Consider the following 70,000-nt stretch of genomic DNA (forward strand, 5'->3'; position numbering starts at 1 on the left):
TTTTAAAACTGGTTATGAACACCTTGAACATAATGAAATGATTGATTTTTTATTTTGGCATGAGTTTGAGAATGATGATTAGGTAAAGATAGTATTGACCATAATTCATGGTGAACAATTCTAGTTATGAGACAATGTAGTAGATATTTTAGCTAACCTAATTCATGAGGTAACATGATTATTAAATGAAGGATCTATTCCATTAAATGAGAAGAATGTTAAGAAAATTGTTCTAGAAAGAACCAAGTCTGATTATAATGGTATAGACATTGTAATAAGAAAGATAAAACAACATGATGTAAGATTTATATGCAGAATTATGGCATCCAAGATATGTGCTAGCTCTAGAGATGATGATATGGCAATAGTTTTTATACATGCATCTTATATGATGTGTGTTGAGGGAGAAAAGGTAAACATGTTCGAAATCTTGAGAACACAATTGATAGAGAACTTGGAGAAGATCAAGAAAGTGAAAAATAGACAATTTAGATTTAAATCAATAATTGTTTAGATGTTTTTCCATCTAATTAAGAGATTTCCATTTCTATTAGTCACTCATTTGCTTGATAGTGATAAGTGCACAATTGAGAAGATAACCAATATGTATGCAAGATATCTGGTTGATAAAATTGTTAGCAGTATAGATCTTATTATAAAAACCTTTCAAGCAAAGATGAAACAGAGGCATAGAATCCAACCTTTTGTTGTGAAGAAATTCAAAGATGATATATGTTTTATGGTTGATATAGACTTCACCTACATAGAACCAGTTGATCCAAGAATGACCTATGTTGAACCACTTGGTTATGAAATTACTAAAGAACAAGTAGAAGTTTGTGTAGAAGTAATTCTAAAGTCAACTAGAGATGAAGAATTCAATATGTTTGGAACCTATGAAGAGATAATACAAGTGACATCTAAAGCTCAGCTTGAGAAATCTTCAAAGAAAAAAGTTGAAGCTACAATGAAGAAGATTATGGAGGAAGCAAAGATGACACCTGAAGAAATTGAATCCGTTAGGAAGACTGTCACTGGAATGAAACAAAGTGGGCAACAAGGAATTATGTATGTACAACCACTAGCAACAACAAGGCCATTAGAGGGTATAACTATGGAAAAATCATAGGCAATAGTATCAACTATTCCTTATGTAGTTGTATCACAAGAACAACCAATGAGTACACCTTGTATTCAATCAGTAGAATCTAGTGATGAAGAAGTAAAGATTATGGAGATAAAAAGGAAATCAGTTAGATTAGTTGAAGTCAATCAAGAGCAAGCAAAAGGAAAAAAACATAAAAGAGTAAAACATATGGCAAGTGGACTAAGTAAAAGGAAAAAGGTCTTAATGATCTTTGAAGAAACAAAGATGCAAGGATAGGTAGAATCACCTAAGAAAGAAAAAGATTTAAGACCAGCCAAACAAACTAGACCAGAATCTAGGAGCAAGGGGAGGTGACCATGGAAGCCTAAGATTGATAAATTGAATAGTGCAATTACTAATGAAGGTAACTTTGGTCAGTTAAACAAGTTTAATGATTTATACAACAAAATGGACAAGTTTCAAGTAGAAAATGCTACTATAATATATATGATTTTGAGTAAGAAGAAGTTTGAGGATATTAAGAAACATATTCCTAATGATTTGTATAAGAGGCTTATTAATCAAAAGAGGAGAGTGCAAGATGAAGAAAGAAAAATTAGAGAAACATGATTAGAAATTTGTGTGTTGTAGAAAGTGAAGAGCACTTGAAGAGTTTGTTACAGAGTCTTGAACCCTTTCTAAGGAAAAAGACTAGGGCTATGTTGATCATGGGTGGAAACTATGAGGAGGTAAGAGAAGAAACTCATGAAGCAATTGTATAGATGATGATGATCATACACCTACCATCCATCAGACTATAGTAGCTACAATAGAAACTCCAAAAGTAACAATAGGTATAGATACTATTTATAGTGATAATAATAAGGTTACTCTTTATACTAAAGAAGTTTGCTTTAAGGATTTTGGTACAAATCTTCACAATTTGGTCAACTATGAGAGCTTATAAGAAGAGAAAGAAATGGAGAAGAAAAAAGAATAAGAGAAGAAAGAAGAAGAAAATAAGAAATAAGAGGAGAAGACAAAGGCTAATGAGCATAGAAAGAAAGAAGAAACAAAAGGAGAAGAACAGAAAAAGAAAATAGAAGAGGAAGAGAAAGAAAATGAGATAAAGAAGAAATCAGAAGAAGAACAAAAGAGGGAAGAAGAAAAGAGGAAAGAAGAAGAAGAAGAAGATGATGATGATGAAGAAGGAAAGGAAAAGGAAGAGTTACAAGAAGTTCATTTGATATTGATCCTCAGGTAAGAGAAGAAAAAATGGTAAGTTCATTTGATAGTAAGATTACTCAATTAGGAGAGGTATTTGACAAATAAAAAAAAGTTGTATCTATTAAAATAATGGATAATGATCCTTAGGTAAGAGAAGAGAAATTGGTAAGTTCATTTGATAGTAAGCTTACTCAAATAGCAAAAGTGGTAGCGAGTGAAGCACAGACCAAACATGATACCCAAATGTTTGGCATTGTTTATTGTAACATCAGAGCTGACTTGGGTGTTCTTCATACTTGCATAATAGAGCTAAGAAAGTGTGAATGTGAAGGGAAGGAATTAAATACAAAATGTACCCTATCATTTAAGTTCACCAATGACATTGATGAGGAGTTGAGAAAGAAGCATGAAGAATTCCAAGATCTAGTAAATCAGCTTCAACAACCACATCAAAAGGTAAAAGATATAGAGGAAAAAATTGCAAAGACTTATGATGAGATAAGTCTAATTGAGAGAACTAAAGAAATAATTTCAAAATGGTTCTCACTTTTGAGAGAACATCTATCACTAAAGATTAGCACCCTCAAATGACAAGTGGAAGAATATCTGCAAGTCAAGACACCTTTTGTAAACTTTTTTTATTTAGACTTGAATGTGGTAGAGATAACATCGTATGGGCTATGTGCTCTTCTCAATATATCAGAGGCAGTTAGAGACTCATGGGAGAAGAACTTCAAGAGTCTGAAGTCAAGTTTTGATGATTGCATTACACATCTATCAACCTGATTTAGAGGTAAAGGACCAAAATTTTGAATTGTACATAAATTGTGACACTTTTTTCATTGATGTCAAAAGGGGTGTAATACAAGAAAATTGTATGTAAGAAAAAATATATAGAAGTTGTATAGATGTATGCATATAAATGAGAGAGAAAGATAGGGGGAGTAATGTATCGGCTAGAACTATAGTCAAAGGGGGAGTTGCAAAATGTAATTAGGAGATATAAGGAAAGCTGGTTAAATACAATGATCCACAAGTTTTGAAGTTTACAAATTTTGATAAGGCCAATTTTTTAATGTTTTGAAGTTGTAAGTTTTTGAGACTTAGTCAATTTTCCCACATGTTATTGTTAATGCCAAAGGGGGAGATTGTTGACAATTTGGCTAAGGTATACATCTGATGTTGTCGTTTATGAGAATATATTAGTTATGTGAAGAAGGCAGATCATGTAGGTTCAGCTATGATAACTATACTTAGAAAATTGTCTAAATATCATACATTTTATCTGGCAAAACAAATAGAGTTTTGGTCAACAAGGTTTATTGAGACATTATTGGCATGTGCATAGTTAGGTACAGAAAGGATGGAGTGTTAGGATGATGTATGTGAGTGCGCAAATTAGTACAAATAGTACAAAATGAGTTATGGGTGAAATACCAGTCACAAAAGAGAACATGCACAACAGAGCATGACATAAAATAGATAATTACATATTAAGGAATTATTTTGTTTACAAAATAATTACTTCATTTATTAGGGATGACATACTAGATGTTAACCCTAAGTCAGTGAGTTATAACAATATATTTTGTAAAGCGTGTGAAAGATTGAAGGTCGACTAGACAATATTTTGTAAATTGTAAAGGCATAAAATAAAGTATAAAATGCAAAGTTATGTTTGCTTCTAAGGAAGACTATGCGAACTGTGTGAGATGCAAGTTATGATGTATGATCAGAGGTATGTGATTTTTGTGAAGATCAGCTAGAGATATATTAGATATTGAAGATATCAACAACAAGTGAAGAGGTTTTTGTATATATCTATTTGTATCAAAGAACTATATTGTATATTGCATGTTTCGGTAGTGGGTTCATCTTACATACATTATGTATTTTTATATAACAACTCCTAATAGGGTTGAGGCTTCCAACAAGGCCCAAGTCCTCTAACAAGGACTGATACACTATACGCATGTAGTAGACTCCTAATAGGGTCAATATCTTTAACCAGATACTTTTGATTAGTGGATCATTTTGTGGGTACCTCCCCATCGAGGTTTCCCTTGGACAAGGTTTCCCTAGTTAACAAAATATGGTGTTATGAGTTCTCTTATTGCACGGTTATTTTTACTATTCAATATAATTAGTTTTCTTTTGTATGCAAGTTATAAGGTAATTAATCATATCTAGTTTTGGGCTAAAGTTTGTAGATTAGATACTACTAATGTGAGTAGTGTTTTCAAACTAGTTTTCATCTCTCTCATTTCTCTAGCAAGGGAACCTCCCAATTGTGCATCTACTATTTTTGTCGACCTTTCAATTGCACTGATTCTTGGAGGCATCTATCTTTTTCTTTTTTTTCTTAATCCTTGATCTTGATTTTTTTTAGTGTCTTTACCAACTTTGATACTAATTATGATGTAGAGTATAAACAAAAGTGTCAAGCCAAATATATTTCAGTTATTTCACCCTCAAGTTTCCAATATTTCCTACAATCTTTCAAACTAGACTAAATTCTTGAGAAAGACCAACAAGGTGTTTGCAACAATTTCACTCAACCTTGTGACTTCTTAAGATTGTCTAATACTTCACAGGGTCTCTACAAACACTCACTATGCTCTAGTATATTAAAAACATCAACCTTTCTAAAGGCATAGAGATTTGATAATCTTCTATCAGAATGGCACACATAGTCATTCTAATAACATTCCAAAACCATGCTAATGAATGGGTGAACCCACAATACTAGGTACCACTTTTGTGGCATGAAGAAAATTGCAAATTGATGCAAAATTCCTATATTCAATTTTACTTATGTTCGTGCTAACTCATTAACAATGTTCACATGAACATATTTAGTTTAAATAAGGGATGTTCACGTGAACATCCCTTATTAATATGTTCAAGCTAACATATTTTTACGGCAATTTTGAGTCATTTTTTCATTTTCCATTAGGCTTGAATGTTTGTGCGAATTATTTTTCCGACAATTTTGAGCCGTTTTTCCATTTTCCATTAGGCTTGTATGTTCGCGCGAACATAGTGTTCGCGTGAACATGTTAATTTATAAAAAAATTGTACTCTTTTCTTAAAAAAATGAAATTGGCTCTTTTAACCCCCAAAATTGAGATTGAATGATCTCCTACTATAAAATAAAAAAATGCCAATTTGTGCTACTCGAAGCAAGTACTCCAACGACTATAATTCTAATACATATTATATTCATTAAGACTTTCAAATATGAGTTTAACTCATTATAGGTTCATTACCGATTAAACATCAACTGACTTCGACACTTCAAGAAAATTTGTAAATTAAGTCAATTTTTTTTTAAAAATATCTAGGAAATAGGTTGTTGAGATAGCTTTCTATTAAAAAAAAGAAAAATAGATTTGTGATAAATTGAGTTCAAGTTATCTATGTCAAAACAAACGTATGTTTGAATTACAATTGATGCCACTTCAAAACTTCATAAACTATACAATATTCAACCAAATTGAATCAAACTAATTGCATCCTCTAGATATTGACGTTACAAATCCAACACCAAAAGAGTTACCTCATTACCATTTCTAGAAATAAAGTTATGTGTGTCAAGCAGACTATCACTCTTTAAAAATATTGATTTTTCATATGTACCACTTTTCGGAGGAGATAAAAAAATTGACTTAAATAATTTTTAAATAAAATTTAAAAATATGGTTACAAAGTATGAACGAAGTATTAGAAATCACTAGTTTATGTCATCTTGAAATTATTCATAGTTTTAGAGATATAGTCACTCGAATGTGAGGTTTGTTTCAAAAATATTGATTTCAGTATCAAAATTGGTCAAAAAGTGGAACCCATTATTTTGGGATCACTCGAATGTTTAGGATGATCCAAAACCACCAAATAACATTCCTCCCATTATGAAGAAACAAAACTAAGAATGTACAAAAGAAAGTATCATATTATTAAAAGAAATATCAAAGAAGAAAGATAAATGAGAGTGTAATATCTTTCCTCAATGTCATCATGTCAAAGTTGAAATGTGCCTCAATCAATTTGGGTGTCTTAAGTCACATTAATGGAAATGACAATCTAGAACCTTATGGAAGTTGATGTTGAATGTAATTTAACTAAAAATATCTCAATACTTAAGTCAATGCTAAATTGTGAAAAATGAATAAATGGAGAAATCATGAGAGAGATTGAAAATGCCCTCATAACATCTAAAGAATATGATGCATCTTCGTAAGAGCTAAAATAAAAGAGAGGGTGAATATCCTCAATAGTCTCCTTAAAGTATACAACGGAATCTTCATGTTATATTAAATCATTAGAAACCATACATGTAGCGACACTAGTCTCCTCGAAAGATATGGTAGTGGGGGGTCGAAGCACAAACATGTGTCACCCTTTGTGATATACACAGAGGTTTTAGCCGAAATGCTTTTGGCCAGAAGGGTTACAATCAAAACGTCTTTGGCCATACATACGTAGCGCTTTCCCATGCTGACATGGCAGAGGGGGTTCCAGCTGAAACCCTTTCAGTCGAAAGCGTTTCGATTGGAATGCCCCTAGGTTTTTAAATACCAAAAAATCACTGTCGGCAATCATTTCGTTGTTGTGGTTATCAAGCGGTTAGGCTGTTTCGGTCATAATAGGTAGGTGCATTTTTTTTTGTTTTTTGTTTTTTTAAAAATGTTTTCTAGTTATTACATGATAGTATTAATTAAATGAATTGTTTTTAAGTGTTTTAATAATTACATTAATTATATTTTAAGTGTTTTTTTTAGTAGTTGATTATTTAGACTAGTCAATTTTCTTTATATAATTAGATGTTGATATGTTAAAGATAGAAATTATATAGTATTTTTTAATTAAATATGTACATTTAATCATAAATGTAGATTTTACATGATCTCGAATATAAAAAATTCAAGTTGAGACTTAGATAACTAAAGTAATTACATTTGATAAAACATTAACAACAAACCTATTAGTTGCATTTTAGAAAACATTAACATAGTAAACCTATATGTACTAAATAACACAACATTTTACAAACCTATTAGTTACATTAACATAGTAAACCTATATGTACTAAATAACATTACATTTTAGAAGTAAACTTAGATGTACTAAATAACATATATGCATATTTTTAATTCACATACATGAGCTAGATGTGCATATTTGAGCTAGATGTTCACATACATAAGCTAGATGTACTAAATAACATGTGCATATTTTTAGTTACATTCAACTTTGTACATATTTATATACATACATGTTTTAAATTAAATTTATATTTCCATTTTATATGTACTTATGTATGTATATCTTATGTATGTATTTTTAGTTACATTCAACTTTGTATATATTTATATACATACATATATGTACTTATGTATGTATACTCATGTATGTATTTTTAGTTACATTCAACTTTGTACATATTTATATACATACATGTTTTAAATTAAATTTAACTTTCAGTTTTATATGTACTTATGTATGTATATCTTAACTCTACATTTATAGATATAGATATTTGCATATATCATTATGGCATCTGGTGCTAGTAGAGCACCTACGTCCTTAGGGGAGGCTAGTGTTCAGAGAGGGGGTCCTAGTGTTGAGTGAGGCACAACATGTAGACCATCATCTACTAAGGAGAGACAATGTTTATTTGCATATACTATTGCTAGATTATCTTGTGCTCTCGACTATCTTGATTCTACAGTTTTGGCTTCTACCACTCTCCTTAATAGGGAGAAGATTGTTTCTATTAGAGATGAGTTTTGCTAGATGATCGAGATGATCTTTGCATACAACCCATTTGATGATATTAGTATTGAGACATTTTACTCTTCCCTTTCTCATAGTGTCACTGGCACTGTGAAGTATTCATAAATTGATGGTGAGGTCACCACCGCTATGGTGAAGATCATTTTTCCCTCTTATACAGATAGGCCTAGGGTTAGAGGTTATTCAATGAAAAAGTGTATAGATCGGCTTGTTGCTCCATTTATATATCCTCGATGGTTAGTTATGCATCACATGTGACCACAAAAGGATGAGTTTCCTCTTTATTTCTGCAAACAATTGTTTGCAAAATTTCATTTGCATCATGATGTCGATTATATAGATTTTCTAGGTCATATTGGACAGGGTTGAGGCCGATTGTTAGAAAGATTTAGACTTGCAAACACCACTGTGCCCGTTAATAAATGGGCAATGGTGGGTCCAAACCTTTTGGTCATGCTGAGAGGTCCACAGATGACTATTGTAGGTTCAACTATTCTTGATAATACAGTCAAGAGTCAGATATTTTCTAACATTTCCATAGTTGCCACACACTTACAAGAGATATCTTTAGATAGATGGGCAAATATATGTTACGATCTCGTGGTCCCATTTCGATAGGTGCATCCTCTAGCACATGAGCTGATGATTTGTATGAGATAGCAAATATACCATCGCCACTAGAGGTTTTAGCAATATCAAATTTGGATGCATTGTGTTGTATGGCATCTTATTTAGCATCTAATCTTCTTTGATCATATCAGGCATTGTCGACAGTCACGAGGATTCCTCTTCATGACATTGGTGGACACATGAGCCATATTTTGTCACGCACAAAAGGATCACAAACCTCACAGAGACAGGAGGATATCCTTGCACATTCTACATCACCTGCTCCTATAGAGGGCCATACAACACCTGTCTCCACACCTACTTAGGATCCTATAGCACCTACTCCTATTCTTGCATAGCCTGCCCTTAAAGCACCTGCATTTTGTGATTTAGAGATTACTCTATCACTAAATGACTTAGATATCAGTCAAATTGGCAAAGCATTACATGATGCTATGATAAATATTGTAAATTTATATATATTTATATTTATTTGTTACTATAATTTACACATGTACAGTTTGTTTAGTGTACTCAAGATCTTTTATATGTATGTGCTTAAGTCTATACATACATATTCTTGAGTGATTCAATTTAACTTGTCTACATGTACATGTGTGTTCTACAGGGTCTTAGTGATAGTCTATTGCGTTTTGGAGATCTTCAGACCTCGATAGATCCTACACGACATGAGTCACAAGTATGTTATGTATTTTTTATTATATATTTGATAGATATATATTGTACACATGATATAATACACGCACATATACATATGTATAATTTTATAATTTTACAAATTTCGTTCATTTGACACAGGGTCCAGATCTAGATCGTAGAGCCTTTTGGGATCAAGGATAAGGAGGGGGATGTGGTTGATCTTAGTTTACACGTGTCTATTTCATTGATGTTGGGATATTTTATATATGCATGTCATTTCAGACACTTTGATATCCAGAGATGTATGTTATTTCAGATACTTTTATATGGATATGAATGTTATTTCAGATACATATCTTATTTTAGATACATTTGATACATGTGGTATTTTAGAGACATTTGATGTGGTATTTTGGAGACATTTTATATAATACTTTGGATACATTTTACATGGGTATGTATACATTATTTCATAGATGTGTTATTTTACATAGATGTACATATTATGTTTGAATGTCTTATGTTCATGTTGAATGTATGTATGTTTTCAATATTTAATCAATAAACTTAATGCATATTTAACAACATAAAGAGTACTAGTTAATGTCTTATGTACATGTTAAATTGATCTTTTAATGTCTTAATCTTTTATGTTTATGTATGTGTTATTCATGTTTCTGTATATGTTATTCATCTTAATACCTTATTCATGTTTTTAATATTCATGTCTTAAGGGGAGATCATAAATTATACATAAGAATGTAGATTAAAATGTATTTTTGATTTCATAGATATATTTTTTATTTTATTAAATGTATTTAAGAACATAAAAACTATTAGTAAAGAATACATGATGTGAACTACATATAAGAATACATATACGAACACAAAGAATACATACGAACATAAAGAATGTAATACATATTTTCAATATTCATATTTTTATTAATGTTTATGTACATGTTATTGATCTTTTAATGTCTTAATCTTTTATGCTTATGTATGTGTTATTCATGTTTCTGTATATGTTATTCATCTTAATCCCTTATTCATGTTTTCAATATTTATGTATATTTTATTTCATTGATGTATGTAAATATGTTCATGTTAAATGCAGACATGTATGTTTTCAATATTCATGTTTATGTATATGTTATTGTTTTAATGTCTTAATTTAAGTATAATTAACTATATTTAATGACATGTCTTAAGGGGAGATCCTAAATTATACATATATAAGAATGCAAATTAATGCACAGGTAAGAATATAAGATATACATGTACATAAGAACATATAAAGAGTATGACCTAAAGAATGCATGCTACAACATTTAATTAATAAAAGTTAATACATAGAAGAACAAAAAGATTATATATACATAAATACATAAAAACATTAACAATTATAAGAAAACATAAACAATGTATATAAATACATACAAATACTAAAGGGGTTGTCTTAAGGAGAGGTCCTAAAAGGTGGTACTAAGGGGAAATTCTAATAGGTGGTCTTAAGGGGAGGTTAGGTCATAGATAATCCTAAGGGGAGGTCCTAAGAGGCTGTCTAAAGGGAGGTCCTAAGAGGTTGTCTTAAATGAGATATCCATGGCTAGTTTAAATAAAAATAACAAAACATGTCTAATTTCACATATCTAAGATAAATGATTCAATGTATATAAATTTATAAAACAAATATCCTGTCAACATTAAATGTGGAAGTATAAGAGTTATATAGACATAGTTGAATTAGAGCTCCACAATAAGTACATAGGTAAACTAGAGCTCCACAAATATTGTATTGTTAGGATCCTCTCTAGAAATTTTTCATGTTCTTCAATAGACAGTTTCCACTTTTGATTTCCACAATGTCCTCTTCAACTTGGTTGCTATAACATGGTTACTGTAATGTAAAACTTTTTCTCTAAGCTTGTATTCAATAAATTCAATACCGCTATCAGTTACCCTTTTTTTTTTGATAATACGTTCCTTCAATAACAATTGATCCAATTGGATATGACTATTCATTAGCATCCATAGTTCGTTCTAGCAACTTGTGTTTTTTTTTGTGCATCTTAAAAGATAATAGTCCACATTTTTTGCATTATTTGGTAAGGCTTCAACTGCAAAAATATCTCTTACATGTATATAAAAATAAATAAATATAAATTAATTTTAAAATGAATATATATATATATATATATATATATATATATATATATATATATATGCACACAAACCTGCCATAACTAAATTAGAAATGCACTCATAATTAGTTGAATATACAGGACCATGAATGTCAATGTCAATGTTAGCATCTTCAAAATAAGGCTTTCTAACTATCTCCTTCAAATCCCAATGTGAAAGACATTCATTCACAATATTTTCACATGCACTCACTAGATTGTCCTTAATGCAATCATCACAGAAACATGTTTTCTCTCTTACTTTAATTACTGGAGGTTTATGGTTTCCTGTAGTCATCACTTGATGTAAACTTCTAATATCAGGAATCGTTTGACAATTGTAACGATTAGATCGATCTATATCTGTTATAAATACAAAAAGTAATTGTCATATTTCAAAATAAATATTTAATAAAAAACTCAAGAATTTGAAAAATACATTAGAAATAAATATAAGTTTTTTCACCTTTCACTTCCCAAAAGTAATGCTTATTGCATTCAGTATCTCAAGTAGCAAAATGAACGTTACACCATTCAACAATTTGATTTGCACTCTCTATCCTATTCCCTGTATGTACATACATCATGCATATATATAATTTAAAATATGTACTACTAGCATTAAACATGCACATTAAATGCATATTTACCTACAAGTTCATGTTGTCGAAGCACACACTTTATACATGCTCCTACTCCATCATGCTCTCCTTTTCTGTGTCCACTTTCAAAGAAATTCCATAAAAAACTAAGATTAGTTCTAGCATGTTGCATTGCTGACCAATTAAATGCTTTTGTAGATTTGAATTGTCCTATGAACATGAAATATGATAAGTATCTACAATTATTTGTGTACATGTATCAAATCGAAATAGGCATGTGCAAATAAATATAAGTTAAAATAAAGTTAAATAAATGTGTAAGTTCGTGTATACTAACCTGCACATCCATCATACCAAATTCAATACTCTGAAACATTTATTCCATGATTTCTAAGATCTTCAGAGAATATTGTAAAAAAATGAGTCACATAACTCCTATCATGAACTCTATCATCACTAATATAGAAATGAACCTCTTTGTTGATGATGCATTCATTTTCATCCAACCTTTCTATCTCATCCACCTCAAATTGTGCATGTCTATAGGTCACTTGTACAAGTATTGCAACTTGTTCAGAATGATAATATTGCCCTTGAAGCTCTGTTTAAGGTGTAAATGTATAATTCTCAGAAAAATCTACAACTGAAAGTATACAACCAAGTGGAAAATAATTTTTGGAATCACAAAACTATTTAGTTTGCCATCGTGCACCATGACAATGTTGGATATGTGGATATATCAATGGACGAAACTTGGTCATAAACTCATCATAATGCACAATTCACTCTCCTTCAATTCATTTTTTTTGGATTCATCTCCTGTCTTATTTTGATATGTCTCATATTCATATCTCTTTCATGAAACTGGTGTCGATTCATTAATATTCTCGATTTGTATTTCAAAAAATTTACGTAAATCTCCACAATTTTCACACTGATTTTTGATGCATTGCACTTTGAACTCATCTAAATCTTCTAAATTATCACAGAATCTGGACTTCACAAATTGTGTTGTACTGCTAGGGATGACCAAATTAGGATCAAGTACTGCCATGATTTTTTTATATGATTGCAAGTGTAGACCAAATTCAACATGATTTCAACAACAACAAGCTTTACGCATCTTATTTATGTGTACAAAGAAAGGATGCAAACTCTTAAACATTCTTTGATATATTTTGACATTTGAAAATTCTTGCTTGAATGTTTGCAATAATTCACTTTGAGTTATATTTATGAAATGTTTTGGATGTTCAATTTTGGCCCCTATCTCTTGATCTTTAATTTGTATAGTATCATGTCTGTTGGAAGAAACATGAGAATGTGTGGTCCAAAATTCAATAACTCATCTTTTCACATTTTTAAAAATTTTGTCTTTTCGAGGAACTTTACAAATATTCACCCAATTATTTTCAATGTTATCATCTAGCATATTTTTCCTTTTGATGTATCTCTGAATAGTTCTTTTAGATATATGTAGTACATCAGAAATTGCATGTACCTATTTTCTATGTGTCAATTTTCTACTAGATATAGTAGTCATCAATGCTCTACGTGCATTACTCAAATCACCTCCTCGAGTTGTGTTGTCAATTTTGTTATAAGCATTTTGCAAGTTTTCAACTATTGTTTTATTAATATTATGCACATGATTTTTCCTATTATCAACACCCAACAACTCCAAAATAGGTCTCATATATTTTCTCCTAAATAACTTGACAAATAATTATGCCTGTCCAAATATACTTTTATCTTTAAAATATTCATCCCGCATGTTCTGACAATGCTTTCTAATAGTGTTATAATTTATCATATCTTTAGATGGAATTTGGTTAAAAAGTAGTTTCTTATCCAAATCCATCAATTTTTTTATGCCTTCTAATTTGTTTCTATTAGTAGAATTGCCAATTTCTTCCTCTTCATTACTTTCATTCTCTTCATGAATCTCATCCTGTTCAGCAATTTCAGTAGGTTGGTTTTGGTTACGTTTTGTATGACCTTTCATTTTGTCATCTCTTTTCCTATCATATTTCCTTGATCTTTTCCTTTTACTGCCCATTGAATACTTTAATCTATAGAAACAAAAAAATTAATTTAGATTTTGAACACTAAATACCAGTTAATGCTTCAATTTAGAATACATAAAAATTTAAAAAAGAAGATGGGAAAAAAATAACTTAAAAATATTCGATCCTTTGTGATTTTGATTAAATTCATGAAATGGTTGTTGAAAATGGCTTCAAAAATCGTTGTCTTCCGAAAATGCTCTTCTATTTTTCAATATTTTCTATATTTATTTTTAAAAAAACACATATCTTATTTTATACATGAAACAACCAAACTAACTTATTTTATACATGAAACCACCAAACTAACCACTTGTGGTTTGTTGGGCTGATAGGGGTTTTAGTCGGAACACTTTCGGCCGAAATGATTTCGGCTACAACTGCCTATGTGGCAGCCACATAAGCAAAAATAAGAACTTCTGCACATCTCACTTTGAAGGCCAATTTGACCTACTAAATTGAATTTTTAAAAAAAATTTAAAATATTTTTTTTTAGGCCTCGGAGTCAAGATTATGATCATATAATTTTATTATTATTTTGATTATGGATAATATGTTATAATTTGAAAATAAGAAAAAGCCTACAACACAAAGGTAACTTGCGAGCCTCTCATGTGGGAGGTCTTGGGTTTAAATCTACCTTCGCTTAACATATAATAATTATTAATTCCAACAAACAATAATAGTAAATCTAAGCTTTGGCCGTTTACCAATAAAAAAAAATTTAAAAATGTTATAATTTGAAAATATTACAAGTAGGTATTTTAAGATTCAGGAAGATGTCTATTCAAAAATAGGAAAATAAATAATAAATCATGTTCAAAAATTATTATTTTTTAATGTTGCACTAGAGGAGAGAGTCCTCTTCAAGAATATGTAATTTGTTTTTAAAAAAATGTAGATTTGATAGAAAAAGTTTGACAGGAGAAAAAAATGTCAATTTTTATGACTTTGACTTTGACCAGTTATAACTTGAAAAATGTTAGCCAAATTTCAAATTTTTTTTTTGGTGCACTAGGTATACATGTCAACTCTAACATATTCCATAATCAGACTAAAATATGAACATTTGCATATATTTGTTTGATGGGAAAAAAATTCTATTTTTAGCATTTAAAAAAAATTTAAAAATAGACTTTAAAAATTCAAAAATAAATAAAATTTTCACTCAAATTTTAAAATTTTTTTTACAGACATTAACTTATCCAATTTTATACATTTCATTAGTTTACATCATCTTCAAATTCTAAACACAAATGCCACTTTCATGTCGTTAAAATTGAAGAGTTTAAATTCTGATATCACTTTTCTTTTATAAAAGATGACACAAATTTGTGTTTTTATCTTGGGCGAATATAAAATGATGAGAAAACTTTAAAACAAGCAGAATAGAATACTATAAAAATTCCACACAATTATCCACTAGAGATAATAAAATGCAATTAAATATAATTATATTAAAAATCAATAAATAATCAAATTTGTTTGTGCATGCATGTGTGTGTCTTGTACAATAATGCAAGAGCATCATAGTGATGAATGGCAATTGAGATCAACTATATATATTTTCCAATTTTCTTGCTTCGATTTAGACAAGCTTTGGAAAAGAGAATAGATCCGTCGAGAAGGAATTTGCTAAACGTTATAATTGCCACTGCCACGGTCAATATTATGGAAAAAATAATGCTGTTAAACAAAGTGAAAATTTAAACCTTGGTGATATGAATATTAACATTTAAAAATTAATATTTATGGTATTATATCCAAGAGATCGATGTACCTTGTCTAAAGCTCTGGCTGTGCCTTTTAATGTTCAATTAGAATGTTGGCAATAATAATAAATCGACATGATCATCATCATTTCATAGTATTATATATTATAGTGTCATTTGCTTTTCTCTGCTTCTGATACGTTATATCCAATCAAATTTCAAAAGTGAAAAGGAGATTGATCATCAAAGGCTTATAAAGTTTTAAACACTAGATTGTTAATGTTTTTGTGCTGTTAAAAGAACAATTATTGATCTGGAGGTACACCGTAATTTACAGCATATTCAATTAAGCATAGAGCTTGTGAGCAACAAGGAGTTGATTGTAAGATTTTGCCTAATGGTTTATCTTTCTCTTTGATGTAATGGGTTTCGGGCCCCTTCAAAACCTGCTTTTACCTTAATCTAAAACAAGGAGTTGATTGTAAGATTTTGTATTGAAACTGAAAGGATCATGCAATGTAATATTAATGCCAATTATGGATCCAAAGCTTTACCATTTTAATGTTGTTCATCAAGACTTCCAGAAGTAAAATACCATTCATATCAGATTTATTTTTATTGCAAACATTCTAATTGATCATGAAAAGGTGTTGTATAGCCAGAGCTTTACACAGGATATATCAATGTCCTGAAGATAATCCCTTAAGAATTCTAATTTAACAATGCTAACCTTCATCTAATCAAAGTTTAAATGATGACTTAGTTTTATCAGCATTTTACATGATGTTTTGGGCATAAACATAAGATCTATGACTTCATTCGCCTTGTCTCTGTTTCATATGTTATATTCAATCAAAATTCAAAAGCATCACAAATTAGAAATGTTAGATCATTAACGATTTTGTGTTATTGATTCATTTTGCTTTAGGTTTCTAGGATTTACAATGTAAGGATGTTTAGGTCACTTGGTGTATCTCGCTCTTTCAAATTTATCAATGTTTTCATTGTTGAAAGATTTTACAATTTATTTGACCAGGAAAGAGAGAGCCGACTTAGGAAACTGAAGAAACATGTCTGACTACAAGTCTACAAGCAAAAATATGTAAGGCTATTCACTCAAATAAAAATCAGAATCGAAAAATCATGGATATCGAATCGTGATTTAAGAGAGAAACATTTCCTCCAATTATCTCATGAAAGAAACTGTAACTTGAACTGATTATAGCGATAGAGTGCAGTAGCTAAGACTAATGGTCATGCTGCAATGTCGTAAACAAGTTAAGAGAATACTTCAAAACATTTTGGGACTCAGAGACATAATTTAGAGTTCTATGAAATCTACTTAAGTGGATTTCTAAGACATTAAATTGCTAGAGAGAATAAAGTAAGAGCATGATCAGTGTATTCCCAACAGAACAACTTATACAGAGCAAATTGTGTGTTCTGGGAGCTCTACTAGAGAAAAATTGATGGCAGGTTGGTATTCATTAAAAAAGTTCCTTTACAATTTTGGAGCACTCTGGATGATTTGTCAATCAAGCTTCCATATTCTGTATGCCTTTTCTTTCATACTCTATCAAAAAATATCAATAGTGATGCTATATACTGACATTCCTTGAGGAGGTGCAGCATCCTCTGTATTTTGATACCTGAAATTGTTTCCGACTCGTGTTAATCATTTACAAATGACTGCACTAAATCTTTCTCCGATAACTGAATCATGGAACTGAGAAAAAAAGATGACTTTTAAGCACACTTTTTGTCCCTAGACATTCAATAATTCTGAATCTTGGCACTACTCCATGGTCAAGACTGAAGTGCAGGAACTCTGGAGATGAATCTAGAAACTTTAGCAGATTGTGTTCAGACCTGTAAAGAACATCCGCTCTGTTTTTAATCAAATGTGGACTTCAATTTGATCTTACAAAAGAAAAGAGAGAGCAATTCCAGTCCCACAAAATAGTCAAACCACTCCTGCAACTCACAGCCTGAACAGAAAATCTCAACGACTACTCCAATCATCAGCTCAGGGTTTTCTGCCAAGCCTGCTTTGAAAAGAATGTTTAGCTCATGCCTTGAAATCAACCCTTCATAGACTTTAGAACTTCATGTTTTTTGAGCAGATGAAGCTTGCATTTCCTGAAATAGTTGCACCCTTTAGGATGAAGCTTTAAATATTTTTTCTCAAAGCTTTTGTGTGACAGGTTCATGATGGACATGATAACAACCTCCGACTTAAGAACATTATTTGTCCTCAGCCATTTATAAAGTTTGTATCTGGGAATGATTCTATGCTCAAGACTGTAAGTCAAGTATCTTGGATATGATTCGAGAACTTGGAGTGGGTTGCTTACAGACCTGAAAAGAAAATTAGCTTTCTTTTGAAGTGAATTCAAACTTAGGCTGAATACAGAAGGAGACAACCAGAGTATCTTACAAACAGCACAAAATGGTAATCCAAGTCCAATCAAGTAATTGAATCGCTCCTGCAGCTTATCTGATGTACATGTAATCCTCCTGGCAACTTCATTCATCTTTTTAAAGCGTTTGGCTAAGCCCACTTTCAAGAAAATGTTAAGGTTGTGCCTTGGAATCCGCCTAAGTAAGTGTTCAAACATTTGTATTTCTTGAACAGTTGCGGAATCATTTTGTGTAAACCTGTCAATAACTAGGTCTTCCGTTCTAATAGATAAATCTCCTCCTTCAATCATTAAGCTTTGTAAATTTTCTGGACTGGCTTTCTCAACTACATCTACTCCATCCAGCAAATTAAACTGGTTTTCTTGAGTAGATGAAGCATGTTCATATGCAAGCAGGCATTGTCTGAAATAGTTCCTCCCTTCAGGGTGAAGCATTACATATTTTTTATTGAAGATTTTCTCTGATGACAAAAAGATGGAAGAGACACTGAACTCCGACTTCAGAAGATTATTTTCCCTGAGCCATTGATAAAGTTTGTATCTAGGTATGATTCTGTGCTCAAGACTGAGAGTCATGTACAATGGAGATGATTCAAGGAACTGGAGTGGGTTGCTTACAGACATGCATAGAAAATCAGCTTTCTTTTGAAGTGAATTCAAACTTTGGCTGAATACAGAAGGAGAACACCAAAGTATCTTACAAACAGCACAAAATGGCAATCCGAGTCCAATCAAATAATTGAATCGCTTCTGCAGCTCATCTGATGTACATTTAATCCTCCTGGCAGCTTTATTCATCTTTTCAAAGCTTTTGGCTAAGCCCACTTTCAAGAAAATGTTTAGGGTATGAGTTGGAATCCGCTTAAGTAAATGTTCAGACATTTGTATTTCTTGAGCAGTTGTAGAATCCTTTTGTGTACAGCTGTCAATAACTAGGTCTTTATTTCTAATAGCTAAATCTCCTCCTTCCATCATTAAGCTTTGTAAATTTTCTGGACTGGGTTTCTCAACTACATCTACTCCATCCAATAACATAAGCTGAGAATTTTGTAGATTTTCTGGACTGGCTTTATGAAGTACATCTACTCAATCCGATAACATAAAATGAATATTTACTGGATCATCTTTGCAAAGTGGAGTAAGTGGCTTCATGTTCTTGAGATGTTTTTTGATGAATGCAGAAAATTTCTGCTTTTCAGAAATCATTCCAACTGTGCATTCAAGGAGCTTAATCAAGTTCCCCCTGCAAAAATCAATTTTCTCTCTTGCCTCCTCGTGTAGTCTAACACTTGCAGCACCTATCTCCGTAGATTTGACTAGTTCAGGATTCCGAATTTCGGGACAAGTGATGACAAAGCTGCAAATATTTTCCTTCTGTACTCCTAAGGTTGACAAAAATTCTATTATAGAGCATAGAAATTCTTCTGAACCATTGTTAAGGAGGTCACTCTTGGTATGAAATATCTTTCTTATCTCAGCCCAAGAGCAACCAATACCCACTAAAAGCATCAAGTTTTCTGAAATAATATCCCTGTTGTGCAGATTTGTTTCCATCAAACAAGAATTCCTGCTTTTCTCCAGTTGGTAACCATTCAAACCAATAATAGCTACCATGAAGTTTCTATACAAATCATCATTAAGAACTGACGGGCAAGTGCTTATGATTCTCACAAGAGAAGCCTTACTGACTCCAAGATTCTCATAGAATTGCAGTTTCTTTTGCAATTCTTTTGAAGAATACTTGAATATATTTGGGTGCTCTTGGTAAAGCTTCCCGAGCTTCTGCCTTGGAAATCCAATGTTGATCAAAGTTGACACTGCTGCAAGCAAAGCTTCGTTTTCCTTCATAAACAGTTGATATTGTGGCAACAAGCTATGGATATCACATGGCTTTATACCAATGCTTTCAAAGAAGGGTACAAACTCATTAATTGGATTATATAGTAAATGTTTTTTAAGGGACGGGGTTACGTTCTTCTGTCGACGCACACTGGATACCAGCTTGTGTATAAAACATGGGGCATTAAGGCTAATATCTCTGGCATCACAAAAGTTAAATTCCCTTGTCTGGTAGAGATAATCTTGAAGCACTTGCTGAGCTTGGTGCTTCACATCCTCTGGGACTTCGGCCAGAGGCTTTACCCTTGCTTTCCCAGAGAAAGTAGCAGTCTGAACAAAAATTGAAGGCACCATTTTTAGGTTTAAAGAAAGAGAACCCCAGGTAACCAATTTCCGTTTAGAAAATGAAAATTTAGAAAGAAGCAGTGCCCTTTGAAACATGGATAAGTCATACATTAGGGCTTGTTGCTGAAAAAGACACTGGAGAGCATATCAAAGTGATCAGAGCCCAAATTACAGGTATTGAAAAACTTCTTTAAAGGAACACATTTGTAGGTGCGGAATAAACATTCAACAGAAATTGTGAATATAGGTTTTATATTCCGTGACACAGAAAACAATCGAGCACCCAAAACGAGCAGCAGTTGGAACAGCCATGAGATTAATACATGAAAATTGAACTTACTTGAAGCATTGTTGTGCGGAATAGAGGGAAGAGCTCTGTGACTGTCTTACAGCGCCGTCTTTTCACATTACAAGCGAGCTCAAGAAGATTATAATTTAAATTTCTATAAGAGTTTTATAGGGGTTTGGTATTGAGAGTCCCTAGAGGAGCATTGGTACAAAGTTCTCTTTAATTTCAAATGTGATCAAGAACGAAATTACAATGAGCTTGCTGAAGCCTGAAGGCATCGTACGAAGTTTTACCATAATCGGTCTTTTGGGTGACAGAGATCATAGCAATCGATATGAAGCCAGTATAGTAATTTTGGTTAGTGGTGCGTCAAAGCCGAGGGTTTCTGTTGGCCCGCTGTACTATCGAAATGATGTAATTAAATGATTTATAAAAAATGTTTAATTTTTAAAATTAAAATTACAATCGAAATTATATAAAATTATTTGTGATATGTAATCTATGTTTTTATATATAGCAAATTACAACATTGTGAGTATACATTCAAATTAGAAGCTTCCTTCAAAAGATCATCTTTCAAATTCACATACATCTAAATTATTGTAATTATATACTTATTTAATTTTGTGATTGAGGCTTAAAAAATAAATATAATCTATTAATTATTATTTTAAAATTTATAATAATTATATATTTTTTTATTGATTTATTTTATTAAATTTTATAGTTTTATTTTAAATTGGTTTTGCTAGTTTTTCTTTTCAAGTAGTCTTAGCATTCTCTTAAGAAGGTTGTTTTACTATTTTTATAAATTATTCATACAAATAATATTAAATAATTATGTTCAAAATGGATAAGCAATGGGCAGGAAGAATAATTTTTTTATAAAACATGAAGTTTGGATAAATGGGAATCGAGGGCAAACCAGATGGGCCTTCAATCATTGAGGACGGGTGCATTTTCAGACATCTCAAGGAGGGGGACATAATTGGGAGCAAAGGTACACGAAGCAAAACTGGATCGCAAACCAAAACTACAATGGTTGGGAACGACAGAAAGGGAGCAATGGTTGCCCATTCGAGTGGAGGTTTTTTTTTCCATATTCCAAAGAATTTCAAATTTTGACAAATAAAGAGAAATGTTACTACAATTGATAAATTGATATTGATGATGATTGAAGTTAGCAAATCGAGCATAGAAAGGATGTGGGAGAATTGGATCAATTGTTGCTTTGTCATTGATGTCAAGCCTATTAGATTGAAAGTCAATAAGCTAGATATTGATTTATGTAGGTTGTCAAATCATTTGAAGGATGTGGTGTTGACAAAACCAAAGGTTGGTAAAAGTAAGACATGAAATTATGAAGTAATATAAGTGTATGAGCTTCAATGGATAATTGATGAATTAGTCCTTGACAAGGTAATATTGGTTTGATTATTTTACATGATTTGATGAAGAATTGGAAAGATGCACAAGTCAATTACATTGGTTGGTAGAAAATGTAGATGGGATTGTTTGGTAAAGGAAGAACACAACTCGACAATAGAGAACAATTTTGTTTAAATCAATTGTGGCACAATGTCAAGTGCAAATTTGGATTACTCTAGAAGATTCTAAGGAAGGCAATAAGTTTGTTAGTGAAATCTATAGAAGGAATTGGTTAGGTAAGATGTGTTGACATTAAGATCAATTTATCTATTAGTGACTTAACACTTAGTCGGTTGGTTCCATTGCTACCAAGCTCTATAGTTGCTACCAAGCTTATCATTCATCTAGCAGTGATAACCAAGTGTTTCAGTTGCTACCGAGCTAAATAGTCAGATTGCAATGCTTGTCAAGTTCTACAATGTCTACCAAGCTTCAAAGGACTACCGAGCTTTCCAATAGATGTGATGAAGATCTTAGTGTTAACCGAGCTCTATAGTGTTAGCCAAGTATGTTAGTGTCTACCGAGCTTGCAGTGTTAACAAAAAAAATTCAGTGTTGACCAAGTCATGTAGTGTCAACCGAGTGATTCAGTATCTACTGAGTTTCTCAGTGTTCATCAAGTCTTACAATGCTAACTGAGTTCGTGCTACTCAAAGTGATCAATATGGACTGAGCTTCAACTTCAACTGAGTGCTAGAGTTTTCCAACTCTTGACAGTGTTTGTCGAATGTTATAACATCACTGAGTTGTCTTTAGAACCCGAGTTACAACAATGGGTTGACTTTGTGAATTATGATGAATTTGGTATTGTAGCTAACTCTAGAGAGTAATTAAGTGGATTGGTATATATGTAATGTATTGCATTATATCCAAATATATTAAGTAATGAGTATGTGAAGAGGTAAGAAGTAGATGAGTGCGAATTGAAGAACGCTACAAGTAGTATATGGTATAGTAGAGACTTATCTGTTATAGTAAGGTGGTCATTTCAATTCAAGGAATCTCATTCAACAAATCAAAATTATAGATCATAGATCAGCCACTGATTCATCCTAATAGGTGCTTTAGTCAAATATTTTAACCAAGTGGACTTAAGAATCTTTTGCTAAATGTCCTAATGGAGTACACATTTCACTGTATATTTGTAAATCCTTTAACAAGGTGGACCTAATAGTCTTTATTGCTCCTAACAAGACAGATCACTAGAAGTGGTCAATTGTAACCCTTAACAGGCCAACTTTATACTGCAGTACTAAAGCTTGTGAGTATCATCCCCACCTCAATTTTACTTTCTATTTGGAAGGTTTTTGGGGCACCATATCTTGTGTCAAAGTGTTATGAATGTTATTGCTTTCATTCGTTCATGCATGCAATTAGATCAAAATAATATACAAAGGATTAATTGGTTAATTGAGTTTAAAGTTTTACTGGTTCCTGATTCACCCCTCCCCTCTCAATAACCTAGCCTACCTTATATTTCCAATAATTGGCATCTAAGCATTTGGTTCTCACATCAGAAGTTTAGTAGCTTGAGAAAAGATCAAAGGCAATGGAGGTATACATGCTAGAAAAGACTATTGAGAATGAAAATTTGGATTGGGAATTAGCTATTGGACAATTCAAGAAAGAAAAGGAGAAAATCTCTCAATCCTTGCAAAGAAGGAAGGATCTTGCAACACAAATGGATGAAAATCTCTACGTTGAAGGAATAACTGCTGACTTATGCCAAGAAAGAAATTTAGATGAAGCTGATGCAAGAATCAAAGACCTACTCAAGAAGAATCTCATTCTTCAAGGAGAAGTTAGAAAGTTGAAAAGAGAGCAAGAAATCCAATCAAACAGAATGTGTGAAGTCATGGAACAAAAGGACAAAGCCAAAGAAGAGATAGAAGAAAAAGACAATGAAATCTGGAAGTGGTCAATTGTAAGCCTTAATAGGCCAACTTTATATTGTGGTACTAAAGCTTATGGGTATCATCCCCACCCCAATTTTACTTTCTATTTGGAAGGTTTCTGGTTCACCATGTCTTGTGTCAAAAGGTTATGAATGCAACTATTGTCATTCTTTCATGCATGCAATTAGATTAGGATAATATATGAAGGATTAATTGGTAAATTGAGTTTAAATTTTTATTGGTTCTTGATTCACCCCTCCCCTCTCAATAACCTACCTTATATTTCTAACAACTAGTATCAGAGCATTTGGTTCTCACGCTAGAAGTTTAGCAGCTTGAGAAAATATTAGAGGCAATGTGTTAATCTCATATTAGTTTTGACAAATGAGTGTCTATACACTTAAGTCATTTACTTAGTTCATGCCAAACAAGTAACATATGTCAAGCACAACATATAAGTTAGAGCATGTTGAGTAAATAGTGAGTGTTGAGTCACTCATGTGCCGAGTCACTCAAGTGCTGAGCATATAGTATATGTCGAGTGATTCAGGTGTCGAGCAAGTAGTGCATGTGATGCAGTAAGGCTTTGGGTGTTCTCCAAACTTCAATAATGAAATTGACTTGGGTTAACTCAATCTTCCAAAGATTTTTTTTGAATAGGATCTTTCAAAGATTCCTACCTAGGTCCTTCTTCTCCCAAAAGAAGGAACTCTTCAATTCTTAACCCACACAATCCACTCTATAGGCTACCTAGATGCCCAATGGCTTTCCAACATCCCCACACCCCTACTTTTTTCTTATCAACTTCTTGTTTTGTTGAAACCAGTCTAGTGGAATTAAGCCTTTAAAACTGGTATTTTACAATTTTCTCCAATTTTATCTGAACAAGGCCCCAAATAATATTGATATTCAGATACCCTTTTGGAAGAAATTTTAGATTACAAAGAATCCCATCTGGGTTCCGTACAAAAGTGCCCTAAACACAAAACCCTCCTTTCTAGGCCTAAAACTAGGGCTTTAATCTTTGTCCACTTAATTCAATAGTGAAATCTTCTCCTTAAAACTTCAAACCAAGTTCAAACCTTTCCTCGTCTCTAGTTTTCACTTAAGGTGCCAAATCTTGTCTTTCCATTCACGAGGTTGCTCTAGGCACATTTTCTTCTCTTGGAATGGCTCAACAAACCACTTATTCAGCCCATAATTCACCATTTTAGCATCACAGCCATGGATTAAAGGTTGGAGCTCTTATTTACAATCACATTATACCTATTCCTAGCTATTCAAAAATCCATGATCAGGTAGAGACTGTGGATTGCTAGGAATCCATTAAAATGCATCAAAACCCTTACTTGCTTAAAACTAACAAAATAAAGAAAATGAATGCAAATGTTCAAAAAAATCTATTGTACTCATTCAAATCAATGTATTAGACATGTAAGAGTATGTATAAGACTGGTTTCAATTAGTTCATCACAAAAACCCAAAATTTGTTTGGTAAAAGTACAGATCAACACACTAAAAAATAAGAAAATGCTCCAAAAACTTGCTCCTTTGATTCTCTAACCCCCAAAATTGGTGATCTACAACCTTTATGCCTCTCCCTAGGTCATTTTGAAATTTCTCCAACCAAAGTTTTAATTGGTTATACATTTTTGGCATATTTTGTAAGAAAAATGCAAAAGTTGCAATTTTGCAACTTTTGATTGACTCCAACTATGCATGAAATGAATACATATCATTCCTAAAGGCTAAATATGAGCAGAAATTACCAAATTCATTCTTGATTTAACCTTTGACCAATCATTGACCATGGTTGACTGACCTAGAGTAACTTGAACAAACAAGCACAACGTGCTCTTTTGGCCTCCAAATGGGTTCACCAACCTATCAAACATTACTATTAAAGTCTTTAGGCTCAACCTATCTAGGTTTGTTTCCCTTAGAGCTTATTACACAAAAAAAATTAAAATTAACTAATTTGACCCCTTATTTACCTTTTATTCCTGCACCATGCTCTTGGGGTACAAAAGAACTCATGTCCCATGAGTTGCTAGTTCAACTATTGTTTTTCCATGCTTAATGATGTCCAATTCACTCATCGAAGTGGATTCAACATCAAGCAAGCCTTCCCACTTAATTAGGTATTATTTTAGACTCCCTTTCTTGTCTTTTTCAACACTTTGGTATCCAAGATCCTTTCAAGTTGCATAGGTTAAGGAGTGGGAAAATTAGTGACGCAATCAACCATTTGACTGTCTTGCCACTAGTACATTTGAAGTCATTTTTTACCATTATTGGTCAAAATTTTGACCTAGTTTTTGACCAAATTTTGACCAAATTCGACCAACCCATTGGTCATAATTATTTCGCTTGAAATTTTGATGAAAATCTGGTTGGTTGAAAACTGTGTGTTGTCATGGTGCAATTTCCACCCAGATGTTGGTCTAAATTTCGACCAACACTTGGCAATTTTTTACCATCATTGGTCAAAATTTTTACCAATGATGGTCGAAAATTGCCAGGTGTTGGTCAAAATTTTGACCATGATGGTAAAAAATTGACAGGTGTTGGTCTAAATTTTGACCAACACCTGGGTACAATTTTTTTTTGACTGGCATGAAATATAAGCTTCTAGTACTGTATCCTATAGATGATAATGGCAAGTTTATGGATATTTATTTTTGTATGCTTCTTCCATGATAAGACATGAGTGTTCATCTAAGCTCTTGACAATTGCCACATTTCCATCACCCAAGACATCCAAACCAGCAAGTTGACCAGTTTCTTCAGTAGACTTGCCATTATCATCTATAGGATATAGTACTAGAAGCTTATATTTCATGCCAGTCAAAAAATCTTCTTGGCCATGGCCTGGGGCAATATGAACTAGTTGGATGAATGCCACATTCATCCAGCTCAATACAATATCTCCTCTAAGAATTGAGTGAGGCAGGAGTCATAGAACACTAACGGAGGAATTGAATCATAACAGCCAACATGCTGCAATTTACAAGCCATTGAGGTTGGTAAGCTTTCCTCCTACATTAAAGCCATAGAGAACTGATTCTTGGAAAATAGTCCTTTGATTTCTTGTCAAATGAATTTGAACCAATGGTATCATTTGAGGAACATCCAAAAAACTTCTAACAAACAAAAACCTTGATGATGGATCACAGTGTGTGATCCAAAATGTTGATGAAAAAAAGTTATACAATTAGATTCAGAAATCATAGCGATTGATTTCATCGACGGTCTTCATCTTTGTTGTGGGCTATGGACTGGGAAATTATTCATTTGGAGAGAAGGTTTCCATCATGGCAGTAGTGCATACATATCTCAAGGTAAAACTATTATAAGCTGCTTGAGCTCAAAGTTCTACAGTCCATAGACAAAGAGGCAAGGAAAGAGCTCACACCCTTGAAACTAAGAAAGAAAGTTGCTCAATTTGCCAAGAAAACTGTTGATGCTCAAAGGAAATCATTTAGGAGATACGGAATATGGGGAGAGTGGGACAATCCCTATCTGACACTTGCTCCAAAGTATGAAGCTACATAGATTGAAGTATTTGGGCAAATTTTTTTTAGGGAAAATTTTGACAAACACGGTAAATTGTGATGGCACTCAAAGAACCAAGGAGGTCTATCTCACCCATGTGCATTTCTCCAACTTATCATATCAATAAGTGCATGCTTTTAAGGTTCAACTTGCCTCACATTTTAGATAGTGCCCAACATAACCCCTCATTTATAACGATAAAAGGGGAGAGAGCAAACTTTCACATTCAAATCAAGAGTAATTTCTTAAAACAATTGGTATATTCATCTATTATGCATTCTTTATTCTAAATCAAAAAACAATATTTTCATTTTTTTGAACCCTCTACTTAAAATGTTAAACAGGAAGATGTGACAAACTAGCTTCCTAGCAGATTAAAGTTACATTTTCTAAGGTCTTGTAGGTGAAGGTGAAGCTTTCCTAAGTTTTTCCAACATTTCTCAGTACTGCCAATTATTAAGCTAGAATTTTTAAAAATTCATAGTTTTAAATGCAATCCCCATTCCATACCCATTTTTTGTACCCAATGTCTCCCACCTCAGGTAACTATGATAATTACCAAGTAGAAGGCTCAAAATAAATAGATAGACATCTCTAAAGGCATTACATGTAGATACAAGACATTGACATTTAAAAGGTGCCTATCCACATTGCAGAGCTGATCTCTCAGCATAGCTCATCTCTGTAAGGCTACTCTAAAAATTGACGGTAATTGGTAGCAATTGAACAAGGAAATATCTAGTAAGCATAAAAAATTGAAAAGAGAAGTATAGATTAAATGAGTAGTTCTTTAAGATTTAAGTGGTACTATGCAAAAATTATACCTAACCCACCAGTCGCCAGTACAAAATAAGCTTCACATTCAGAGAGATATTCCTATTCTGAGGTACACAATCCCAGTGAGCTGACGTCATAATTTCTTGTTAGAGCTTTCGAAAAGGTAACCAAAGTATTAGCTTTATCAAGATTATACAAAGATTAATAATGTTATTAATTCTCAGTAATTTCATCTAATGTTCTCCACAACTTACAAAGGCATTGATAACTAACAACATAAAATTAAAGATAGCATCAACAGACATTTCTCTGTAAACAGTACGTCTATCTTTAAAATAACATAGTTGGAAGTCAAACTACCATGCACAAGGTAGCCAACAAACCTTTAATAGGATACCATCTCAAAAAAATATGTAGCATTACAAAACATCTTGGCTACATATTTCATTAACTACTTGCCTTGAATGTCAGGCATCCCCTGATGCTTTAGTCACATTCCCAGTTTGGCATAGCAACTTGATGAAGGCATTGAACACATCCATCTGCAACAATATTAACAAGAGGTTGAAATCATAAAGTGAAAAATAATGGTATCATTCACCTAAACAAAAATGAAAGAAAAATGTTAATACTTTAACATTTTCTTCTCTCTCTTTGAACCTCTCTATCAGCCTTGGGCAAGCCTGCAAAATAGATTCCATGCAACCTTAGAACTCATTCGCATGCCAAATGAGACTATTAATCTCTCTGAGAAATTAATGAATGAAAAAGATTCATCTCAATACTGTTAACATATTAATAGGGATATCACAAAATTGTTGTGTTCAATATATAATTGAAGCAAAGAAAAATTTGGTGTATTGTGCAAGTCTAAATAATGCTATCATTTTATATTTATAAAAACTCTTACTGGGAAAAATAAAGAAGTGTTCTCCCCTTAGATTACTTCCCATTTAAAAAACCAAGGAAAATGCAATAGATATATTTATCAACAAAGAAATAACATCAACGAGAGTAACCATGACATCTCTTAGCATTCTTAGTATTGCCATTGGCACATAAAGAACTGGGCTACACTTCACAATGCCAAAACCTTGAGCATAATTCACTGTGGGAAGAAGCAAGTTATGTTTCCTTGGCAAGTGTTAGCTAGCAATCATTTCATATAACATCTTATAAAAGAATTCCTAAAGCTAACCACATTTTGAAATTAGATAACAACTGATATATATCATTTCAAACTCAATTTATTCTTATTTGTGCATAACATTAGCAGGTTAGTGTTATGCCAAGAGAATGGAATTTATGTATCCTCTTGACTCTATCAAAGACAAAGGGCCATTCTTGTCACTCTTTGGAAGTAAACCATAAACTTCGAAGAGACACTAAGCCAAAATTATTGGGCACACAAAGGTCAAAAAACATGGCAAATGTATAGGACAAATAGAGTCAACTTTTATGAAAATGATAAATATTTCCCAACAACAATTGAGAAAGGTTCAGAGCACATGCCTCCTCATACAACTTTAATAGCATTTCTGGACGAGATGTTATCACAACAGACAAACACTTAGCTCCTGCCCTCCAAACCTTCCAGCTGATATCGTCATCATCGCTATATTCATTAGCACTCTCTCTACATCAACAGAATAGTATTCACATGTTGGTAATAAAATTCATAATTACATGAAAATAAAAGACACCATTGTGCAAAAATTAAATTTTCTCAAGCAAATAATGCTCTTAAGCAATTTTAAAATACTCATCCTCCTCCTCTCCTAAGAAATCATTTGACATAAGGAAAAATGGAGTAAACCTAAACAATATTTCCACAAAAATTCATATAGACAATATTTCAAACAAAATATTCAATCTATATTAAACCTCAATTAGTGTACTCCCAACGAATCACCTACTTGAAGTGCGCACATATATAAACCAACTTTCTCACACAACTATGCTATACGAGGACAGTCATAGTGACTAAAAATTCCATTTGCCAAGATAGCATTAGCAACATTAGGGAAAGTAACCAAATTTATCTCAAGAACCTGCAAGGAAAATAAAATTAGAAAAGACAAAACCACAGTAATTTCTACAATCAACAATGTATAAATAGTTACATTTTCACTCTTTTCAGACTTTGCACAGTAGTGTACTTTTAAACTAGGTTTAAAAGCTAGTTGATTCATGATCATATTAACAACTTTCCATTGTTGAAGTGGACCTCAACAAGTATGAGCCTTAGGTAGGGTTGAATTCCCTCCTTTATTGTTCACTATGCATATAATCCCACACACCCATTTGATCTCGAATGATGATATGTACTGAATGCTGAGTGTCTGTGTTGAGTGCTCCAAAACCATCTATTCCATGCCTTCATCTATACACAATGCCTTTCTAGTTTCTTTCTACTTGCACACCCATTTCATTTCATATGATCATTTGAAAATTGTATCACTCTAAGCTCTCAACTGTTTCCTCTTGATTGATCATCTCATAACTGCTGATTTCTCTATCATAATCAATTTTTTCCTGACATGTCACAAGCTAATATAGTGATTAATAGTAAATACTATGATTTATCCCGATCGTAGTTTTAGTAATGGGTATGGTATTGTTATTATTCTGAGCCATTTTGTTAAAGACTATATCTCTTGAAATAGTGGCATGTACTAGACAACCTACTCATCATGTATTTGAGAGACAATAGCCTTCACATAAATATAAGTTTCTTCTTATCATATCTAGAAAAAAATATAAGACAACTTGGGACTCAAAAAAATTGAGTATAAGCTAGAACCATACCCAATTTTGTCATCATGAACAAAATAGATCAAGTAACCATTGTCCTCCTCTAGATCTAACCTAGAATCCGTAGGTATAAATATTGCCTTAGAACCAAATCTTCCAATTCCAAAGTCAAAAACCCCTATCACACTGCCTCCAACTTCAATATGAAACTTTCTCACCTCAGGTTCTGCTTGAAGATCAAACTTTGTGAGTCCCTTGACCTTAGCTACTGAATCTAGTGTAGTACTATATACATAATGTTGTTTTCTGCATGCATTTTTAGTCATAGAGTAGAATTAGAGATTTCCCAATCAACCTTAAGTCCAAGGCAATAAGATCAACCAGAAATGGAGGCAAAATCAAAGATATATAAGACTCCTAAGAGATATCTCAGCTTGTTTTCAGAGTGATTGACTAGCCTATGTAGAGTAATCATAAAACTGATAATACTAATACGAACTTATCCACTACTAGTTGTAAAAGAGAAAAATGAGTCTTGAAGGAAACTTAAGGCAAACTGGTCTATAAGTTATCAAGACAATACTAAAATATTATGCTTATGTCTTAACATTACCATTATGAAAGATGTAGCAGTTTGGTAGCTCAAACCATCTCATCTGAAGATCATTTTTGGCATATCGAGGCAATATACGAAAATGTGCTTTCATTGTAGTATCATAAGAAATAATGAATTTGCCATCCTTCAGCATATCCTGAGATAGCAACAAGTAAAATTGAGCAATTTGATTTATTCTGGAGAGATGTATAGACAACCTCTATCCTATATTTTCTTTATGAAGAACAAAAAGGATCTGAAGTTCTAAGGCTTTAAATACATGATTCATACACTTGAATTATTTGATTTCAAATAGTTTCCAATAACTTCTCCATACTCTTCAAACAACAAGGCAATTATATAAGACTACTCTGAAATAAAAATACCTTTGGGGCAAAATAGAGAGGAAGATTGATGAAAATTGCATAGTTATCAGTTATTGCAAAGTCATGCATCGTGACAGGCTTTGAAAGCGTTATGGGAATTGGATCAAACTTTATTCCCTCCTTTGTGACAACTCGATAAGTAGCATAGGGAGGAGTATGTTGGTAGCCAAATGTAAACATTTCTCCTGCACATAATGGAAAAAGTGATTAGGCACATAAATCTATATTTTAAAGCAGTCTATAGCTTTCTCAAACATCCTTTATGAGTAATTACATTAACTATAAAATCCAAACGTGTTCTACTATTGTGATTGGATCAAGCTTTGGCTGTGCATTATAGTTATTTGATTCTTCTTTTTTGTTCTAAAATAACCTATAGCTTACTTGAACATTCTTAACTGCATCAAGTTTTAACTATAAAAAAAAAACTTGTTCTGCTACTTGTATTTGGATCAATCTTTGGGTGTGCAGTGAATGAATGAGTTAATTTCTCATCATAATCCATAAATCCAAGAGTCTGCAAATCTCCATCTTCAAAGACTCGAAGAGCATCTGCAAAGGAGAAAATAAGAAATGAGTTCAATATAGGATTACTTTTCCTTCCCTGAAACACTAAATAGTTTCTTATCTATTGTATCCTATTGCGAAATGAGAAAAAGAAAAAGAATCAACAGGGTAGCAAATATGATAGTAGAAAAACTATTGATGAAGAATCCCATTCATGTTGGTAGTTTCTTGGTACTTCACTATTAAAGTTTTAGGTCAGATAGGATCCTATGCATAGGTTCAGTGTGAATTTGTTTGAGTTCAAAGTGCTTTGACTTAATCTATCTTGTACATCACTGTAGTGATTAAGTGAAATCTTTTATTTAGCCAAATAAGTCTTAACTATAATTTTCACTAGTCAATTGGCCTAATCTTCAATCTCATCCTTATAAGTGATAAATATGCTTTTAAGTATAGATGGTTTTCTAGAATATTTGATTTTTGGTTAAATTAGTATAAAGATAGAATAAAATAGAAAGATTTTCACATACTACTATAAATGGCATCATTTGTGGAGATTAAGGAATTAAAAATAGATTTCAAGCTATATCCATATATGATTTCAAATTTTGAATATTTCACCATTGTGTGTTTTATGCACTATTATATGGTAATAAGACCTAGCACTAGGTATTAAAATTTTATTCAATCACTTTTATTATATTCAGAGGATCACCAGATTGAATAGGTTCTATTCCCTGGCTTAACCAATTAGAAATATTGTAACAACAGAGGGAAGAAAGAGAAAGTATTACAAGGCTTATCTGTCTCTGAAAGTGCAAGTAGCTTGCCATGATGATATATAAGTGCTGTGTTGGCTGCATAATATGAAAAACTCAGATTAGTCAAGTAAAGAAATATATAGAAGAGCCAAGATTGTAGATGCCAAAATATCAACTCTTACCAACATAACAAATTTCTCTCACAACAAGCAATAGATAACTAATGATGCATTCATAAAATATTAAAAGAAAGAATATCACCATGCATTAAGAAAATGCCACCCATAGCATGGTTCCTAAGTTAAAGAACTTGCATGTTCCACCTCCATATGACATGTCTAAGACACCAAATTTTGTATGTAACACATGTATCTGGACCATTAAAAGTCCACATATTCCTTTAAGATCTCCAACCTATAGATTAAATGCAGACTAATCAATATAAATATTTTCTTCAAACAAAATATTTCTACTTTGACAATATTCTATTCACCTTGACTTTGGTTAGAGAAGGTAGAAGTCAAATGGGGGTCAGGAATGAAGGATAGAGAAACTTTTTCTAGTAGTATATGCACTTTGATGGAATGCAGTAGCCATGGTAGCCTCAAAGGTTATCACTAAATGATAGTTGATGGAAGTTCTCAAGTGGGAATTCTTTCTCATGAGCGTTGAAGGCAGACATGTCTAGAATGTTTCAAAATGAAATGCACCATAGTTTAGAAGGGGGGATAAATGTTTTTCTACCTCCTACCCTAGGCTCTAATAGAATACCATTAGGTGGGTGGAAAAAAGAGGTCACTCTCAAAGGCTCAAACCAATGAAAAAGTGCATAAAGTTGCAGACACTACCCCAACAGGAGACAATATTCAAAGAAGTACATATTATAAATGACATGCATTGATGGAAAGAGATCAGGAGTATTGTGAACCATCTCAAGTGCTTCAAGATTGGTTTCTCCCACATGGCCTCATCCAATCTTCTTTCTATTTCTCCCCCCACATTATTTCATATAGCTTTTGAGCTGAAGAGTTCAATGGTGGTATAGCTAATATAGTAGTAAGATGCTATCATCCCCAAGTTCAAAGTAGAAAGATACATATCATCTTCATTTTGCAAAGCCACCTCAAGAAGAAAGGAATCCGACAGCTTGAACAAAATTTATCCATAGAAAAGTCCTACAAAGAGAACATGTGGATTTTGTGACTAGAATATCAAAATTGTGAAACCAAATGTTTTGTATGAGAAATTGCATACCATAGGAAATTGCATACCATAGGAAGTTTATTCTGGTATGCTAAATGCTCAACATGTACCTTCACATTTGATGTAGCTACAATCCACATGGTATAATTCACATCTGTATATGCTTTTGAAAAAACTTCATACATAGTCCTTGCACCATCTTGAATAGCTTTCAGTACTTTTTCCTCCCTTTGTTTCCTATGTCTGAAAAAAATTAATTTTGTTGCCTTAAAGATCTAGTGGACAAACTTATTAAAATGTAAAAAATATTTGCAGTGAAAATTGCTTGCATAGAGAAAACTAATTAAATCAAATAACTACCAAAGAAATGAGTCCATGGGGCTGACTTGTTCTATGTTTGTAAGAGGAAGAAATGTTTTGCTAATCATTTCATTGGAGAAGTCCAAGGCTTGAGTCGGAATCCAAAACAAAGGATATAGGAGCTTCAGTCAATATGTAGTTTGTCTCTTCTTTTGAGGGTGTCCCTAATATAGATGAGATAATGTATAAGAGTGAGTGGAGTGCTTACATAGACCATTTTACTAATTTTCTACTATAGACAAAATACATAGGCATTGTAGTAACTAGATTTTGACACTTATCAATAACTATATAAGCCATTACATGCATAAAAAGGCTTTACCTATTTGGATTGATGCTTATAGGTGAAAGTCTATGGGTTAATCTATTAGTATCCTCTTGAATACCAAGATCATTTAGAGGCATTTGTACATGGAGAATCATACTTTGACCCATGATACTCCTATCATGTATTGGAATTGTGTTCCCATCTTAGAGATTAATTCGAGGATGTCTCCAAATACAAGGATACTTCAAATTAAGTTTCTCGACACCTTGTTGGCATTCTAAGTTATATTGAATGAAACAACACAAAATAGAACAACACACATGAAGAAGCTTATCTTCAAATTAGAAAGGATGGTTCTTAAGAACTAAATATTACTCAGCCTGAAGCTATTAATATATAACTATGCACACTTTGGAAGATCATCAATGGGATTTCCATAAAAGAGATAATTGAAAATAAACTTGACCTATCATTTTGAGTCTCATAGGTTGAGAACAAGACTTGAAAGGTTCTTATCTCACACTCAAGGCTTTTAGTATCTAAAAGTTGCAACTACACTAAATCACGAATAACTAGCTGGCTGAAAATAGAGACCAATTGATATATATGCACATGCATTGAATAAAAAAAAATAGTTCTAGAATAAACCATAGTGCAAGATTTTAAAAAAAATGAATCATAGAAGTACACACGTTTACTAAGATGAAAAACCACAAACCTCAACATTGTTCTTCACTACAATCCCCTTATTAAACCCTTACACAACACATAAAACTTGAACAAATGGGCAAATAAATCAATCTCTAGAACATAAGCTCACTTTCAAATCCCATCGAGAATATTTTGTGCTAAAGACATTTATATTTAGGTTAAAATGAATATTCTTTTAGATATTTGAAAGTAATAAATAAATATTACAAAATAAGTCTTACAAAGAAAGGCTATCCAAAAGCTTCAAGAAAAGTGGACAATAACTTAGAAGAAAATTTATCCTAGAAGAGTGAAAAAATAAAACAATCTAAATGCAGGTGGCTCCTCAATGGCCCAACAATAGGAATTGACCAAAAATTCCACTAGAGACAATTAAAGATAGTACTTAAAATTTTAAACAAATATAGTTACTCACCAAGTACTCCAGGTCCTCCATGGTTAGAGTAATAGATGAAAATGTGGTCATTGGGGCCACTATCCACCACTTTACCAAGGAGGATATCTTTCATGCGCTCCAATGCCCACTCTCTCGAAAGGGTCCCAAAGAACTCGACAAGGGCCTGAAAAGTTCTAGAATTAGTAAGGGAATTGATAGTTTCTATTCATTTTCAAGAGCACGAGATGTTTCATAGACCTGTGGCTCAATAGTGTGGGTGTTGACAATGACACGTTTGATATCAGGCAACTCTATATAGTGCTATAACCAAACTTACAATATTAGCGATGCATAAATATTTCCTAAGAAACCATTTGACATAAGAAAAAATTGAGTAAACCTAAAAAAGATTTCCACAAAAATTCATATAGACAATATTTCATACAAAATATTCAATCTATATTAAAGCTCAAGTGTACTCCCAATGAATCACCTACTTGAAGTGTGTGCATATATAAACTAGCTTTCTCACACAACTGTGCTATATGAGGAAAATCATAGTGACTAAAAATTCCATTTGGCAAGATAACATCAACAAAATTAGGGAAAGTGACCATATTTGAATCAAAGGTTAAGTGGTGGAGTTCTTGTATTTGTATTTAATAAAAACTAAGGTATATAGGACTAGGAATGACAAAACCAGTCTTTGTTTGAAGCCTTGAAAGCATTTTGCCTAATTTTCCATATTTGGCCTAATTGAGGGCTACTATCCCTAAAGCCTTAATTTGACCCAAGTTTGCTAAGAGCCCTAGAAAGGGGGTAAGACCTTAGAGAAGTGGAGTCCACTTCGAGATACAGAGGTCAACATTAGGTAAAGGCTGGTAACCTTGCTTGGCATCTTGCAGTGGGTTGGGTGCTACTAGGCACTTAAGAAGATTTTTGTGGATTAACGATGTAGACTCTGCATCAGTTGAGGAGAGATATGAGCACATATTCTGGGTAGCTTACAAGTTACACTACCTCAACTTGGTGATGCAAGAAATTGGCATCCAAATAAAGTGGGTGAAAGAAATAGTGTGCATTATTCAAGCACATCATTCTTTTCTTTGGAGTGTTATGATTTCAAGATATGCAGATGATGAATTGATTAGGCTTTGGACCCTTCGAAATAAAAGTGGCAAAAAATATGATTTATTGGGATGAGAAGATGAGAGGTAGATGGATTTGGATTTTGTGATTCCTTGGTATGTTAGTTTGAGCTTCACTTGGTTTCAAGAATACTATAATATTCTCTACTTAACAAGGCCAACCACATGAAGGTGGAAACTCATCTGGCCTCACCCCCCTCCCCCTAACATCAATCTAAATTCCCCATTAACATCTAATTACATACTTAATTCATTTCATTCATCCATTTATGAACTATAACATTCAATCAATACAATCACATAGCATTCATTAATACACAATAGTAATCAAGACTTTATATTATATTATTAGAAGATTTTACAAAAGTTTTTCCCTGTTCAACTGCAAGCACTGGGGGAAAAAGAATAAGGGAAAGAAAACCCTCGGTATAGCCCGAGACCGAAGTCCTGTATACATTACATATGCCCTTTATAAGGGTCTTTAAGAAGGCATACCTCCTTTTATACAAGGGGAGGATTTCTGATAGAAGAACCTCCAAAAAAAAAAACAAGGTTGGATCAAAATTTGTCTCAACTAGATTCCCTTCCCAACATATTGGGGATTACAAATAATAGTGACCGAGAGGGTTACACATATTAATGTTGGAGGAAATTGGAGAGACAAAATTTTGAGCAGATCTCTGGTCTGGTTAAAGAAATGGACATTGGAGGTAAATGTTGCAATCCTTGAATAACTTGCAATAAAAAAATAATATTCCATGGCAATGAAAAGAAGGGGGGTAAGGGGTTAATAGGTCTTACCCCCCTAAAACAAATATCTGACAAGTCACCTGTTCTCAAAATAGGAATTCATAAAACTATTTAGCACCTTACACTTCTAACTTTGGTCACACATAGAAATATACATATACAAAGCAAAGCATATGAATGATTCAGATCTGCATATGTATACATATACAGGTATATATACTTATGGGAGATAGTTTTATATATATATATATATATATATACATACATACATACATACATACATACATATATGGAAATATACATTTAAACATATATATTTGTATAAATACAATTGTAAATAAATATATATATATATATATATATATATATATATATACACGTATACATTTATATATACATATATACATATATAAATATCTATACATATATATTATTCTAGAGGACAAACAACAATTTATGGTAAGGAAAATAATAATAAACTGCATCCTTCTACTCTCGGCACATATCCTACTCATGATTATGAAGGCTAATAGGCACATCGTGACTATCTTCAACATAAAGGTTAATAGGCACATCATGACTATCTTCGGTATTCTCCTATGGCTCTTGTGGTTCTAATATTATAACATGAGGCTTCCTCTTCTTTTTTCGAGCATAAGGCTGATGTGCCCCTGAAATAAGAAATAAATGGGTCTAATTCTAAACTTTTTTTTAATGTTATAAGTATTTCATTAATCTAAAGAACATAACAGGGATTTTTCTTTACTTGATAGTGCCACATCATCTACCACAATTTGTTCAGCCCCAGCCTCAACATGTTCAACACTAACATCATGCTCGACTCCATTACCATGATGTTCTCCATACTCAAAAATTATCACATAAAGGTTACACCAATTGCAATTTAAGATGCCAAATTTTATTAATAAATACATAATTAATTTTCAATAAAAATTGAATATGTACCTCTATCGCTCTAATGTACATCAGGGCCTTCGTCATGTGTAGGATATGTACCTTCAAAATCATGAGTAGGATCTATGCTAGGAGATTTGCATATTGGGCATGCCTTGAACAAGATACTGAAAGATTTTATAAATAGATATATGCTGCTTAAAGGGTATAAGCTGCACTATGTGCCTAGTTGGGATTGCCATGGGTTGCCCATTGAGCTCAAAGTTCTATAGTCTATAGACCAAGAGGCAAAGAAAGAGCTCATACCATTGAAACTAAGAAAGAAAGCTACCCAATTTGCCAAGAAAACTGTGTGTTTATATTCAAGCAAATGTAATTGGCAGGTATAAAGCTAAATCACACAACCTTTGCCAGCATTATTGATGCCTCTACCAAAACAAGAGCTGTGGAATAAGCTATGGACATGAATTAAAGCATAAAGAATTTTTGTTAGATGTTGTAGTCACAATTGCCATGGTAGACATATTAGAAAAATGGAAGCATAGACAAGGCATGTGAATTTTTTGACAATATTTATTTATAAAACTATATGTTGAATGAGGAAGGGAAACACCAAGAAGCAAATGACCCCTTGAACCAAAAAGTAGACATAGTATTTCAATTCAATTATTTCACATGTAGTAATCTTATTAATTTTTACTGTTATTATGCAATTATGGATAATGCCTGGAACCTTTGTAACAAGATGTTGAATAATGGGATATCTCTTGACATGTTTACTTAAATGCACTTATCCAAGAATTGTGTTAAACAAGGGATAGCATGAAGAAAAGTAGAGCCTAATTAAATAATGGTAAAAGGCTCCCCACTCAATAGAAGAATTGGTGATGTCTCTTCTAACAAATTAGAAACATTGTCAGTAGTATTACTAAGCCCCATATTTGGATCTATGTGGTGTCAGCATTCATTCCAAATTCTAGTGCAACTCTTTGATAATTTAGAGTTATTCATGCAAAATAATATTGAAGATATTTTAAAGATGAATGAAAAATTTGAAGATGTGTTCATGAAAATGTTTATCTCCATAGCAAAAACTTTGGAAGATTGTGATAGCAAGACAAACTTAAGAGTTCCCAAGAAGAACATGGGCAATTAGAAAAAAATGCAAATTCATTTCCACATAGTGGGATTTTTTTAAAGCTTTCTAGTCTACAATAAGAACTTAGAAGAGAAGGATTGATTTTTTCATTCTTTTAATATACACAATCAACAGGGCCTTGGCCTTTTACCGATCCAAAAAAAGAGAGTAGAGGATTGGCTAAATATTCTCTAAAGGGGATGTATTTTACTGTGCAATGAATTCAAGATTTAAAGGGCAATGATAAATTAGGTAATAGGAGGTGACTTTGGCCCAATGGACAAACATTAGTCTTAGCTAAAGTTTCTAAAGTCCACTACATTCTGCCAGATAATGCAACCCCCATCAAATCCATTTTTTGTTCACTAATTTGACCATGAATTTTTTTAAATTTTATCCCCAATTCTCACACTCTCAATTAAGATTTCTAGATAAAACAGCTACAAGAGGCACCAAATCTTTGGTAGAACATGTAAAAGTGGCCACTTTATAGAGTACAACATTAGAATAGTTAGTTGTGAAGGCAATGCCTGAGAGTACGTAGTGTTTGGGCACAGATTAAGGAATGGTCCAAAAATCATAAACTTCAAAAGTAAACAAATGGGAAAAATCACAATCCTAACATATCAATGTGTTATTTAATAATGTGCCTCCAATATCTACGGCGGTGACTTCAACAATTGAGAATGCTGAATATCATCAGCAGCTTGTCTTCCATACACACCAATGATGTCAATCATGGTGCCATGAAGACTTGGTTTGCTATGAATAGCTACAAGGGAGAAACAACAAAGTGCAGGATGCAGATGAATTTAATTGGCACAATGCATCATATGCTCTACTATGAAGCAACTACAAGATGTGCAAACACATAGCTATTACTTTGAAGGTTCTCAAAATATGACGAGTGTGTTAGAATTATTTAGAATAACTAAGAAGGGGGGTGAATCAGTTATCCAAGGTCTAATGATGTCCAATAAAACTTTTTCTTCTAATCCTTAATGGAACATAACTAAAATTATCATGCATGCAATTGAACATTATACAATCATGAAAAGTAAACATGCATCACACCATAACACTAAGGATTTTGATGACCCAAAAACCCTCTAGGAATAAGAAGGTAAAACTGGGGTGGGGATGATACCCACTGAATAACTGCGCAATTGATTTCCACCACTTCTGATGGTCTGCCCTGTTAAAGGCTACAACACACTGTTAAATGTGACCCTATTAAAGGATTTCTACACCCTGTTAGGAGTTTTCCTTCTTAGAGGACTTAAGAACATTCAACTTGGAATGTCACCTTGTTAAAGGATTTACATAGAGCTTCTAGGCTTACCCAAGTCCATGGGATTTACAGTCACCTTCTCAAAAGAATCTTTCATCCCTCTCTAATGATCTCCTATCCTCCTCCTAAGGATCTCTTTATCCTTCTCCTAAGGATCTCTTTATCCTTTTCCTAAGGCTTATCCACCTAGCTATTAAGCTAACCTAACAATGTAGGATTTCAATATCTAATACAATGGTAAGAGAGTATTGGAAGGGTTTTGACCTGATAAAGATTGCAACCCTAACTGTGCAAATTTTAGATCACTCTTCAGTTCTTTTCTTTGCTTGGCTTTCCTCCCTTGCAGTGCTGACAACTTGTTCACCCTTCAAGATCTGTCTCCTTGAGTTCTTCCACTTGTTATGCCAATGCACTCCATGGTCATTTGATCAACTCAGAGTCTTGATGCTCTATACTTTACTCCTCTTGGCTTCTTCGCATGACCATACTTAAGACCAAATCCCTCTCTTGCATGCACATTTGATCTCTGATCTGTAACTCCTTATAAAGAAGTTCTTTTTTTTTCATTTCCTGCTCAAATATTTTGAGAAAACAATATTGTTTTCCCTCCAAATTGTTTCTTCTAGAAACTTCATGATAAGTCTATTAGCATTTGCCTTGAATTGGTTTGCATGGTTTACATAAAACTTTGTGATGTCTACTCATCATCCTTATCATCCAAATAATTCAAAAAATTTGATGTAACAAACTTATCGATGCTGATTTAGAGAATCTTTGACTTAACAAATAATGCAGCAACTCAACATCATTGATTTACTGATGCTCAGCTCTTTCTATGTTACTCAGCTTCTATTGTTATTTTATTGGTGCTCGGCACCTATAGCATTTTCTGCTTTTCTTAGCACTTGAAGAATTACTCGGTATCCATTATCTTTTTCTGCTACTCAGCACCTGAAGATCACTCGGCACACACTAAGTTGAACTAGCTCAGCTTCAACTGAGAATCTTGTTCGGCACTAACTAGCTAGCTCAGCTTTCTCCAATGAACTTAGTTAATCCTTACATCTTTGATGTGTCTCAGTGTGTCCATCCTCTGTGTCTTAGAGTATGTTATCAATACACTATTTTATCAATGGCTTATCTGATCCTTATACTTCACTACAACATCATAACTTCAACCTTTCTCTAGGTACTCTAGTTACATATTATTGATTGCCACCTCCTTGTCAATCAACCAATTGATAGTATTTGGATCACTTAAGCAATTGTCATTCCTACAAGTAGTAAGTTTGACATCAATGAAAAAACAATGATTGAAACATTCTTTACCAGTTCCATTTATGATCTTTTCAATCATTTCCAACATAGTGTTGTTAAGATTTAGAACCCAAAGTACCACTCAATACTGAAACTTTTAAGTTTCCATATTCCTTAGCCATACCTTGCAGTTGGAAGTGGTCTTCCTCGATGATGATCTTATGAGTAAAAAAGAAATGTCATGCTGATGGTGATTCTGCCAATGGGAGACATGATGATAATAATGATGATAATGATGATGGTGATCATCCAGATGGGTTAGGAAATAGATGAAGTTAGAATTTGTTGTCACTTTTTCTATCTTTCATTGTAAAATTTGATGAACTAGACAACTCTATGTAATGAGCTTTGGTGTTGAAATGAAGATCAAGAAGACAAAAGAAGGGTAGTGGAGATGAAAGGAGTGGTGGAAGTGAAACACAACCAACCATCCCATAGTAAGGAAACTTTGCAACTCTCTTGCTTGTGGATTTTTCATAAGTTAAAGAACTAACATTAGTTAATTCTACGAATTTATATGAATGAAAAGCAGAGAAGTAGTAGAAGATATGGTTATTGACTCAATGACTGTGCCAACTATGATGGACATTTCATTTGAAAGGTCTCTTTTTTTCACCAATTCTACCAACATTTTTCGTTTTTATTTTTGATGTCTACAATTGCAAACTAAGATTGTTGGATTGCATAAAAAAACATGCTGATTTAATTTTCTCTTAGACACAACTTGACAATTCCTATTTCTAAAATATTTTTCCTTTTATATAAGGATTTTTAGTTTTGTACACCTGAAAGTAAAATAGAACTAGTATGCATTATGGATTTTCTTGGATTTTTGAATGTGATATTGCCATTGATTCTTACTGGGACAATATGCATATCCTACAATATTGGCTTGCCATTAGATGACATTTCATGGAGGCAATCAATAAAATAGTTCAAACACCTTACCTATGATTCCACATTTTGCATGCATGTCTACTAGGGTAGTTGCAACTTAAACAAATATATTCTCTCAATATATCTATTTTGTGCATATCCAACAACCATGGCTTTTGATGACCACATTACATTCAGGCATCCTGTCAAATAGTTTACATGACTTATCTATGCTTCCATTTTACAAACATGTCCCCCAAGGCAAATGCTACTACTTCATCTACACTATTTGACAAAATCTTGTATGCTTTGATGGATGCTTATAGCTTATCCCAAAGCTCTCATTCAATAGTTATGAGATGATCAATTGGTTGTACTCCCCTCTGAGTGAAATTTGGAATATGGTTGTTGACACATGACATTGTTTAGATGTCTCTTCTCTAGATATGATCATAAGAAGTTTTCAAGATGTAGAAAATTGTTATTATAAACTTGAAGCACTTATAAGGAAAAGGGACTGAGAAAAAAAAGACAACAAAGAATCATTATCAAATTGGGAAGTCATTATTCAAAATTTATGAATCAAAGGGAATCACAATGTACAAGATATTATAGAGGTGAATTCAAAAGCTTTATAAGAGTTTAGCAATCATGACCATGATATACTGCAAGGATAATCTCTAATAAATTCTACCCACAACTAGTTTCAAGAAAGAGAATTCAAGAAAGAATAGGGATTGTTTGAAATTACTCGATGAACAATCAACAAGAGATTAATGGAAAGAAAAAACATGTTGAAAGACATATACCCGCATTCATCTCTGTGTATACACCCAAATGAACTAGTTAATGGAATTTGATGAGGTCTTTGCATACAAGGTACATTGAACTAAAAGCTTGAGTCAATTGACTAAGTGTTGATGACTAGGAAATCATAGCTAGAAAGGTTCACCACAATCTATTACAGGTCAATAGAGAGGATCGATCTTTTTTTTATCAAAGGAAAAATATGTAAGAAAACCTAGAACCATACTTTTTTCTAAGATGTAAAATATCATATATGGTACTCTAATTTGATCAAAAAACCTAAGTTTTGTGTGTGCAAGACAAATTAGGTAGAGTAGCGGATGAGCATGACAATGCTGGTGGTGTCGATAGAAATGATATGCCACATTTTAGAAGTGGCCTTCTTCACCACTCTCCTCCACAAAAATGACCTAGCGTTGTCCTATTCTTTTGCCCTTGGTCATTAGCCAAACTCTTGGACACATTAATGATGAATTAGGGCATACAAAATAGAACTTTTTTCATTTTAACATAACAAGCCCATGTTGGTCAAAATTTCAACCAACACGGGCATGGATTTTTAAAAAAAGACATTTTTCCTTGCCTATTCTGACCAATTTGACCCTATTTTAATAGATGGTAAAAAATTTTGGTCTAAAAATGGGGTCAAATGTACTAGTGTGCAATACTAATTTATCAATATCCTCAGGTGGTCCCTTATAGGCATAGAGATCACATACATTAAAGATAGGGGAGAGTCCTAAATTGGGTGGTAGTTCCAACTCATAGACATTTGTACCATACTTGTGTAACACCTTGAGTGGTCCTATCTTTTTCCTGGGTAACTTGGTTAGTTGTCCCTTAGGAAACCTTTCCTTCCTAAGATAAGCCATTACCAAATCTCCAACCTTGAATTTGACTTCCCTCCTTGATCTATGAACCCTTTCCTTATATTTATTAACACTCTTTTGAAAAGCTTTCTTCACTTGGTCATGAATGTATTTAATGTTTCTTGCAAAGTTCTTTGCTAGAGAACTCCTCTTCTCCATGTCTCTAACATCTCTTAGTTCAAGCACTCCCCTAGGATGGTAACCATAAACAATCTCAAAAGCACTTTTTCCATTGCTCCTATTGACTGAATCATTGCAGGCATATTCTGCTTGCCCAGTGATCAAATCCAAAACTTGTCGATGTTGCTTAGTGAGAGTTATTAATAAATTTCTCAAAGACCTATTCACTACTTCAGTTTGACCATCTGATTGTGAATGGTAGGCTAAAGAGAATGCAAGATTGGTTCCAAGCTTCTTCCATAGTGTCCTCCAGAAGTGACCAACAAACTTGGAGTCCCTGTCACTAAAAATACTAAGAGGTAAGCCATGTATTTAGACTACCTCTTTAAAGAAAAAACCTGCAATATATGAGGCCTCATTGGTGCTTATACATGGAATAAAGTGAGCCATCTTGCTGAATCTATCCACTACAACATAGACACTATCATAACCCCTTACTATTTTTTGTAATCCCAATACAAAGTCCATACTAAGGCAATCCCAAGGCCTAGTTGGTATGGTAAGAGGTTGATAGAGTTCAACATTGGATGATATTCCTTTACCTCTTTGGCAGATCCCACATTGCTCCACAAAGGTTCTAACATCTTGATACATTTTAGGCCAAAAATATGCCCTTTTGATCTGCTCTAATGTTTTATCAGATCCAAAGTGTCTTTCAAGACTACCTTGGTGTTTTTCTTTGACGATGCTAGTCCTCATAGACCCTTGAGGTATACACATCTATGTTTTGTTGAAAAGAAAACCATCCTGCAACAAATAATCAGCAAAATCTACATGGAATGTGTTAGAAAAATCAGAGCAAACCTTGTAGGTTGCTACAAAATATTTATCAGTTGCATATTGTTCCTTTATTGCTTCTATTTCCACACTTTGTAGTTGAACTTCTTGGACTACTAACACTCTTCTACAAAGGGCATCAACAACCTTATTGGAAGTACCTTTCTTATGCTTTATGATGAATGTATAGGCCTACAAATACTCAACCCATTTGAAATGCTTTTGATGTAACTTGTCTTGCCTATTAAGGAAGCTTAAGGCATGATTGTCTATATAGACTATAAACTCTTTTCAAGGAAGGCAATATCTCCATTTCTTTAAACACTGCACCATTGGATATAGCTCTAAGTCATATGTGGAATACTGTTGTTTAGCTTCATTAATTTTCTCTAAAAAAAAAGCAATCAGGTAGTCTTCTTGACTGAACACTGCTCCAATGGCCAAGTTGCTAGTGTCACATTCCACTATGAAAGGTTTGTGGAAATCAAGTAATCTAAGATTAGGTAAGTTAGCTACCTTCTTCTTCAAGTATTCAAAGCTTTCATCAACCTTAGATGTCCATACAAACTTGTATTTCACTCCTCCTTTGATGGTGTTAAGTATAGGTGCCATGATATGACTGAGATTTTTAATGAATTTCCTATAGAATGATGCCAACCCATGAAAACTTCTAACATCTCCAATTGATCTAGGTGTAGGACAATTCAAGATTGCCTCAACCTTGGACATATCCATTTTTAAACATCCCTGTGACACTACAAAACCAAGATAATTAATCTAGTTTTGATGAACTCACACTTTTCCAAATTGATCATCAACTTCTGTTGGCGTAGCTTGTTCAAGACCATGTCCAAGTGCTTTATATGCTTCTCTTTGAACTTGCTAAAGATCATAATGTCATCAAGATAAACAATCACAAACTTTCTAATAAACTCTACCAATACCTCATTCATTAACCTCATAAAGGTGCTAGGGGAATTGGTTAAGCCAAATGGCATCACCAACCACTCATATAAATCCTCATTGGTCTTAAATGTTGTTTTCCATTCATCTCTAGGCCTGATATGTATTTGACGATATCCTAATTTCAAGTCAATCTTTGAGAAATAACATTCTCCCCCCAAATAATCCATTAGATCCTCTATTCTTGGCATGGGAAACCCATACCAGATGGTTATTTTGTTGATGGACCTTGAATCAATGCACATCCTCCATTTTCCATCCTTTTTAGGGGCTAGTACTATAGGTACAACACAAGGGCTTAGACTTTTCCTAATTAGCCCTTTATCCATCAATTCTTGAACTTGTTTTCCTATTTATGCATTTTGTGAAGGAATCATTTTATATGCTTCTTTATTAGGCAGAGTAGACCCTAGAATGTGGTCTATTTGATGATTGATATCCCTCATAGGTGGTAAATCATTTTGGATTTCACTTATCACTATGTCTTGATATTGATCCAATAGTTTCTGCACTTCCCTAGGCAGTTCAATGTCTTTGTCTTTCTTAGGCTCCTCCTTAGGCTTCAAAACTATAGCAAGCACTTCTTCAATAGGTTCAGTCTTTAGGACTTTAAGAAACTCCTTCCCACTAAATAACATGGTACTAGAACCTATAGCTTTTTGATCCACTATGTCAGGTAAGGGATCCATTTGAAATTTTTTGCCTTGTTTAGTGATACTATAGGTGTTCTTCTCCCCATCATGCAAAGCTTTAACATCATATTTCCAAGGGTGTCCTAGGAGAAGATGGAAACCATCCATGGAAAATATATCACATAGGACCTTCTCCTTTTAGTCCTCTATCTCAAACTCTACATAGGCTTGTTCATCTACTAGCACATGTTGACTCTTATTGACCCAATATACCTTATTGGGAGTGGCATGAGGTAATATTTTCAACTTAATTTTTTCAACCATTTCAAGTGACACAATATTTTTTGTAGAGCCAGAATCTACTATAATTTTTTGTACCTTTCCTTGAGATTTGCATGTGGTCCCAAATAAGGTCTTCCTTTGTGGTGGTCCTTGGGGTTGTGGAACTTTCAATAAAGTCCTCCTCAACATCAAACTTTCTCCTTCTTGTATTGGTCCAGCTTTTCCAATAGGTGTACTAGCACTACTTGCCTCATCCTCTTGCACAAACATTGTTTTTCTATCCATGGTTTGTGAAGAAATCCTTTTAGGACATTTTCCCATTGTGTTTCCTACTTGACCATAGTGGTAACACTTCCCTGTGAACACGATACCTCCTCCTCTTCCATATCCATCAAATCCACCTCTTGAAGGGCTTCTACCCCTATAATTTCCTCTATTACTCCTCACACTACTTTCTCCACTTCCTTCAAGTGTCACAGTTTCTTTATTACTGATGTTAGTTTGTCCTCTTCCAAAGAAGCCTCTTCCTTTAAAACTTTTTAGATTTTTACCTCTAGAATACTGCTCCCCTTTTCTTCTCAGTTTTTCCTCTTCTCTCAAAGCTAACTAAAAAAATCTATTCACTGTATCAGGAGCTATGATAGTTATCTCATCCTGAATGTTGGTTCTTAAACCACTCAAATACCTAGCCAACTTCTCCAACTCACTTTCTTTCTTCTTAGATCTAAACTGATCTTGTGGAACTCCTTAGTGTATCCACTTACATTAAGGTCTTTTTGTTTGAAACCTTGCAACTTCTTGTACATATGTACTTAATAGTTACTAGGGACAAATTGTGCCTTAATCCTGATCACCATTCTTTCCCAAGAATTGATCTTTTTCTTGCCTTGTTGGATTCTTTCTTCTTGCATTACATTCTGCCATATTAGTGTTGCTCCCTTCAATCTTGCCTTGGCAACACTTACTCTTTTACCTTCATCCACCTCTTTGAGGTCAAAGTAGCTATTGAATGCATCAATCCAATCCAATAGGTCTTCACCATTTAAGCTTCAATGGTAGGTAGGTAATCCATCAAAATATCCCTATTAAGACATTTTAGAGCATCCAAGAACATTTTATGTTCCTTATTAGATTGTACTACTACAGGGGTTATAGAAATACCCATTTCCTCTTCTTGTTCTTCCTCTTCATCAGTTAGGTCACCCCATTTAGTGAGTTTTCCCTTTGCCTTGCCCTTAGGTTATTCACTCCTTATGTCTTATTTTTGAGAGTCTAACATTTCTTGGACTATCTTCTTAACAACATCCATATTCAATGCCTTTGGATGCATGCTTTCTACCTCTGTCTCTCCTTCAAACACTAATTCCTCTGTGTCTAACATACATTTCACTCAATCTAGGCTCTAATAACACTATGATGTAGTAAGGCTTTGGGTGTTCTCCAAAATCTAATAATGAAATTGACTTGGGTTAACTCAATCTTCCAAATATTTTTTTCGGTTAAGATCTTCCAAAGATTCCTACCTAGGTCCTTCTTCTCCCAAAAGCAAGAACTCTTCAATTCTTAACCCACATAATCCACTCTATAGGCTACCTAGATGCCCTAGTAGTTTTTCAACAACCCCCACACCCCTGCTATAAGATCTTTGCTAGTCAAGGTTTCCAACACCTTCCAAGGAATGTCATTCAACTTTTTTGACCATTCCCCAAACTAGATTTCACCTTTTTCTTACCAACTTCTTGTTTTGCTCAAACCGATCTAGTGGAATTAATCCTTTAAAAATATTTTGATATTTTCTCCAATTTTAATTGAAAAAGGCCCCAAATAAAATTAATATTCGGATATCCTTTTGGAAGAACTTTCAGATTACAAAGAATCCCATTTGGGTTCCATATAGAAGTGCCGCAAACACAAACCCTCCTTTCTAGGCTTAAAACTAGGGCTTTAATCTTTGTCCACTTAGTCCAATGGTGAAATATTCTCCTAAAAACTTAAAACCAAGTTCAAACCTTCCCTTCTTGTCTTTACTTTTCACTTAAGGTGCCAAACCTTGTCTTTCCATTCACAAGGTTGCTCTAGGCATATTTTCCTCTCATGGAATGGCTTAACAAACCCCTTGTTCAGCCCTTAATTCACCATTTTAGCATCACAAACTTGGAGTAGAGGTTGGAGCTCTTATTTATACTCATATTACACCTATTCCTTGCTATCCACAAATCCATGATTAGGTAGAAACTGTGGATTGCTAGGAATCGATCAAAATGCTTTGAAACCCTTGCTTAAAACTAACAAAATGAAGAAAATGAATGCAAATGTTCAAAAAATTTGTTGTACTGATTCAAATCAATGATTAGACATGTAAGAGTATGCAAAAGGCTGGTTTTAGTCAGTTCATCACAAAAACCCAAAATTTGCTTGGTAAAAGTACAAATCATCACACTAAAAAATAAGAAAATGCTCCAAAAACTTGCTCCTTTGATTCTCTAACCCCAAAAATTGGTGACCTACAACCTTTATGCCTCTCCCTAGGTCATTTGGACATTTATCCAACCCAAATTTTAATTGGTTATGCATCCTTGGAATATTTTTTAAGAAAAATGCAAAAGTTGTAATAATTGCAAAGTTGCAATTTTGCAACTTTTGAGCAATTTTTTGCACTATTGTGCAATTTGACTCCAACTATGTATGAAATGAATACATATCATTCCTAAAGGCTAAATATGACAAAAAATGACCAAATTCATCCTTGAGTCAACCTTTGACCAATTTTTGACCATGGTTGACTAGCCTAGAATAACTTGAACAAACAAGCACAAAGTACTCTTTTGGCCTCCAAATGGGTTCACCAACCTATCAAACATTACTATCAAAGTCTCTATGCTCAACCTATCTAGTTTTATTTCCCTTAGAGCTTATTACATGACAAAATTTCAAATTAACTAATGTGACCCCTTAGTTACCTTGTGCTCCTACACCAACATGCCGAGTCATTCAGATGCCGAGTGATAACATTGAAGTCACAATTAGTATTGAACACCAGGGACTACAGATGCTGAGTAACATAGTTTTGACATAGTTATTTGTATTGGCACAAACTACTATGTAAACCATTTTAAAGCTGACTTAAAGATTGATTTACGATCTTTTGTTGATAAAGATGAATCTTAAGTGTGAATCCCTATGTAATAGATGCATCCAATCAAAAAAATGAAAGGTTTAAGTGGCAATATGGGTGACTCACAGCCATTGATTCATACCTAATCCTAAGTGACCTAGGTCTTCTTAAGGAGGAGAACCCTAAATTTTTGAAGGAGAGAGAAGGAGAGTTTGCATGTGCAAACAAGACATTCATGGTGACCAAGGTATTATGATTTGAAATTCATTATAGAATCAATTAAAGGAGAATAGAGGAAAGGAAATAGTGGATAGTAGAGAGACATCTAATAAAAAAGGGTCAATTATATATAGGTATAGAGGTGATTTGACATCAAGTAATGAAGTGCCAATCATAGGATCATTTCTGAGACATTCTAACATGTGAATTAGTTAAATCTCTTAATAGAGTAGTCCTAAAAAATTGCATTAAAATCTTCTAACAAGGTGCTTACTTAATTGTGAGTTAAAGTCCTTGTTAGATTATGGTGACTAATTAGGAAAGTACTGTACATACTTCATAATTAGTGGGGTTCGAGCCACTAATCAGTAAGTTTTTGGGCCATGGCCGATGTTGTAGCCGACATATTATGGTCGACATATGGCCGACATGTTGTAACCCTAAAACGGATAAAATACTTGTATAAAAGGTTTTAGGGTTAGGTATTTTCATGATGTTGTGATGCAAAATTGCTTCTTGCGATGGTATTGAGCTATAAGGGATTATAGACTATAATCAGGTTGTAATCACTAGATTGTAATAAGATCGAACTTGCTGTTTGGTGGACATAGCCCAAGGATTGGGTGAACCACGTTAAATCTTGGTGCCTTGTGTTCATTTCTATGTGATCAATTATTTTTTGTTATTGGTTATATTTGCATCTAGTTTTTATTTTTGTCCATGGTTTATCCTAACAGTCCTTTAATCAAGCACATTTCTAATAGGGTGTTGAAATCCTTTAATAAGGTAAGACCTAACAAACTTTATAAGCTTTTAACAAAGCAGACCTTTCACAGGGTAGATCATGTTTTATGATCAAACATTGTAACCTTCATTAGATACACTTTATTACTACAGTAGTGAAGATTTGTGGGTGTCATCCCCACCCTAGTTTTACCTTCTCATTGGAGGGTCTCTAGGTAATCATATCTTGTGTCATACATGTGTGAATGCTTACTTGTTTAACATACTTTAGATGTATATGCTTTATATGGTATTTTAGTTTACTTGTTGAATTATGAGATGGATGTATGGTGAATACTTTTATGGGTAAAATTTTGAAGCACTGATTCACCCCCCCTCCCTCTCAGAGTTTACCTTTCTTATTGTAATTCTAACAATTGGTATCAAAGCTAAGTTCTCTAAAATTAAAGCTTTGAAACTTTGAGGAAAGATCTTGGAAATGGAAGTCTACAAGTTGGGAAAGATTATTGAGAACCAGGAGATTGAAATACAACTCATTCTACATCAACTAAATGAAGCAAGAGATGATCTAAAGAAATCATTGAGAAGAAGGAAGGAAATTGATATTGAGGAGAATGACACACAATACCAAGAGATGGACACTACTAAACTATTTGTAAATGGAAACTCAAATGAATTTGATGCAACAGTTACAGATCTAATGGAAAACAATAGAACCCTACCTAAAGAGATAAAAAATTTAAAGCTAGAGAAAGAATAACAAACCATATTACTATGTGAGGTGACTGAACATAAAAAGAAATCTATGGAAAACAAATTCATGATTGAGGATGACAAAAGAGTTTTGACTAGAAGACTAGAAGAGAAATCATCAGAGATAAATATGACCGCTCACATGCAATTGGAAACAATGAATCAAGTCATGATTGCTAATCATGAAATAAATAGTAAAAACATTAAGATCACAACACTGAAGTTGTAAAATTAATAGTTGAGAAATGATCTGGAAAGGGAAAATGAGTTTTCTGAAAGTTTCAATAAAACTAGTGAAGCCATCAAGAACTTTGAACAATTGATGAGATCCCCTAGATCTAACAATGATACTTTTGGATTGCGATACACTAATACTGAAGAAGGAGAATCATCCAAAATTGGTGAAGAAAGAAATAAAAAAGGTGAGAACTCCAAACCTACTTGTCATAATTGTGGTAAGATAGGTCATACTGCTAATGTTTGTAGGAACAAGACTGTAAATCTAAGTGTTAAGCAGAAGAACATGGGTCACTACCACAAGTGTAACAAACAAGGTCATCATGCACATGAATGCAGAACCAAGACCGTGTACACTCAAATATTTGAAGGATATTGCTATAACTATCATAAGTATGGACATAGACCTTTTGAATGTAGATCCAAACCCAAGTGCTCATCAAACAAGCAGACAAAGGTAAAGAATAACGACAACTCTTATAATTGGGAGTATAAGACAAGATATAGTTGTCACTACTTTCAAGAGTATGAATATATTCCTAAGAATTGTATTAGAACACATTTCAAAAGTGATTACAAAATGTGGTTGAGTCAAACCACATGTTTTAGCTATTTGAAGACTAGTCACATAAGCAAATATTGTCCAACAAGGTCAAAGGCACCAAGTTGTGATTTCAACAAAGAATAAGGAAAGGAAGATATTGAGAATGTCAAAGATGAGATGAAAAAATCATGGAGGAGAAAGGAAGATTGCAGCACATCAAGGGCAAATTTTATCACTTCACCCTATGGGTCAGGTGATCACACCTCTTCAAATTAAGCAATCAAGAGGTATGTGGGACTGATACTTAAAAGGATATACTATACATCAGTTCCAAGGATTTATTTTTGAAAATATTACATATGAATGAATAAAGATGTAAAGTGTTGATAGGAGTCAAGAATAAATCTTTAAGTTTTTTTAGTTTTCATGTTACTGCCAAGCATGAGAAGTCTCATATGGTTGCCGAGTAAAATTTTAGTGGATGTCAAGCTAGAAAAATTATTGGTGAAGGCTAAGCTCGTAGTGGTTACTGAGTGTATGGAAAAACACATGGATGCCTGTTAGTTCATGTTTTTCAGAGTCACTATTTTTACTCATTATTTTTAGTTCACTCTTGTCTTCACATTTTTAGTTTGAACCATTGGTTCTATCAATTGTCAAACTCAAAAATGAAGTTGTATTGACATTTTCATATCTATTCAACTTTGTTTTTGACCAACCTTCCCCTCAAGCTAAATTATTGACCAAGTCCTCCCTTGCAGCTAGCTTTAACCAAAAGAAAATGTATTTCAAAACATCATCTTGTTGCAGTTCGGAAGGTGTCATGGTATAATAGACAAGTTTTCTTATACTCCTTGAACCTTTTGTACCCTTTGTACCAAGTTCAGAGAGTGCTAAGCTACATTGAACCTTTTGTACCAGGAACTAGTTCACGAGTTCAATATCTCTTTCATTCCTCAAAGAAGCTTTCCTTGGAGGACCCACTTGACATGCCACACACACATGTGGCATACAAGACACACAAAAGCTAGTTGCCCTGTCATGATTAAAATCATTGTAGGTGATGTCATGATTTTAAAAGTGAGTACAGGCAATCAATGGTCAAATAAAATTGTCATTAATAGTTGTGCTAGAGTTTTGATTTAAGGGTGCGAAAGCAAAGATTTGGTACGTGTAGAGAGGAGTGATCATTTAAAGTACTTTCCTCCTAGTTTAATGCTAGTACCTATTCCACCTTATCATCTTTCCTTCACAGCATGCCAAAAATTAGTTTCGTCCTCTACACAATTAATGATCATGTCCTCCTTTTCAAAATGCATTTAAAGGAAAGTTTTCTAGTTTAAGAAGAAAGACATTAAGTTTCTTTTTCTACTCAAAACAAGGAGTCATAGGAGAGAAACAAAGAAAACCAGCCTTCTTTCATAGTTTAAATGGTTGTCATCTTCCAGGTAATCCTTCCATCTTATGGTTATTTTTTCCTCTCACTCGTGGGGTGAATCATATTTGTGGTTGTTTCCTTGCTTTTGCATTCAAAATAGATCTCCTAAAATCATGAAGTCTACATTACACATATTTGGAAACACTCATAGTCTACAATGTAAGTCCCCCATTATAGTCGATATAGAATTTCTAGGGGTTGATTTGGGAGGGGTTTTAGAAAGATTATCTGAAAGACTAGCCCAACCATTTTCCACTAAAGTGTTAGACACAAACTTGCTTGTGGTTTCCACTTTCCCTCTAGTTTATCCTTACCCCAAGTTAATTCAGGAGTGCATAAATATGTATAATGTGTCTAAAGGCCATATATTGAAGTAAGATGGAAGTGTTTTGTTGGATGTCAATAGAGAGAGCATGTCTAGCTTGTTTCACCTAGAAGAGCAACAATTTACTAATCTTATCTTGACCTTATCTGCAGCTAGATTTTCTGAGAAGGCAAGTGATTATAAGAATGTCATAGCAAGAAGTTGGATAGAATATTTCTCTAAGGGTGGTTCAAGGTTGCTTAAAATTTTCAAGAAAAGCCTAATGACAGCTTAGGTCCAAGACATAATGGTTCTTTTACACAAAATTTGCAGTTCCCCTAATGTCTCTATTTTTGAAATTTTGATGTACTTCTATATTCAAATTGTGTTAAGAGGTTTGCAATTTCTAGATTGGGAGGAATTCATTGCCAGTTCTCTCAAAGATTAACTGAAAGGTGCCCTAAATCTGAAGAAGGATTTCTTCATGTCATCTTACTTAATGTACATATTAGCTACCACTTAGGATTTGTAACATTTTCCACACAAACCCTAGACTGAATATATCACCATATACAATTATTGTACTTTGTTACATAAAGATAAAGTCCTAGATGATTTTAGAAGGGTTCATGATGTTTTCTTTGGAAAATTGTGTTTTGAGATGAAAAGTTCTTTGCAACAAATATTTTCACCTGAGTCTCAAAGACTTGTCCAAACTTTCGGTAGCCTACATATTCAATTCCCAAGGTTCACTTATTTGAGAGCAGGAGGCTTTGATGAAGAACCTATGCATCTTGCCAAATTTTCCTTTGATTGTTTTATCTTGGTAGAAGTAGCACAACAATTAATCTCTATGGTAACTAAATTCTTTGCTGCAGAAGCTTGTGATATCATTTTCCCACTTAAATTTGGCAAACTAACATGTGGAAGCATGGAAGATGCAAAATGTATAAGCTTTGATCTAGTTAAGTTTGGTTTTGTTACTTATCAAGCTAGGTCAAATTTTGACAACAAAGAAATCATTCATAGCTTGTTTGACACTCAGGTGAAAATTACACATGTTCCCACTATGGAAGATTTCTGGGAAGATTGTAGAGATGAATTAGAAGTGAAGAGAAGATGGTTATCTAGGTTTACCATTTCCCAAATTATCCTTTTTCAATTAAAGGCAGGAATAGATATTATAGAAATAGAGAAGGATGGGACTGATATTCCAACTTCCTAGGAAATCAAACCTGTAAACCTTGTCATAGATTGGGATTCTAAGGAGGAAGATGATATTCTTGAAAAAATAAAAAATGTGATTAAAAAGAAAAAGTCTTGGTTGGAATTGAAAAAGGGCACACGTGCTAATGTCAAGGTTGATTCTATTTCTAATGTTGGTCTCCCAATTGTAGGTAGCAAACGGTCGTCAGGAATTTCTAAGAAAAAGGTTCACAACCCCCACCTTGTGCAAAAAACTCATTCCAGTAGAAAGACTAAAATGTTGACTCCAAAAATCCCTCACTAGGTTATTCAAGTTGATAGTGAATAAGAAAAAGATCAAGGTAGATAACTCATTGATAATAGCTAGAGAGTTCAAATGATTGTGGGTTCATCTCCTCCAAGGGTGCAGACTACAGCTACTCTAGAGAGGATTGTTAAATCACAACGAGATGTTGTCACTCCTAATTGGCTTGTGGCCTTAGTAAATAGGAAAAGGAGTTTGGTTCTAGTTTCTTTCCCTGTTGATGATATTGTGAGTAAATACACTAATAATGTTCCCAAGCCCAAAAGAACCAAAAGCAATGCTAGGATAACTTTTGATAGTGCAACTAGGAGGAGCATTGCCAAAGTAGCAATTTATAAGAAAAAAGAGGGAGTTGACAAATTGGACTTGAGCAACTTTGAAATTACATGCACAAATTTAGGGGTAATGAATTGTGAGACAAAAGAGCACTGGTTAGAGGTGTCCAAAAAACAAATTGTGCTGTAATCAAAAAAATATGGAATTGAGAAGAAAAGGCTAAAAACTAAAAATAATACAATGGCTAGATACAAAAATTCATTGAAAGAACAAAGCTCAGCTCCTGGGAATCAATCACAAACTACCTTCAATTCCAATGCCCCTAAAACTTAGTAGCTATTAGAAGATTTGAAAAATGGAAAAATGATGACATTTGTAGTATCCAGTTGGATCAGCCTGGTAACAAGTCAAGTTGCCAAACTCATGTGGAATTTGCATGAGATTGTTTCCTTAGCAGGGATTGCTCTTGATGAATCTCATGTTCAATTCAGGACATGGAAAATAAAAGTTGAAAAACTATCAACCATGGTGTCTTAACTAGTGGAAGTAGAAGAGTTCGAACCAGAAAAATTCCTCCAAGAGAACCTATTGCAAGATGTAGACACAGGTCTAATTTAGGTTCTGAGGAAAAACATAGCCTCGAGAGTGTCCAACTATGCTTATGCAATTTCAAGTATGCAATCATGTGAAAAGGATTTCAAGATGTTACTGGAGTAGGTAGGCAGAGACTTCCAGTCCATCGGTTCACCTTTGCCTAATCCCCTTAAAGAAGGAGGCTTTGATGTAGAGACAATGATCAAGCAACATGAAGAATGTATGAAGTTTGTTAAAGAAAAAATGGATCTCACATCATTCGACTTCTCCAAAGTGGCCAAAAGTGAAGTGATGTTAGGAACCTGTACCCTGTGACTACCAAGTTACTTGGACACGATGAATAGAATGAAGCTAGACAAGGACATCTATAAAAATTGCCTTCAAAGCATCAAGAATCTAAACATGACTACCATGACTGAATTCATGAATGCATTTAGGATATGGAAGCTGGCACATGGCAAGGTGATGCTAAAGATGTTGAAGATGAGGAGGAGGAGGAAACTGCTTGACCAATTAGTAGATATTTTTATGTTTTCTATTAAATTACTTGAAAAAATGTTTAGTTATAGTTTTTAATAGTTAAACTCTAGGGTTGCATACCCTATTTTAATGTTGGCTTTCATAACTGCTTTTAACTATTCGAGAATTAGGTTTTTAGGGAGATTCTTAGATAGCTTACTATTTAAGTTTGAAACCCAGTAGTGCTAAGGGAGGCAATTTTTGATGGATATCATGTTGTGACCAATTTACTTGAAATTTTATGTTCATGCAAATTTTCTAAGTTTTTCTAGTATCATATTTGAACAATATTGCTCTTTTGAAAGGAAATGGTTGAATGTTCAAAGATATATGTTTTGAATTCATTCATTATTGATTTAGTATTGAATTATTGAATGATCCCTTATGTGCTAGATATTTCTTTCCTTGTGGTGATTATCTTTCAAGTTTGTTTATTTTTTGGAATATGGTTGATAGAGAAACTACATGTTCTCTCCTTTGTATGCATTTATTTTTATTATACTATTATTAATTAGGTTGTTACCCCTATCCAAGAATAGATGGGAATCCTTATTACTTTTGGGTTAAAATTAATTTTCTTTTGAAAAGTGGGTTTGATTGAAAATCTCATAGGGAAGCTGAACCTTACTAAAATTTAGAGAGGAATTGTGAATGTGAAAATTCCTCAATTGTTGGGAAATTGTATTTTTCTTATGAACTTGGGCATAGAATCTTTTATTCTTTTTATTTAATTTAAAAGACAAATCTGTTCACCAACAATGTCGAGTGAGCTAGTAAATTCAATTGAAGCCAAGCTTATAGTTGTGTATGCACTTAGCATAAAATACAATGTTTTAAGGATATTTGATCAATTTATGTTCATTTGACATCATTTAAATTTGAAGTAGAGCATGAAGGGCTAAAGGAAATCTAGAGAAATTGATTTGAGCATCTGCAAGAGATTCAAAAGGTTATTTGACACTATTCCAACAGGATTCATAAGGGTTTTATAATATGTCGAGCTACATAATTTTAAATTTTGCAAACCCTAGTTTCATGTAATGATGTCTAGTTCTTTAGTAACCAAGGTTGTAGAGGGAAAAGAGGTTTTAAATGTGCAATTGATAAAAAATGAAATCAAACAACCAATTTTTAGGGGCATCCTAGATATAGCTTACAAACATGATCCCTCTGGTGCATTATCCATGATACCACCACAAGTTTTGATGATAAAAGATGTTAGAAATTGTTATACATGCAAAGTTGGAAGAATAGGTGATATGGAAATCAGGGAGATATATGGTAAATTGTTGGAGAATGAAGCGTTGAAGAAGGAATTTAAAATTGTTGAGAAGAAAGGGTTAACTCGTGCCCTAGATTTCTCCAACATATTCAAGATAGAGTGGATAAAAATGGTTTTGAGTAGAATTCATGACAACTCCATATGGCTAGAGAATGGACTAGTAAAAATCACCAAGAAGATTGTACATAGAGTCATAGGGTATCCAACCCTAGATTGGCCCAAGACAATGATAAATGAAGCTAAGGAAATAATTGAAAGAAACATAGGGGCTATGTAGAATAAAAGAGGGATGAAAATTGATACAATCATAGATCCCCTAAAATAGTGAAGAATGATCTTGCCAAGTTGCAGTTGCAATAATTGATTGAAAATTGGGAGCTATAAGGAAAACCAAAAGTGCATAATGTAAATTCAGATCTATTCTTGTATGTATTTTATTTTATGTACAAAATACATTTCCCACATTCGGTAAAGTTGCATGGAAAGTAAATAGACCTATTGCAATTCAAATAGGTGAATTTATTGAGCAACTAGGTGAATCTGTCATGACATGTTATTTTGAAGATTTCAAACAATCAATGAAGAAAAGACTAAGGATACCAATCTCACTAGTGGAGAAACATTTTGATGATGTTTGCTTCCTACTTGACATTGATTTCACATATGTTTAGGCAACAATTCCTAGGGTGAGATGGCTAAGGCCATTAGGATATGAAATAAATTTTGATGACACCTCTACAACAATCACAACATTACTTGCAAAAGAAGTGGATAAAGAAGCCAAAGCATTTGGAAATAATAACTTAGCAAAATCAAAGATTATAATAAAATTGAAGACTGCTTTAGTGATTAGGAAGAAGAAAAAATTGGTTAAGAAATTGAAAGAAAGACTTGGTGAAGGAGTCGAGGAAGAAGAAGAGGAAAAACAAGCTCAAGCACCATTGATATTAATACAAGGTTAGGGAGAAGACCAACAAGATGAGCAAGTAGAAATTGTAGAAGGTGTCGAGGAAGAACAATGTAGTGAAGCACCAGTAGCTACTGAGAAAAAGAGAAAAGCACAAACTAAAGAAATGAAAAAACCAAATAAGGTTGCTAAACCTAATCAGCCAAAACCTACAACACCTACCATAAGGGCTAGCACTAGAGTCACTACACAAAAGGCTAAAGAAGTAGTCAAGCCTAAGGAGAAGATAACTGAAGCTCAGAAGAGACCAAGGAGGAAGTATGTTTCTCAAGTTGAATTTGATCAAGGGAAGACTGAATTAGATGACAACAACCAATTTCAAGTGGTAAGTCATAGCCCATCTTCAGATTTAGACAATCTATGTGAGAACATTAGGAACAATGTTGATTTATTAGGTTTCTCTCATATTGAGTTTGATAATCTTGGGAAGATTGAAAAGAACCAAGTTGAAATGGTAGTATATGCTATGATGACTACATTCAAAAAGAATCCTCAAGAACTTGCCAACTCCGTACCCAAAAGTTTGCATGATAGAGTTGAGCAAAAATGACATTATTGTTTAGACACTAAAAAACAAATTAGGGAGAGAACTCCTGCTCAAGTTATGCTAGAACTTAGTAATGATGACATGTCTAAAGCCATTAAGAAATATACTACAAGATTTATGCCAAAAGATAAGGCATTCAACATACTGCAAACCAACATAGAGGATGTTTTACAGAAGTCCAAACAAATGTGGAAAATAACATATGAATTGCCAACATCTAGGGAAGCCGAGAAAAAAACTATTGAGGTTGGTGAGGATGATGAAGATGACACTAAAAAAGACACATTTAAAGGAGGTACAAATATAAACATTGATACCCAGGCACAAGATGAGGAAGAGCAACAAACAAAATAGAGTGTGCAAGATACACAAGTGTCGAGTACTAGCCCTCCACAGGAGACAAGTACAAATATTAAAAATTTTAAAGTTAAGGATGTCTCTGAGACTATTGCTTAGAACATCAATCCCCTTATAGAGGATGATTTGAAAAGGATACTTGTTAAGTGCACTCTCCAAGCCAAACTATGTCACAACCCTATATTGGTGAGAGTAGATGAAATTCATAAAATAGATACAATAATTGTAGGGGAGGAAGTAAAAACACTAGACACACCTTTAGTCACTCCTCAAGTCACAAGTGTACAACCTTCACAACCTATAGTGGTATATCAAAGGAAGGAGACAACAAGTTTCACTATTAGTACACTTATGCAAGACACTCCAATCTTAATGAATGTGCAAGAACCTGACAAAGATAAGGATGAGATAGTTGGAGAAGAAAAGGTAGAGACACTAGAGAGTGAAGGCACACAAGGCCAAATAGGTCAGGTAGATACACTTGCACCTCTAGCACAAGATCAAGGTGTAATTGGAACTAAAGAGGAAGAAAAGGACAAGGCTAAAGATTTAAGATTGACATCCAAGCTAGAGGAACAACTAGCAATTCAAGCACTGGTAACATTACCAAAATCTTCTACTCCTAGTTTATCTCTTCTGAGGTCGGGCATAGATGTTACACCATTGCAATTTTCAAGGCCAAATCCTAGCTCATCTAAGGTAGAAGAGGTAACTACATATGGTGTTGTCAGCCTAGATGAAGAGATTGTATTGCCTAAATTTGATTTGGCAACAATCATAATTGAGTAGATGGGTATATTACAAGAAGCTCTAGCAAAGAAGAAAAATTAAGAACTTCTCAAAAGGGAGAATAGGAAGAAGCAAGATTTGATTGATATCAAAGATATTTTCTTAGATGCATTCAGTCTACCAACTTCAGATCAAAACAAGCCCATCATTAAACAATTAACCAACATAGTGGAAAGGGTTACTAACACAAACCTGGATACAAATGTAGAACTACTTGAATGGTTTGGAAGGGAGTTTTAAAACAAGGTGAATGAGAGGATATCAAGTGTTATTACACTAACACAAGTTGAGCTAGCAACCAAGATAGAAAGTGTGGAAAAGGTACTAGAGAACATTTTTTCTTTGTACACCAAATTGTAATCCTACTCTCTTTACACAAGAAGTAAGGAATCCCATCCTAAGTTTGGAGAGCCATATGCAGTCATCTGGTGCTACTTTTCCCAAGTCTCTAGCTCAAAGTGAGAAACAATTTAGATACCTCTTGCAATCCTAGAGTTAGTTAACATTGTTACAATCAAATGAAGCCAACATTAGGGCTAAATTGATCAACATCCAGTCAATATTGACTCCACACATAGAGATATTGCACAAGGAACTAGGCTATTTTGAAACCTTATGTAGAAAGATCCTCATCTTTCTATAATGGAAGGCTTAGTTCACCTTGCTATTGAGCTGGCCATCCAAATCAAGTCTTTGGAGGTAGCTTGTGACAATTGGAATGCCGCTCTAAAGATTATACTTGAAGTCCATAATTTTTTTTTTTGGACAAATACACTATTAGTGTATAACCCATTGACATAAGTGTCAAAAAGGGGGAGTAAGAGTAATGGGGGAGGAAGAAGAGAAAAGAGGGAGAAAAACCAAAGGGGGAGAAAGTGAAAAAAAATGACCAATATCAGCTTAGATAGAAAAAGGGAAAGAGTATCAGTTTATGCAAATCTACTCAGAAGGAGAAAGATTTGTATACAAAGTATAAAATAGAACTGAACAATCAACTTAGGGGGAGTTATGAAATTTTGAGGTATGATTGATAAGTCATTGTTGCAAAATTTTAATATTTTGAAATTTTGTATAGAATCCAAATAGATATCTATGTTATACTCATAAGGATAAGATCATTAATGCATGACCAAGTGTTTTTGACACTCATGTCAAAGGGGGAGATTGTTAATCTCAGATTGGTTTTAACAAGTGAGTGTCTATACACTTAAGTCATTTACTTAGTTCATGCAGAACAAGTAACATATGCCAAGCACAACATATAAGTTAGAGCATGCCAAGTAAATAGTGAGTGCCAAGTCACTCAAGATTTGAGAAAATAGTGTATGCCAAGTGATTTAGGTGCTCAACAAGCAGTGCATGTTGAATCATTTAGATGCTGAGTGACACCATTGAAGTCATAGTTAGTGTTGAGCATCAGGGACTTTAGATGTTGAGTAACACAATTTTAACATATTTGTTTGTATTGGGACAAACTACAATGTAAACCATTTTTAAGTTGACTTAAGGATTGATTTATGATCTTTTGTTGATAAGGACAAATATTAAATGTGAATACCTATGTAATACATGCATCCAATCAAAAAATGGAAGGTTCAAGTGGCAATATGGGTGAATCATAGTCGTTGATTCATACATAATCCTAAGTCACCTAGGTTTTCTTAAGGAGGAAAAACCCTAAATGTTCAAAAAAAAGAGAAGTGTAGAGAGAAGGAGAGTTTGCACGCACAAATAGGAAATTCATGGTGACCAAGGTATTATGATTTGAATTTTTTTTGTAGAATCAGCTTAAGGAGAACAGAGGAAAGGAAACAATAGATAGTAGAGAGACATCAAATCAAAAAGGATCAAGTATACATTAGTACAAAGGCGATCTAACATCAAGCAACAAAGTGCTAACTGTAGGATCATTGCCAAGACATTCTAATAGGTGAATTAGTTAAATCTCTTAATAGATTAGTCCTAATAGGCTGTATTGAAATCCTTTAACAAGGTGCTTATTTAATTGTGAGTTAAAGTCCTTTAATCAAGCACACTTCTAAAATGGTATTGAAATCCTTTAATAGGGTAAGACCTAACATTCTATATAAGCTTTTAATAGGGCAAACCTTTCACAAGGTAGATCATGTTTCATGATCAAACATTGTAACCTTCATTGGATACACTTTATTATTGTAGCAATGAAAATTTGTGGGTGTCATCCCCACCCTAGATTGACCTTCTCATTGGAGAGTTTTTGGGTAATCATATCTTGTGTCATACGTGTGTGAATGCTTACTTGTTTAACATACTTTAGATGTATATGCTTTATATGGTATTTTAGTTTACTTGTTGAATTATGAGATGGATTTATGGTGAATTCTTTTATGGGTAAAATTTTGAAGCACTGATTCACCCCACCTCCCTCTTAGGATTTACCTTTCCTATTGTAATTCCAACAACAATGGAGGTATATAGGCTAGAAAAGGTTATTGAGAATGAAAATTTGGATCTAGAATTAGCTATTGGGCAACTCATGAAAGCAATGGAGAAACTCTCTCAATCCTTGCAAAGAAGGAAGGACCTTGTAGCACAAATGGATGGCAATCTCTACATTGAAGAAAGAATTGATGACTTATGCCAAGAAAGAAATTTAGATGAAGTTGATGCAACAATCAAAGACCTACTTGAGAAGAATCTCATTCTTCAAGAAGAAGTTAGAAAGCTAAAAAGAGAGCAAGAAATCCAATTACTCAGAATGTGTGAATTCATAGAAGAAAAGGACAAAGCCAAAGAATAGCTAGAAGAAAAAGACAATGAAATCCATCAACTATCCCTTCAACAAATAGACTTTATTGATCAACTCAATGATGGAAGTTAAGAGCTTATCAATATGAGGACAAAGAATGAAAGACTATAGAATGATCTCAGCATGGAAAAGAAAACTAATGAGAGAATGATGAAATCTTAGGAAAGCATGAATCAATTGAATGAGATAAGTCAATATAGGCACAAAGGAAAAGTTGCATTAGGATATACAGATGAAGGCGAATCATTTCATCAAGAAGCTCAAAAGAATAAAAGACCTACTTGCAATCATTGTGGTAAGATAGGTCATACACCAAATAAGTGTTGGAGCAATGGTAAAGCAAAATTCAATGGAAAGTGTTACAACCATAATAAGCATGGTCATAAAGAAAGTGAATGCAAAGATAAACCTAATTTTGAAGGAAAATGTCATAATTGCAACAAACAAGCACATAAATATTTAGAATGCAAAAGCAAGAAGTGGAACCCAGTAGAAAAAATTGTGAAAGAAATATTTGGTTGGGATTCCAACACATGGTGTAGATGTCACTATTGTGGTGAGTATGGGAACATTGGAGAAAATTGTGTAAAACATCACATGAGGAAGTGAGACTCTATAAAAAGATGTTTTGTATTTACAGAACTTGGACATCTTGTCAAGAACTGTATGAACCGAGGAAGTGTTGAAGATGAAAAGAAAGCCAAAGATGACAATATTAGAAAACAAATGAGGCAGCAATGGGTGCAAAAATTTCATGCAAGCCAAATTCATGAAGTTGTTGACACCTAAGTCAATGACTTGGGTGGCATAATCACCTCGACTTAGTTCCCTATGAAGATCACTAGAATTGTGATTTAGAAGAAGTCATCTAATACCAGTTCCAATTAGCAAGCAGAAGATCCATATCAGCATTCAAGATGCACAAGGATCACTGAGTAATGATGGAAACTCAAGATCTTACCAGGCAAGGTCAGGTTGCATATCTTTACCTAGTTCTGGATGTAGATGTCGAGTTGGTGACCTTACTGAGTTGAACTAGTCTTCTGAGCAATAAAGATCAAACTGAGTGGAGGACAACCTATCACCAAGTGAACATTTGTACAAAGCATTAATGGAAATTGTAAAGAAAAAAATTTGTTAAAAGGAGAAAATTCATCAAATCATTTTATCGTGAATTTTTAGAGCTATTAGCAAAAAGCAATTTCAAAGCCTCTGAGTGATTTGAAGTAGTATCTGGTAAAAATTATTTTTGTGTTCAAGAATTCATTGAGTGAATGACATCTTCAAGAAAAAAAGAGAAAAATGGTTCAGAGATGTTGATTCGTGGAGTGTATTGCAAGGTTCTCGCATTCAAATTGGCACTAGCAATTGTAGAGGCACTTGACGCAGTTAGAGAGCAATCTCAAATCCCTCTAAAGGTACTTCTTATACATGATATTAGTTTATTCTATAATTATTCAATTCAAGATCTTGGAACCCTAGAAGTGAACCAAACATTCAATGAACTTTGTGTGGATGGTGTTTTAAAACCCAAGCATAAACATTTGGAGATGAAGGGTTTGACACACATTATGCATATACCGTGAGATTTTCAAGGGAAATGGATTAGATACATTTTAAGTAGAGTTCACAATATGCATTTGTGGTTGGATCACCCTATCAAAATCACAAAGAAGATGATACATAGGATTACTAGGCTGCCAATGTTGAATAAAGCCAAGACTACGAAAACCCTAGGTCGGGTTGAACTAACAAAGAGAACTCTTTCCAAGTGGGATGACAGAGGAATGAAGTTTAATGGAGTGACATTCATGGAATTCAAGTTTGGGATACATGTTATTGCTCACAAGATATATAGCTTGAGCATATAGAACAACATTCCTTGTGAAGCAGTTGACCTAGCATTGAAGGTGGTGAAAAATAACTTATCTTTTGACCTTGCCAAGCTATTGTTAGTCAATTGGGCTAAAACATGGAAAGTGTTTGAGTCTCTGAGAACAATCCATGTAAGTGTATTTCTCTTTTAACCTTTTTATTCTTCTATGTTAAAAAAATTTCCCTTCTAAAGGAACAATAGTATGGAGGAAAGACACACCTATATTGTATCAAATTAATGAGTTCATAGCTAAAATGGGAAAAAAAATTGAAAGTATAATGGATGCCTACTTTGAAACATTCAAAGAGATAATGTAGAGTAGATATAGGATTCCTAAGAAACTAGTAGAAGACTATGAGCAGGACATTTTTTTTCTTGTTGATTGTGACAATGTTTACATCCAAGTAGTTAGGCCAAGAGTGGCATGGGTGAAACCTTTGGGTTATGAAGTGAAAATTGATGACACCAAAGATATAATTGAGGATCTCATGAATGAGGCTATGGATCCCAAGGCAACATACTTTGGAACATATGAGGAAGCCAAGCCTAGGATTGAACTTGAAATTAAGCTACCCTAGGCAATGAACTGAGGAAGAAAGACAATAGATAAAATCATGAAGAACACCAAGTCATCAAGCTCTCCTCTCATGCTTACTAAAGGTAAGGGATATGAAATAGATGATGATGATGAAGAGAATACAGGGGAAGCAAAATTTGAGGAAGAGGAGCCTCCCAAGAAGAAAGGGAAGGAAATTATAACAAAGCCTACAAAGTCTTCCCCTATTGTGTTCACAAGGAGATCCACCAAATCTAAAAGGAAACTAAAGTTGGGTGATGAAGAGGATGAAGCTGAATAGATAATATTTTAGAAGATTGCCCTTACTTTTGAAGAGAGGTTGAAAAGAATAAAAGAAGGAGGAGGCATTTCATCCTTCAAAACACTTAAGTATGAAACGAGGAGTGTAGTAGAGAAAAAAAAAATTGAAGATTCCCTAGTGGCAAAGATGGAAAAATGGAAGTACCCTCCTAATGAGCTAAAAGCACAAGTTCCTGATGCAATTCTTAAGGCAGTTGCAATAATTTGGGAGAATGCACTCAATGTTGCTAAGGACATCAAATAATAGGCCTTAAAGAAACTTATGCCTAATCTATTAGACAAGAAAGTCAGGGAATCATTGAAGAAAAATGAGAAGAAGCTTACTCCAAAATTCAATGCATTGTTGATCTTGTCAAAGGACATAGAATCTATGGTGAAGTCCAATACTATTGCATGGAAAAACATCTATGGGTTACACAAGCCTAGTGATAATGTTGTGCAAATAGATGATAAGGATGAAGAAGAAGATATGGCAAAATATAATGAAGATGAAAAAATAGAAGATGAGGAAATAAAAAATGTAGATATTGATGATGCTAATGAGGAAGTCTTCAAAAAATTCAGATTACCGAGGATACTAATGCAAAAAAGATAGCAACAGAGATTATGACTTCCCTTCCTCATTCTCCAAGCGAAGCCCCAGTGAAATCTAGCTCAAAGAAGGTTTTTATCAAGTTGGTTGGGGTCAAAATTGGATCACCAAGCACCCAACCAATCTTTGGAGTTACTTTACCAAGTACCTCAATGAGTGAAGTGTGTAACACTTCATCTACCAAGAAGCAAGCTCCAAACATTCTAACATTAGGCTTGACCGAGCAACATCACGATATTCCTTTTGCTACTATTATTTCTACTATTCCTACATTTATTTTTGTTTCTCCTATTTCTACTGTTGTTTCCACCATGGCTAGTGCAATGATAGTTGAGACTCAGTCTCAACTAAGCATTGAAGTTTTGAACAAAGGAAAGGAAATTGTTCCTTATGTTATAGATAAGGGTAAAGAGGAATAAATTGATCTGGATGAGGACATTGCTATTCCAAATTGGGATACCTCTAACCTCACCCTAAAGAGATGAATATCCTTGGAGAACTTTGGAAGAAGAGAGCAAGGAAACAAAAGCTCAAAGAGGAAAAGAAAAAGAAAAACCAGGTACTTGAAGATATCAAGGGGAGAAGATTATTTGTATAGAAATAAAATAATATCATACTCTAGATATATGTATGGGGGAGTAGTAATATGAATCAAATGTATAGATAAGAAGAGAATTTGTTTACAAAAGCAATTTTGAAAAATTAAAAAATAGAGTAAAACAAAGTAAGAGGTAATCAACCTACAGTAGTAGACAACAGTCAAAACCAAGTTGAAGATCTAGACTGTTGATAAGGGAAGTTTTGAGAAATTAGATTTTTGGTATAATAAGTGTTTTTGTCACTAATTCCAATGAGGAAGATTGTTGACATTAAGGTCAATTTTTCTATTAGTGACTTAACACTTAGTCAGTTGGTTTCATTTCTACCAAGCTCTATAATTTCTCCTGAGCTTATCATTCATCTAGTAGTGATAACCAAGTGTTTCAGTTGCTATTGAGCTAAACAGATAGATTGTAGTGCTTGTCGAGTTCTACAATGTCTACCAAGCTTTAGAGGCAAATCAGAGTGTTACTCAAGAATATCAGAGTCTACTAAGCTTTCCAGTAGAAGTGATGAAGATATTAGTGTTAACTGATCTCTATAGTGTTAAACAAGTATATCAGTGTCTACTGAGCTTGTAGTATTAACAAAGATAATTCAGTGTTGACCAAGTCATGTAGGGTCAACCAAGTGATTCAGTAGCTACCAAGTTTCTTAGTGTTCATCAAGTCATATAGTGCTAATTGAGTTCATACTAATCAAAGTGATCAATATGG

At 33.5% G+C, this 70,000-nt stretch overlaps 2 pseudogenes; both read right to left on the reverse strand.

The window, feature by feature from the left end:
- Positions 1 to 17,398: 17,398 nt before the first annotated feature.
- On the reverse strand, positions 17,399 to 21,208 carry LOC149569797 (transcription termination factor MTEF18, mitochondrial-like; annotated as a pseudogene).
- Positions 21,209 to 28,957: 7,749 nt separating this feature from the next.
- Positions 28,958 to 33,844, reverse strand: LOC149569798 (carotenoid 9,10(9',10')-cleavage dioxygenase-like; annotated as a pseudogene).
- Positions 33,845 to 70,000: the final 36,156 nt, after the last annotated feature.

This window comes from Cupressus sempervirens, chromosome 3 (assembly GCF_028749045.1).
Source record: "Cupressus sempervirens isolate cs-2001-9-10 chromosome 3, ASM2874904v1, whole genome shotgun sequence".
Lineage (NCBI taxonomy): Eukaryota > Viridiplantae > Streptophyta > Pinopsida > Cupressales > Cupressaceae > Cupressus > Cupressus sempervirens.